Raw genomic sequence first — 72,089 nt, 5'->3', positions numbered from 1 at the left:
ATGGATGAAAAGGATGGTCGTAGTTGGAAGGTGAACGGCCATCGTTTGAAGCACTACCTTGGAGGAGCAATAAACAAGGATGAGAAGGAGGTCACTCCTCTCGAAATCCCACCTAAAGCCACCAATTAGTGTTTTGGGTGAAAACCCAAGTGTACGGTTTGTATCCTTTATATAAGAGTCTTCGTTTGAGTTTTTCTTGTGTTTTAACGCGTTTTTCTGTAGTTTTTCGGTTAGTGTTTTGTGTCGTTGAGAATTTTGCAGGTCTCATCATCGCTACGGAACGGAGAAAGCACGATAAAAGAGGTCCCAGGTAAGTGTTTTAAACACTTAGAAAAAATTTTGAGGTTTTTGGTTGGGTTGGGAAAGAGTTTGAAATTTTTCTAAGGCATGAACAAGGATTTTTCACGAAACATTCTGCCAAAAACAGACCCTCGCGCGACGCCTAGCTCCTTCGCGTCACGCGAGGGGTTAAGGGTTCAAAACAATTGTTTTCTTCACCGCCGCGTTACGCGAGGCCTGGGTGACCCCCTGTCGCATCACGCGACGCCCCCTGGCCCTTTTAAAATCAGTTTAAAGTTGAACCTGTTCGCTGAAACCCATCCTTTCCCCTTTCCAAACCCTAAAACGCGAATTTCACCATTTTCACCATATCTCACTCGTTTTTTCACCAAATCACTCCATTTTTCTTCCAAAATCACCACAATCACGTTCCCCACAATCTTAGCCATCTTTTTCACCCGATTTCTCACCCCATTTTCACGATTTTGGGCAAGTTCGTGTGCAAAAAGTTCAAGACCTCATTTTTCTTGTTCAATCCGATTCCAAGGTATGTTTCTTGTAATTTCTCACTAGTAGGTAGCTTTATTGCCTTGTTTTAGTGTCGGGTCAGTCTTGTCTTGGTGTTAGGGTTAGTGTCGGGTCTTAAAGTTAGAATTTTTGCTCCTCTTTGTCATGTTAGTGGTATGTAGGTGGTAAGGTTTGGATGTTACATACAAATCGGGTCTGCGGATGGTTCGGGTTGGTTTGTTTGGGGATATTTTGGCACTTATGCTTAATTGAGGACAATTAAAGTGCCGGGAGGAGATAGTGTACATTGAGTCGTAGTTCGTTCGAGTCGTGAGTCTAGAAGTGTTTTTAGGATAGTAGTTTGAGTCTAGTGTCGGGTTTACTTATATGCATGTACAAGTTCACAACTTTCTGCCCGTACTCAATCTCCATTCGGGTGGAAGGATGTGTAACTTACGCCTTTGTAATCGGTAACCCATTTTTTTCGAAATTAACCGCGAACGAAATGCTATACGGCTATTTCTTTATTGTTTTTCTTTTTCTTTAAAAAATTATAAAAACACAAAAAAAAATTAAAAAAATTAAAAAGACCAAAAATAGCTCGTGGTACTAATAATTTGCATTGTTTTCTTGTCAAATATGTCTTGTTTTGCAGATCATGTCAGGTGCAGGGTCCTCGTCCAACCCAAGGAAGAGAAGAATCAAGTATCGTGGGAACGATAGGAGAGTGTACGCCAAGATTGACAAGTTGAGTGATCATCCGATGTTAGACTTTGATGAAGATACTGAAGAAAGGGTTAAGATGAAAAAGTATGTGGTAACCCAAACTTTGGAACATCGGATCATAGATTGGGAATGGTTGGAGAGTATGGGGGCGAGTGAGCGGGTCAATGAGTTGCTAGGGCCACGGTTGCGGATGGCTATGGATGCGTGTGATACCACGCAATATACCGAGCTTACTATAGAGTTCCATTGTACCTTCCGTCACAAGGAGGGTGCATTTTCTGAAGCTAACGCGGTATCATTTTCGTTGGGGAGGAATTTGTACGAGATGACTATACCCCAATTTGGGGTGGCACTGGGTTTGTATTCGTCGGAAGAGGTAGCGACGGAAGAGTTCGTGAATGGGCTTCGGGGTGTGTTTAACTATAATAGGCCGAAGAGTTTGGGCCCGACAGAGTTGGGTGAATTTTGGGATTCGATCTCGACACAGTCGTTCTCGCACACGAACCCTATCTCATTGGTTCGTGACCCGATTTACAGGTATATTTTAAAGATGTTAGCGACGACTGTGGCGGCGAGAAAGTCGGGGGAAAACAAGGCAAATTGGCTAGATATTTTTGCCTTGATGTGTATGGTGGAGAAGCGGAACTGGAACTTGGCTAGCTTCTTCGCGTGGTCATTTAATAGGCCTCGTCGGGGAGGTAAAAGGGCTGCTTTGGATATGGGCCCTTACATCACTAGGTTGGCAAGGAACATTCGGGCCCTCACAAAGTACAAACTTACTGAGATGAATGTGGGTATGCCTACAGTTCGTTAGGGTGTTTTGGACCTTCAGTTGGCGGGTATTCTTACCCAATCTGATCCACCAGAGTGGAACCATGAGGTTGGAGCTCCCCCACAGCAACAGCCGGCACCTCGAGAGAGGCGTGCGGTCCCTCCATCACGGCCGGTTAGACCGCCGAGACCCAACCCGTTCACCCCCGAGGCGGCTTTTGACTACACACAGGAGAGGTTGGATCAGATGGACAGTAGGATGCGGATGGACCAGCAGTGGGTGATGCAGAGCCACCACAGGCAGGATGATATGCTCCGATATATGATGTCAGGTATGGCACTTAATGCACCGGTACCACAGCCTTTTGCCGGACTATTACCTCCACCAGTTTATGGAGGCGACCAGCAGGCCCCGTATGTGTATGGCCAGTACCCGGGGTATGACCAGTGGGGAGGTCAGAGTGGGTATGCCTACAGTGGTCAGTTCGGTTGGCAGCAGGCCGGCGGTTCAGGTACTCAGCAGATGGAGGAGGATTCTGGGGATGATGAGGAGTGATGGAGCAGATGGACTGAAGCTGCATATATCCTTTGATATCTTTATTTTTATTTATGCTGTTTTGGTAGATTCGATATGGTTGTACTAGCAGACATGTTTTTATTTTTTCGTTGAACTTGGGATGTTGGTACGTTGAACGTTTGTAGTAGTTGGTTTGGTATGTTATGTTGGTTTTAGGTTGATGATTTGGAGCCGCTTTCCGTTCGTGTGTGAGGGAGTTTGGTACTGTTTGCTGAGCACGTTCGGTATTGGAGGGCTATGTGGAAACGACTGGCACTTTGACAGTCTCACATACTGAGTTAAGTCGTTTTCCTTCTTTTTGTTGTTGTTGTATTTTTATTTCGTCGTCGAGTCTAGTTAGTTAGTTATTTAGTTTTATTTTTTTTAGGTAGTTGTTGAGTCGTATTTTCGTTCTTGCATTAGGGACAATGCAATCTCTAAGTGTGGGGATGGGATACATGTAAATATTGAGTCTTAATTATAAAAAAAAATACAAAAAAATTAAAAAATTGAAAATCCAAAAAAATTGAAAAAATAGAAAATGTCTTTCGAAATAAAAGAAGTTTGCAATTAATACGGAAAGTGATAGGAAAAACAAATTTTTGCTCGGGTTCAAATAATAATAATATGAGATTATAATAAACTGAGTTTGCGTCTAGTTTGGGATATGTGGATAGGCCCGGGTTTGGTTTTAAGTCCCTTTGAGTTAATATACCTTAATTGTCGGTCTGCTAGTGGGTTCTCGCCTAGGAAATATGGGAAACTAAAACCGGCAAAAATAGTATAAGGGGTGCCGTTATAAGCTAAGATAGTTAGAGTTTTTTGTCATATCTCGCTGAAAAAGAAAAAAAAATAGAATAAAAGTGAGCTAGAAACTAAATGAAAGTAGTGCATTCCTATGTAGTCTGGGCTGGGGATAGCGACTCTACAGCAGGATTACCGCTAGGGTGTGCGAAATCGACTTGCCGAATAAAAGTACCGAAACCTATGTAATCTGTGATTGGGGATAGTGACTCTACAGTCGGAATACCGCTGGGTTAGGGAAAGCATCGTCTAGTCTCACGAATGAATGAAAAAAAAAAGTTAAAAATGAAAAAAATGATGAAAAAAAATATAGATTTGATTTCAAACTCTCTTTATCTTGGTATAAAACGGTTAGGAATTGGTCAAATGATCGTTCTTTTAGCCCTATAAGCTTGAGTTGGGAGTAGGTGGACCGTAGATTCTAGCGTGAGACCCTAGGCAGACTGACCGCACTTAAACTAAATTTACATGATAAGGGATTAGGATTGAATTCAGGTTTAAAGGGATAAGTATATTCGCAATCGTGGCTAACGCAAATCTTGGTTTTAATTAATTATACCTATATTTTTTACCCGAGTAATTGTTTGTTTCTGATTCCGTTGCATAATTCTTTTTCGAGGACGAAAAAAGAGTAAGTGTGGGGATGTTTGATGTACTGAAAAGTACATATGTTTATAGTGTATATTTTGGTCAGTTTTCAGTCGTTTTGAGTCTGTTTTAGGTTAGAACTATGATACTGCTGACGTTAAGCTTTGATTTCAGGTCCCGTAGCTTAAAGTGTTGAAAAACGAGTAAAAACAAGCAGTTCGGAAGAGAAACGGGATTCGTACGCGTGTCGGAGAAGCTGGAAATCGGAAAAGAATAAAAAAAATCAAGAAATTGAATTTGAAGCCGTCGCGTGACGCCTAGCCACCCTCGCGCCACGCGAGGGTCCCTAATTGACCGATTTTGACTTCTGGGTTTAGGGTTTGACTTGATTTACCAAGAAACTGAACTGAAAACCCTAATTACGAATTTGTGTGACTTTGGAGCTTTCTTGGAGCATTCTTGGGAGACAATTGGAGATCCGAAGGCAAGGGAATGATTGGTACGAGTCGAGATTGAAGAATCGAAGAATCAATCGGGTTTTCTAATCCCTTGTTTTATCGATTACTTTTGTTGAACTTTGTTACAATGAATTCTTGTTTGAACAACTTTGATTTGTTTTCTTTATTTGACATGCTTGGCTAATTTCATAAACCACCTAGACTATGATGAATGGATTAGTATAAAGATTTTACCTTTTTCGTTATTTGCACGTTTGTTATGGGTGATTGTGTTTAGTAAGAGGTTTGATTTAATGATTTGATGTGTATGCGTGCTTTGATTTGGTTTATTATTGTTATCTGCTTCGTATGATTCTTAGTGACGGTCTATATCACAACATAGAGTCATATTAGAGTTTAGGGTTTCGGTGAGTGTCTATATCACGTTAGAAAACCTTCACTCTTTAGGGAGAATTGGCCAATAAACCCTAGAAGTAATTAATAATAATCTGCTAGGTCTTAGTGTTCTACTAGTCCTAATAACTGGGAAGTGAGGGGCTATTGGTAGGTCTTACCCGGCGAATTGCTTTAGATAGGCCTTGGGAAAGGTTATGTCTTGGTTTACCTGTCGGTTTTATTAGTCTATCAAGTCAAATCTATTACTTCAAACTACCCTAGATCTACAACTTGGGAAAGAATAGGTCAACATTAGGGTACTTACACAATAATTAGACAACCTGGGAAGGAATCTAATAACCGGTAAAATTAACAGCCTAGGTAGCTCCACAGGTTTCTCCTTGAGAAGGGTCGAGGGGCCTCGTTGGTTCTTAATAGGTTTAGTATTTTAAGATCCCGGTTCCATAACTCGTGCATTTAACTTAATTGGTAATCTCTTAAAAACAATCCAGGATTCTTGTCTAGGTGGTCGTGTTCTCATATAAGAAAAGTTCTTAGTCTTTATTCGTCTCTAGTCTAATTCTAGTTAATTTAGTAGTTTAAAATAGATTTCATTAGTTTTCAGTAACCCCCCCCCCCAAACAATTAAAACAAGTAGAGTCGTGTCTGTCAGCGTCTGTCAGAGTCTAGTTTGCGTGATACATAGAGTCTTGCGGTTCGATACTCGGACTTGCTTAGGTTATACTACATTGACCGGTACACTTGCCGGTTGTGTGGTTTAGGTCTAGAGAGTCTGTTTTGTAAATTTAAAGCTTTGTAGTGTCTAGCTTAGAGAGTCTAACTTAGTTAATTTTCATAGTCTGTTTAGCACACATCAAGGGTTCCATTTTGACACCGCTTCCACCTTCGACGGATCCACCAATATTCCCTCGGCACTTATGACGTGCCCCAAGAATTGCACCTCTCGTAACCAAAAGGCGCATTTTGAGTATTTAGCATATAATCTTTCCCGCCTTAATACCTCCAATACTTCTCGTAAATGGTTAGCGTGCTCCGCCTCGTTTCTTGAATAAACGAGGATGTCGTCTATAAAAACAATCACCGATTTATCGAGCATCGGCTTGCAAACCCGGTTCATGAGATCCATGAAAGCCGCGGGCGCATTCGTTAATCCGAAAGACATCACGAGAAATTCGAAATGTCCATATCGTGTTCGGAATGCCGTTTTTGGTACATCGCTATCCTTTACCCTTAATTGGTGGTAACCCGATCTCAAATCAATTTTTGAAAACCAGCTAGCGCCTTGTAATTGATCGAATAAGTCGTCGATTCTCGGGAGTGGGTATCGATTCTTTACCGTGAGTTTGTTTAACTCCCGGTAATCAATACACATCCGCATGCTCCTGTCCTTCTTCTTTACAAATAGCACCGGAGCTCCCCAAGGAGACACGCTAGGCCGGATGAATCCCTTTTCAAGTAACTCTTGTAACTGAGACATTAATTCTTGCAGTTCCGACGGTGCCAATCTATACGGTGCCTTAGCAACTGGTTTAGCAACTGGTTTAGCACCCGGAGTCAGTTCAATCCCGAACTCTATTTCGCGCTCTGGTGGCATTCCCGGAAGATCCTCGGGAAATACATCTTCAAATTCACGTACCACAGGTACGTCTTCAATCCTTGGCGTTTCCTTTTTGACGTCACGTACGTAAGTTAAATATGCCTTACACCCGTGTAGTATAAGCTTACGGGCTTCTACCATCGAGCATATCATGGGATTGCAAGCCTTCTCCCCATAGATGATGACACGCCTTCCGCTCGGAGACGTTAGGTGTATCTCCTTACGTAGGCATATCACCTCAGCACGGTAGCGGGATAGCCAATCCATTCCGACGACCACTTGAAATTCACCCATGGACATGGGTATTAAATCAATGGAGTATTCCTCGCCATCGATATTCAATTTGCATTCCCGACATACATCACAAACAATGAAACTTTTGTTATTACCTACTTCTACTTCCATTGGCATAGGTAATTTCGTTAATGTAAATAAGGGGTTTTGAATGAATCTATGTGAAACAAAAGACTTATTCGCACCCGTATCAAATAAAACACGTGCAAGGATCGAATTTACAGTAAATATACCTGTAACCACGTCGGGTTCCATTTTTGCTTCCGCAGCAGTGATCTGGAATGACCTTGCCTTAGCTTTTGGGGTTTCATCCCTAGAGTCGGCACTCTCTTTCTTTCCCTTCAATTCCGGACATTCTGACTTTTTATGACCCGGTTGGTAACATTTATAGCACACCGTTACTTTGTCTGGGCAATTTGCAACCCCATGTCCTATCTTACCACATGCAACGCAAGGTTTGTTTTTGAAGTAACATTCACCTTTATGAATGCGTCCACATGTTTTGCAACTCGGAGAACCTCCTTTTGCACTTCCTTTCTTTGAAGATTCAGCTACCTTTGGCTTCTTTGCGGGACTCGGGTTTTCATCCAAAGCCCTTCTCTCACCTCTTTCAACTTGCCTTTTTAGTTCAATCTCGCGTTCCCGCGCCGCATTGATTATATCGGTGAGATTTTCATAATGTGAGGGAGTCATAAATTCCCTATATTCAGCTCTAAGCATGGTGTGATAGTAATAGATTTTCTGTTCTTCAGTTTTGACCAAGTCATCACAAAACTTGAGCTTATCCATGAACATCCCCGTAATTTTATCAACGGTTTCACCCTTTTGCCTCAATTGCATGAATTCTTCCTTTATCTTGTTTATTACTGCCTTGGGGCTATGATGTTTGAGGAATGGTGTTTTGAGATCTTCCCAAGTCATTGCTCTTATTGCTTCGACACCCCTTTCCTTTCTGAGGTTGTCCCACCAATCCTTGGCTTGGCCTCTAAGTTGGCCAGTTCCATAAGCCACAAAATCACCTTCATCACAATGCGTTCGTTCGAAAACACCCTCGATATCGCTTATCCACCTTTGACAAGCAATTGGATCCACCTCTCCATTGAAAATCGGAGGTTTACACGCCATAAACTTGTTGTAAGAAGAACCTTTCTTTTCTTTAGCCTTGCCTCTATCAGTGGTAAGGTCTTCTCTTGATTCACCAATCTTTTCCTCCATAGTCGAAAGTAGGGTGTTTTGCATCCTCTCTATAAATCTTGGTAGACTAACTTCGATTGCCCTTCCAACTTCCTCGGCAATCTTCTCTTTCAACTCGTCGGTAGTGAGGGATAGGACATTGTCACTAGCACCTCCCGACATCTTCTTACTGAAATATTAAAATAATTCGATAAATAATCTTGTTTTATCACTCTCATGCCTTTATATGAGACTTCATATTCGTTATTCGGCCAAGTGTATAACTTTGCCTTACTCGTTTATACTAAGTGTACTTCCCGGGTTCGAGTATATTACTATACTCCTCCCATACACAATAAATCGTTACTCTTTTAATCTTTTTAAATTAAATTTTGCTTTAAATAAATTCTTACCAGATGTTGATCAAGCCTTGAACCGAACACAATTCTCCTTAACCTTAGCTCTGAATACCAACTTGTAACACTCTCATTTAAAACACACAATATTTTTGCCGAGATAGAGAAAGTTCATAATCATTTGAAAACAAACATTAATATTAATCCTAGTTTAGCACATAAGTGTTTAAAACCATCAAAACACTTAAAGGATACATAAGTATTCCTTCTATTACAAAATTATCACTAATGATCATCTAAAACAAAAATTTTCGGAACTACTTCTTGAATGTGTTCGGTTTATAAGCCTAGAGTTGATCGCCATCCGCTTGGTTGACTTACTTGAAAGCTGGATAATAACAAATAATAATGTTAGAATCCTTCAAATTTCACATAATTAAGAGTACGCTTAAAACAGATTCGAACTATAAAAATATACAAAGTTTAACAATTTTGGCTGGGCTCCACCGTAACTTACGGCGCTGGGCACCTGTGGTTCTGCCGTAAATCAGTACAGAATCACCGAAACAATTCACCTTCTACCGTAAGTTACGGTAGCTACCGTAACTTACGGTAGCTTCTGCATATTTTCCTGTTTTGCTGTTTTGACCCGTTTATTCCAATTTTCGCACTTTTAAGTCATCAAAGCGCAGTACGGGGCATTTCTTTGCAACAAGTATGACCCGTTCTGGATCTCTTGCTTCAACACCCACGCTCCCATTACCGGTTTGCGTGTTAATATTATTCTTCTCATTACCCGACCCTCGGGTTTATGGTCTACGGATATGGTACTCCCGTTTCCCGGTTTGTACCCACCATTGTTAACCCGTTTGGTTTGCCATTATGAAGTCTCTCATTTAAGCAACCAAACCATCACAACTCTATATTGTTCATAACTAGTAAACAATCAAAAAATGAAAACCAAATCATCAATTTTGTAGTAACGTTAACCACGTACCTCAAAGCTTTCCCTTTAAACGTGCGTCCACACCGGCTTGACTTCCCGACGCCTCGCTCGTTTTGCCTAAAACATACAAGCCAATTACCATTAGAACCATTCGGCTCATGACTAAAGCTTGTTACTTTACCAACACCACAATTTGTGTCGATCAATGTCTTTTAGGCATTTTATCGAGCATCTTATGTGCATGATTTCTCACAATTCACAATTAAGTTTAATATTTATCATTTAACCATGATAAACATTAATTTAGGCAATTTCACATAATTTTCACATCAATAAATTCTGAATCTATTTCATTGAACTTGAATTACACTAGGATAACGTCATAATCCTAGTTTCCCATACTATTCTACAAAATCCTCATATCACCTCTAATGGTGATTATGAACTTTACAAGAATTAGGCCAAATTTCCACAAGTAATCGACTAGGGTTCATCCCTATACACTATTTCAATCAAAACAACTATCATGCATGCTCATATTTGAATCTCATGAATTTATCTAAAATTTAAGGTAGAACCAAATCATGAAATTTTGCATACCTTACGATCCCTTAGTCAAGGTGATCACAAATCTATATTCAGATTTCAATTCAGACTTGATTCGAACCTTCAGTTGATGAATTTTGTGAATGTTAGGGTTTGAGGGGAAATCCCCTTGTTGCCTGCGTTCTGGTCGATCAAACACACAGTTAGGTGTGTGTTTGGTGTGTTATTTTACTAGTTAATTAAGTTGAGTTTCAAAATTGACAAGTTTGGTCCCTTAACTATACACCAACTATAAAAAGGGAAATTAAATCATACTTGTCATATTTTGTTAAGATATCAACTTACTAGATTATCTTTTCCTAGTCTTTTATCTTAACTTATTACTGATATTTAATTTAAAATATAACCTTAAAAATTTTGGGGTGTTACAAGTTTAAGTTGACGCGGCCCACGTAAGGTTATGCTTAACCTTTACGCGGCCCGCCTGAAACTCTAAATTCTTGATTTCTTGATTTCTCATGTACGTTAGGGTTTCAGGGGTTCGGGTTTCCACTTACGAAGTGTTTTAGGACATTTTTAGGTGAGTCATTACAAGCTGAAGGTCAGAACCGAAGATGTACAAAAGACTGCATTCAGAACTCGATATGGCCACTACGAGTTCTTGGGGATGCCTTTCGAGCTCACTAATGCACCTGCAACATTCATGGACCTCATGAATCGTGTTTGCAAGCCATATTTGGACAAGTTTTTCATTGTTTTTATTGATGACATTCTTATATATTCGAAGAATCGGGCTGATCATGAAAGACATCTCCGGTGCATCCTTAAACTTCTTCAGCAAGAGAAGCTCTATGCCAAGTTTTCAAAATGTGAGTTTTGGCTTCGTGAAGTCCAATTTCTTGGACATGTGGTAAGCGAGCGTGGTATCCAGGTGGATCCCGCTAAGGTTGAAGCGATTATGAACTGGCAAGCACCGAAAACACCTACAGAGATTCGCAGCTTTTTGGGTCTAGCAGGATCCTACAGGCGTTTCATTGAAAACTTTTCAAGGATTGCTGCACCCCTAACTTCATTGACTCGCAAGAATATAAAGTTCGATTGGGGTCCCAAACAAGAAGAATCTTTTGAGATTCTCAAGCAGAAACTAAGCAATGCTCCGGTGTTGACATTGCCAGAAGGGATTGAAGAGTTTGTTGTATACTGCGATGCATCGCACACCGGTATGAGTTGTGTGCTCATGCAGAGAGGCAAGGTCATTGCCTATGCCTCACGTCAATTAAAGGTGCACAAAAAGAACTACACCACCCTTGATTTGGAATTGGGTGCCGTTGTGTTTGCACTAAAGCTTTGGAGACATTATCTATATGGAACCAAGTGTGTGATTTATTCTGATCATAAAAGCCTTCAACACTTGTTCAATTAAAAAGATCTTAACATGAGGCAGCGTCGATGGATGGAGACATTAAATGATTATGATTGCGAAATTCGCTACCATCCAGGCAAAGCGAATGTTGTAGCTGACGCTCTAAGCAGGAAGGAAGGGGTTAAGCCTATTAGAATCAATGCCAAGAGCATCGAGCTAAAGAATAGCTTGAATGAAAGGTTATTAGCTGCTCAGAAGGAAGCTGTTTTGGAAACTAACCTTCCGAATGAAAAGTTAGGCGTCACTGCTGATCAATTATCATATGGCAAGGATGGGATTCTTAGATTAAATGGTCGAATCTGGGTCCCTATCCATGGGGGACTTAGAGACGTGATCCTTCAGGAAGCTCATAGTTCGAAATATTCAGTCCATCCTGGCAGTGATAAGATGTACCAGGATTTAAAGGCAAATTATTGGTGGATAGGTTTGAAGAAATCTATAACCACTTATGTGGCTAAATGTCTGACATGCGCACAGGTTAAAGCCGAACATCAGAAACCGTCAGGTTTGCTGCAACAGCATGAACTTCCCACTTGGAAATGGGAAATGGTAACTATGGATTTTATTACCAAGTTACCAAGGACGAAGCGTGGGAATGATACTATTTGGGTTATAGTCGACAGGTTGACCAAGTTAGCTCACTTCTTACCTATTAAAGAAACGCACAGCTCCGATAAGCTAGCTCAGTTGTACGTGGACGAGATAGTATCTCTCCACGGAGTGCCAGTGTCTATTATCTCTGATATGGAAACTAGATACACGTCTCACTTTTGGAAAAGCTTTCAGCAATCCTTAGGCACTCGTCTAAACTTCAGCACTGCTTATCATCCTCAGGTGGATGGCCAAAGGGAGCGTACGATTCAAACACTAGAGGATATGCTAAGGGCTTGTGTTATTGATTTAGGTAGAAGTTGGGATGACCATCCGTTGATTGAATTCTCATACAATAATAGCTATCATTCAAGTATCCAAGCCGCGCCTTTTGAGGCCTTGTACGGAAGAAAGTGTAGGACACCAGTTTGTTGGGCGGAAGTTGGAGATGTCCAACTGACAGGACCTGATATAGTCCTGGAGACGACGGACAAGATTGTGCAGATTCGTGATCGTCTGAAAGCTGCCAGGAATAGGCAGAAAAGCTACGCGGATAGAAGGCGTAAACCTCTCAAATTCGAGGTAGGTGATAAAGTGTTACTCAAGGTAGCACCCTAGAAAGGGGTGATGCGTTTTGGCAAAAGGGGTAAGCTAAGCCCAAGATACATAGGACCATTCGAGATCATCGAATGTGTCGGAACTGTAGCTTACAAACTAAATCTGCCAGAAGAGCTCGGTGGGATTCATAATATGTTCCACATCTGCAACCTAAAGAAATGTCTAGCCAATGAGTCGCTAGCAATGCCGCATAAGGACGTGCAGATAGATGAGAGTTTGAAGTTCGTTGAAAAACCTTTGTCGATCGGGGATCGACAGGTTAAGAAGCTTCGAAGGAAGCATGTGCCAATTGTGAAGGTAAAGTGGGATGCCCGTAGATGCCCAGAATACATGTGGGAGGTTGAATCCACAATGAAACAGAAGTACCCTCATTTATTTCAGTAAATCTCGAGGACGAGATTTCTTTTAAGGGGGTGAGGATGTAACACCTCGCAAAATCATGCCCAATATAATAAAGACACGTGTCATAAACCCGGATCATGTTAAAAGATAACTGGAGGGATTAAAAGTGTCAACATGTTAATTCTACCTCTAAGTGACCTTTTAACATTCCCAAAGCTTTGTAAAATATAAATACACTCTCATGAATATCTGATAAAGATTTCATAAGCATCCGGTTAAATTTTGTGATAAATAATTCAACTTTCTAGAAATAGAATCCCATGTGCAAATCCGACAATTCTTCATGCAATGGCCTTTTTCAAAGACTCCAAGACAATACTAATGCATGGAAACACTCCCAATATCATGTGCTGAAAGTGACTATAGATTCGAGTTTAGAAAGTTGCATGGTCAAATATAAAAGTTCCCCAAATTTTTGTCTCTGATGGAAGGCTTACGGACCGCAAAGCTTTCACCTTACGGTCCGTAAGATGGCTTAGCTGGGCGATACAATTTGAATTACAGATACGGACGGTAAGGGCTTAAGCTTACGGTCCGTAAGACCTATAACTGGGCAGTAAAATGGACAGCTGCAGGTTACAGCCATTCCACCGCCTTTGCAAGCTTGTTTTTCGATACCAGGGTCTGTGCAACTGGTTTTAAGAGCCTAGGGACACCTGGGAGCATCTGGTAACATCCTAAGGACACTTGCATTATTCCTAGACAATCCAAAACACTATATAAGGGCCTTGTTTTTGCTTCCTTTGAGCTCACACTTGAGCTTTCTCAACTTGCAAACTCTCTGAATCCTCCTGCTGATTAAGGAAGCTTTCCCAAGTTCAAAATTCGTGCTAAGGACTCTAGTAAGTGTTCTTAGCTTCCATAGTTAAAGTTTTATTAGCTTAATGACCGAAAGTCAAAGATATCGTAATTAAACTTTGACTTGGTGATTAATCACTAATGGTCCAGCCATTATTCGAATTAAAAGCGGCTATGTGTTGGTAATTATGTAGGTGTTAAACCCTTAAAAGGGCACCTCCTAATTATCACGTTATCTCAGTCTATTGTCGGGTCAAAGTTATGAATAAAAAGTCAAACGGGTCAGTTTTTACAAAATAATTTATAACTGATAATGCAGAAGTTATGGAACATGTTTTAACACTTAAATAACTTGGTAAATAATATAAGAACACGTTTAGGCATGTTCAACCTGACAATTCTGAGATTAGGCTCGGTTTGCAACCGAAAGTCGCAAAAGTAGACTTTTGCTTTGACTTTCAGTTCTGACCCGATTTAGCTTAGTTTAGTTATGCCTTAGGGTTCCTTTGGGACCACATTACATGTTACTATAACCCTCTGAGATTATACTATATGGTTACATAAAAATCTGATTCATAAGCATGTTTCCGTTAAATGCTTAAAATAGACCATTATGCCCTTTTATCATTAAAACGAGATTTTTGAAAATGTGAGAGGACAAAAACCTTTATTACTGATATTTAAGTATGTCCTAAAAATTTGACATCAGTTTGTGGTCTGAAATAAGAGTTATGCTCGATATCGTAAAACAAAAGCTTTTTATTGATTAAATGACATTTTTAACATAAATACTATTTAAACCCAATTTTTGGCACCAAACTTTCTACCCACTGTTATATTATAATATTTTGGGATTTTTAGAAATTTTTTTCAAATTTTATACTAACCATAACATAGAGTTATAGCATAAATTCGGTAATTGACGAAAAAGCCCTTTTTATAAATAAAATGAGTTTTACATATCATTTTGTTACCAAACCTTTTTCTACTAATATCATATGATAAATAAAATATTTTAAACACTTGAGACTGATCTAAATCCCAGATCTCCTTAAATAAACCAAATATCGTCAAATACCGACTTTTATGCAATTTAGGCGCATAAGTATGGTTTAAAACTATATTTAGCACCTATGACTTGTTATCTACTGATGTTATGAATAAATTTATATACTTTAACAGTAAATTTAAGTCTTGAACTCAGATTTCCAAATTTGACCCTTAAAGCATATGTGAAATGACCAAAATACCCCTACAGTGCATAGTTTGGCCATAAAAGATAAATTTCACATATGTAAGATATCTTACTGATATAACTTGCTAAAATAAATTTTTTTACTAATTGTTTTAGACCAGAACCTCAGATTGCTATTTAACCTCTTTTATAAACTTTAAAATGACCAAAATACCCCTACGGGGCTTAAATTGATTTTAAATTCGTTTTGGGCATAATGGAAGATATCCTACTGATATCATAACATATTTAAAGCTTAATAACTTATGGAACTTGTACATGACTCTTTTGGTTACCCATTATGCATATACGCGTTCGGTAAGGTTTATGTAACTAGTTTGCATGAATTAGCCGAAACGGGTCAAACCTTATCATTTTTACTTCAAAATCCAGAATATGTTTGGTTTACACATATTATACAAGTCTTCATACCTGTTGGGTCTAAATCACATTCTGATCCGGTTTTCGCTTAATCTTGCGTTTTGAACCGTAAACCTTTCTTTAAAACTAACCGCTCTAAGTTATAACTTAAATAAGACCCGTTAGGAATCTAACAGGTGATTAAAACCTTCGTTCCAGATTAGGAGCCCAGTAAAAGCTACTGTACTTGCTGAATTGACATACTTTTGAGAATAAAATTATATTTTAGCTCAGGTAAATACTTTTGACGTATTTTCCCTTATACGGGCTTGGGATTCGGTATTATAGTAATACCGCTTGGTCGGGTATGATATCATTTAATCGGAATGTGATTAATAAATTGCATAACCCGTTTTAATCTGTTTTGTTTGATGAATGCCTTTGGGGGGTTAATGACCATGTCCTGGATATCCTCGGCTCATTCATTAGAAATGGCCACGGCTTAAGCACGAGGTGTAGGCATACACCTGACAGTTGTGTATGAAAAAACGGTATCTCACTCTCTTGTGAGCCTATACTTGTGGCGTGTCTATTAATCTTGTCTCGACTCTTCTAACCGGGTCCTGAACGGACGACAAACATATAAATTTGTATAGAAGATTATTTTAATAAGTGTCCCAAGTTATAAAAGAATATTTGTACCTCGTGCATTCAAATCAATTTTCCTTAAATGTTTTCAAAAGAGTCAGTTAATTGTATTTACCAGTGTAAACTGACGTATTTTCCAAAAAGGTTAAGTGCGGTACTAAGCGTAATGGGCTGGAAACTCCGAGTATTAAATAAAGAGTCTTGCAAGCTTTTAATACTTTAAGTCTGTTGAACAATATTTCTTTATGTTTTAGATCCGCCTGTGGATCCACTTTACAACCGTTGTGTAATATTTTATTATACTTTCGATTCGGTTTGTATTATTATTACTTTAGACTTCCGCTGTGCATTAAACTGTGATTATTTGACTATGATGATATCAACTACGTCACGATACTCTCACCGGGCCAACCGGTAATACGTGGAAATATCAGGGTGTGACACAAATGTATTTACTTTCACATTCCTCAATCCTCCTTCTGATGATGCGCATACATGACAACTTTGTTTATGTTATCAAATCAAATGTATTTACTTTCACATTCCTCAATAATAACTTTCTACTTTAACTTTGTCTTGTCCTACAACTATTCACTTTTCTGTTACATGATTATGATTATGGATCGTGAATCATAGTACGCAAAAAACTAAATGCATTCGTTTTGATTATCTAACTCTCATCATGACTGTAACTTTTTACGATTTTAAAATCGTCTATCATGTATTGTCTCACGTAAATAAATAAGTTACAACCAGAGGCGGATGATAGAAGGGGCCGGGGGGAGACCCCCTGAACTTTTCGCTCAGTAGTATCTGGTATGTAGTTTTTGTATAGAATTTTTTAGGTATATACATTTTCGATCCCCCCGGTTTTATAATTTTTTTAGGTATATACGTTTTCGATCCCCTGGTCGGAAATCTCAAGCTTCGCCACTAGTTACAATTGAAGAAAACATGAGTAAAACAGACCACGGAAGAGGGCATGGAAAAATGTGGGCCAAACAACTTTGAAGGCAAGGCAATGTTCCAATGAACACCACAAAAATATAACAAGATGGCGAAAGGATCGCCTCCTCTTCACTACATGAGTTGTATCAAGTTTGGTCCCATGAAATATAAGTGTGAGTGGCACTATCCTTTTACATTTTCTATACACTTTTGTGTTGTCCACTGGTTTCTTACTAATTAGTTAAACTTATCAAACTAAACGAATCAAATAACATTTTAAATATCAAAAATCCACTGGTTTGTGAAAAAATCAGTCGGGAACCCCAAGTAAAACATAAGTCAGGGTCGAGTCAAGCTATTGACTCGGGAAGCAAGCCAAGCTTTTGAAACACTTGTTGTTTATTTTAATTTAAGCTATATTTATATTTTTAGTTCTCTTTTATTTATTTTTATTATCTTTAGTTTTTGTTTTATTTATTTTATTTCATTATGTTTTATTTGGTTTTTTACTTTCTTTTCTCTAATTTATTATTTTCAGTAATCGAGTTGATTGAAGGTTGACCTGTTTCGATTTTGGTCGAGTAAAAACTAGGTAAGTATTTTGTTGGATAGTGCGCCTCGCCGAAGAACAAATGTTGGGACCAGTCGTGAAGAAAACCGGAAAAAATGTGAATAACATTTTGTGCAGCATTTGTAATTCTATTTTGTCCAGTACTTGAAAAATTGTTTTTTATTTGTTGCACGGGTATTGCTTTATGTAGACCAAGTTTAAATAATAATAATAATAATAATAATAATAATAATAATAATAATAATAATAATAATAATAATAATAACAACAAGAAGAAGAAGAAGGGGTTTGTGTAGATGTTGTGTACAGGAAGTGTATTATTACCCAGGTATAGAAAAAATTGGTGAAGTGTTTGGAATTGAAAAACTGAAAACTTGTTTTGTGCAGCGTTGTGCTTAGAAGTTGTGTTTTGTGCAACACTGGTATTTTAACTAAGGTTTATATAACCAAAAAAGAAAAAGAACTTTTTAACCTAGTGAACTTTGTGAAACCGACTTGAAAGTTGTCCATATCCGCTCATTTTGTCCAATTTCAAGCAATTCAAGCTACGATCATTGACACCATATGAAGATACATCCTTGGTGAGTGTCAATTTCATGATTTTAATTAAATAAATACTCAAGTTCAATGCATATTTAGGTCGAAATCGACCTCTTTTGTTCGGTTCTTCTTTAATCGGTTGTACTTAACAAAATAAACACTCGAGTTCTGTCAATTCTATTTTCAATGCACCTTATAATCATGTTTTGATTGTTTATTTTGCTCAAACTTTTATGCTCTTCCATGCGGTTTGCAGTAACTTGAATCCTGTTTCTCATTTCCGTATAAGCAGCTTGAGTATGAAATCATGGTGGGAATTTGTTTATCTTTTCTGCAATGTTTCTCTAATTATTTTGTAGATGCATGATTTTGTGCCAATTGTAATTCTAATTGGTTCCGACTTTAAAAAACAAACAAACAAACAAACTTTGTTCTGACTTGGCAGTGTTCTCTCTAACTAATTTGTTTTCTGTTAACTTGTTTTTGTGATAATGGGGGCGAAATAATACTCGAAACCTGTTCGAATTAAGTTAAAGATGCAATTTTTAGTCTATATATTGGTTGTATCGAGTCAAGCTGCTGATCAATTTATATGCAAATTTTGGGTTATGTGATGATATTTTTATTGATTGCAACATTTTAACTTTGAATTGTTTTTGTTGCATCTCATTATTGTTGGGTTATTCGGTTTGTTTTACGGGTCACATGGGTCGGTACGTTATTGGGTCGTATGGGTCAAGTTCGGGTCAGCAGTAAACTGGGTCTAAAGGGGCTGAAGAAGCTGGTCAATGTTGACCGAGATTGCTGGAAACAAACTGTTGAAAAATATACATTGAAGATATGTACGTTGGTAATGTTTGATTTAGAAGAGTGGGAAGAAAGATTTGACCAATTCTTGTGGTGGTTCACGTTGGAAGATAGGGTCGTTAGTCGTTACCGGGTTTTTAGTAAATATTAGTATTTTATTATTCCCCACGTTGTTGTTTTGTAAAGGCTATTTAAAGCCATGTTTCTGTGAATATTGAGTAACCCTATTTTCTCATTTGAAAATCATCAACACAGTGAGTTACATTTCATACACATATATACGTGAGTGTATTGAGTGTAGGTGAGTGTATATTGTGTGCGACCTGAACCAACATTTGGTATCAGACCCTAGGGCTTGTACGGAGGAAGCCTCCGCCGCCGGCGGGTTTGCCGGGTCGGTGGAGGGCAGGCGTAAAAGAAGGGTTCGGGACTGTTATACAGCAGAAAACGGAGACCGGGAGGTGGTTCGTATCAGTCGTTGTCATGCGGAGAGTACCGGTTAGGATGACGGGGGTGACGGTTGAACACCGGTGTGTCTCGTAGCTGTTAGTCATGATTAAAGGCATTGAAAGGGCTGTTCGGTTGTTAGTTGCGGGTTTGCGCAGTTGGTATTCAACCGGTGATAACAGTAAACAGTGAGAACGGTTGCCTTGATCGGTTGTTCGTGATAAGAGGAGACCGGCGTAGTGCGTGAAAAGCGGGCAGAATGGATCCGTCAAAGCAGGTGTCTTTGGATTCGTCTCGTTTGGCAAGGTGAGAAAAAGGTAGAAGCGGGTGGCTTGTTTTCTTTGTCGGTGGAGAGTCTCTTGAACAAAGGCGGTCGTAAAAAGGAAGATATTGGAGAAGAACACGGTGGTGACATTATGGCGTTGGAGTTCAATCGGGTGGCTTTGGATGTGACTGGGGAGAGGTCGTTGATCAGTGATAAGTCGTGATGTTAGTGAACGGTTTCCAGCGTGATGCCATGTTACATGTTACGGGCGTGGTTGTTTTTTTTCTAGGTTGAACCGAGACATTGGACGTGATCGAGGTGAAGATCGGGCGTCCGTTAGATGTCATAGTGGTTCGAAACCAAGGAGATTCGGTGCTGCGTTGACGGGCGTGAACAAACCGAATAAGGGGGTGATTGTTGGGTTATTCGGTTTGTTTTACGGGTCACATGGGTCGGTACGTTATCGGGTCGTATGGGTCAAGTTTGGGTCAGCAGTAAACTGGGTCTAAAGGGGCTGAAGAAGCTGGTCAATGTTGACCGAGATTGCTGGAAACAAACTGTTGAAAAATATACGTTGAAGATATGTACGTTGGTAATGTTTGATTTAGAAGAGTGGGAAGAAAGATTTGACCAATTCTTGTGGTGGTTCACGTTGGAAGATAGGGTCGTTAGTCGTTACCAGGTTTTTAGTAAATATTAGTATTTTATTATTCCCCACGTTGTTGTTTTGTAAAGGCTATTTAAAGCCATGTTTCTGTGAATATTGAGTAACCCTATTTTCTCATTTGAAAATCATCAACACAGTGAGTTACATTTCATACACATATATACGTGAGTGTATTGAGTGTAGGTGAGTGTATATTGTGTGGGACCTGAACCAACAATTTTGTTTTATTATTTTTATTATTAGTATTATTGTTGTTTTATCATTTTGGTTCTTGGTTTAATTTGTGTGGATCCTTACTTCATAACTTGTTGAAATCATGTAGCAGTGCATGCTTAAGTGTAGAAATATATTGCAATTGTTAAGCATGGTTAAGAAACGTGCAACCCCAATTAGAACCCGTCAATATCATGCGTCTAATTGTTAAAATCTTAGATAAAGTTGTTTTATTTAATGCTTCCAAGCCGATCAGAATCACGTTTTGATGCTTAAAGGAATGTTGGTTTTGATTTTTAGTTATTTATTGACAGAATTTATATCTTGTTTCAATTCTCAAATCCACACATGTTTGCTTCATGTCGTAAATAGTTGGGGGCTTTTTTTTGCATTTTGGTGGTAATAGGCTCGTTAGGTAGAAATTTGGTTTCAAGGCATGTTCTTGCTGGATTATGCTCTTTCTTTTTCAATATCAACTCTTTCTTTTATTATTTTGGATGAAATTATATCGAGCATTATTTCAAAAAATGTTTCTACTTCATAATTGATGCAAGCGTTAGGTTTTTATGCAACAAGCCTAAGATGATTCGAATGGTACTCAATCTCCCTTCCACACGATTCATAGTAGGGTTTAGCATATAAAGCGCTTGCTAAATGTCATGGATTGTTTATGTTGTGAAGGTTATGGACGAACAGGAGGATCATCCATTCCTCACGTTTGAGGAGGACAGTCTCGTGATCGACTGTTTAGCAGTCACACACTATAAAGCGCTCGAGTTACCTGGTGTTGGTTTTGGGAAAATTTTTGGGAACTTGGTTGCTCGTTTTAAGGATTTTGTTCATGGGAGCTTTTCGTTCTCTCTTTCTCATACACCTTGGTGCTTTTGCATTGCATTTTTTTGTTGTACATTGAGGGCAATGTACGATTTAACTGTGGGGAGGGATACACTTTAAGCTTTGTTTTGTCCTGCAAGTCGTTTGCCCCCCCCCCCTGCAAAATCTCCCATCTAAATTTATGTGGCATTAAATTAATTATTTATGGCAACCGTTTATCATTTTCATTTTTTGATAAATAAAATAAAATGGCAACCATTAAAATAGAAATCCGGTTTGTGGCGTTAAATCAATCCGGTTTGGTCCATTTTCAGTTTTTTCATCAATATAAATAAAATAAAATAAAATAAAATGGCAACCATAAAAATAGAAATCCGGTTTGTGGCGTTAAATCAATCCGGTTTGGTCCATTTTCAGTTTTTTCATCAATTTAAAGGTTTGATTATATTTTCGGAAAGAATTTGATTAGAGATATTATCGAGTCAAATTCATTTTATGAGATAACCGTGAGTGTGGTTAGCTAAAATGATTAATTGCATGCTTAATCTTACACTTACACTCACTTCTTCCGTTATAGTGAGATTGTTTTTTAGCCTTTTATCTTTATTACACTTCTTGCTTATGTTTTTGTGGATTGAATGTATCAGATGTTTCATGCAATTTGTAAATTGTTTTAGGCATGCATTTGTAGATCATAAACTGAAATATTGTATAGAAATGATTGAGGCACTAGGGAACCCACTTTTATTAGCCTTTTCATTTATTTCCTCATAACATTATCCATTAGTTAGCCCATACGAGTCTTTTCTCGCGTTTTTCCATTTTCACCAAATTTGATAACCACTTAGAAATCCGGTTTGATTTGTGTTTAACTTTTGTTTACTTTCATAATTTCATTTCATGTTTAGGAGTTTTTAGCTATGTAAGTCGACATCCTTAGTTTCCTTCAAAACATATGCCACATTTAAGAAAAGATATTAAAAAAAAAAAAGAAAAGAAAAAAATTCAGCATTTATATTTGTTATATTTATCACAATTAAGGTGAAAGTGGGCCAAAGAAGAGGAATTTGTGTGCTAAAGAGGAGATTCCATATAGTAGCTCTTGGTGTATAAAACCATGTCGGTTTCATATAGTTTCTTTGTATTTTCCTGTATTTTTTGTTTTAGCATAGCTACTAGGTTTTTAGCTATTTAGCCACTTTCATATTTCTATATCTATATCCTTAGCCATAGCCCAACTACAACTCTTTCAATGCCCTCATGATTTATGCCATTGTTTTATGTTAGTGGTGGAGATTACTCATTTAACAAGCTTATGATATTGCATGATTGATTGTCTTGGCATTGAGTGCTCTATACATACATCATTTCATGTATGCTAAGGATTTTAGAGGCATATCATGCTCATTAGTTATTGCTACATATATTACTATGTGCCCATTTGGTGGTCTTCTGTTTGATTGTGTCTTCCTAGGAAATCATCTAAACCTTTGCATATGTATTTAGCTTGTGGTTTCGCTAATTGATCGTTGATGCCATCGAGAGTTTTGTTTCATTTTAGCTCGCTTGAGGGAAATCTATGAATGTTTGTATTGTTACATGAAGGAACGAAAAAAAATGAAAACAATAAACCACATAAGTTAATGATATATAAATCTTTAACAATGTATAAGCAGATTAGAATGATGGTTTAGAATTAGAATCTCCTCCTAGACATTGACGTAGAATGATTACCCTCGAACAAAGTCTCAATGAGTGCCTCAATGTCTTCGGGTTGATATTTTATGTACTTGTCTATGTTTTTCCCCGCCTCAAAGTGGTGTTTGTATCTCCCTACAAATGACCTGTACGCCGGAATCACCACAGCTGATATGGAGGCCCGAAGCTCCGACTGCAATTGCTCGTCACTCACCACCCATGGGCCCTGTGTCTTGTGTATCTCGTCAAACATGGCATTGAAATTCTTGAACCGCTCTTTCAACACCTTTTTATTTACTTTTCCATTCACCAGTATCCCTTCTTGTGTGATACATTGCAATAGTCGCGCCCATGTTTCTCTCTGGTAGCTCTTGTGGTAATGTCGAACCTCTGACGACCTCCGCCTGCACCAGTTGTCCCCCAACATCTTCTTTATCTCGCTTGATCCCTTTACCTTTTGCAATATGTACCTGCCGTTGTTCATTAGAAAAATGTCGCGTAATGAAGGGTCTTTGTACAAGGTTGATTTCACCGCAAGGTTCCCGTCCAAAAGGCTCATCACCGACGCTATTTGTGCCGCTAGCGGTGACTTCTCCATGTCCATGTCTTCTGGCGGTGACGACGAAGACGTAGGTAATTGGTTGAGCTTTGCGCTTTGCTGAAAGATTTGTTCCAATGTATCTACGTAGTCGCATGCGTATCTCAAGTAGTTTAACACATAGCGTGTGAGAGGGTGTACGGCACCTCCTGGTACTGGAGTTTTGGCCGCGTCATGTCGAATCGATTTCTCTAGATCACCGAACATGTTAACTACTCCTTCGGCGATACGTTCTATGACCGATGATATTTCTGAATTCAAGTCGTTGCATGATTCATGTTCCTCACCGTTGATTGCGTCTTTAAGCCCGTGAAGCACCTCATACATATCAAGGAATTTGAACAGCCTTTCCGCGGAAGGCTTCAGCATCGCAACTGTGGCCGCATAATCAAGTAGTGACGTGATTAGGCTACGAATCAGATTGACGAATAAACCTCTGAAAATTGAGGAGTCATCTGAGAAAACTAATTCACCCAATTTCCATTCTGCGGGAATTAGGAAATGTGAAAAATGTTTGATGATTCTGACCCACCGTGTGATGTCCGCTTCAAGCCACTCCCAGCTTAACTTCTGTACCTCCTCCGCATTTAGCTTTTCAAAATTGAGCCTTTTAAGTTGCTCATACAAAGCATTTCCCCTCGCGATGCTATAAGCATTTGAACACTCGTTTTTGTAGCCAGCGGACATCATCGTCTTCACAATTTTGTTCATTTTACTGATATCCTCCTCCGAGAAGCCCGGATAATCCTCCTCTTTGCTTGGTTCAGGTATGGGACAACGCTCCGATTTGAAGGAAAAATGCTTTGAAGAAATCACCTTCAGTTTGGGTTCCGGAGAAACATGTGAATCCACAAGAAGAGCACGAAGTTCCTCTTCCATGAACTTCATAATCTGACGCAGGAGCTTTCCGATTTTATCAAGTTGTGACATGTTGGAAAACTCTGCCAAGGCGGTTTTCAATTTACATAAACGGTGGACAGATTCGTATAGAAAGGTGTTGTCTTCGTCAACGGTTGATTTTCTGGTCTTGGACTTGATGATTGCGGAGAAGGTGTCTATAACATCAGGAAGTTCGGGTGGGGTGGTTTTGTCTTCAATGTTGGAAATTTGATGGGCGAAAGCGTCAAGATGGGCAAGGATCTGATTGTGATCAACATCATCGGGCAATGGTATAGAGTCATTGAGGTCGTCGCTAGATTCAGAATGAATAAGTGTATCCGGAAGGACACGGGACTTATGATGATGGGATTTGTGGGAAAATGATGATCGAGGACTTTCGAGGTTGGATCTCCAACGATGTCGTCCGATGAAACTACCTGATTTGCCACTGTGTTTCTCCATATTGTAGCGGAGGGAGGAAGGAAGGGTTGATTATGGTTGCTTCCGATTATGGACGGAAACATCTCCCATATCAATATCCTTCGCACCACCTTTTTCTTCTCCTCTCATTTAGCATGTTTCTTCTTATATACATTTGCCTATTTTTAGTATCATTCTTTTTTTCCTCATAATTCATACCATTTTTAGAAACATTGTAGCATTTAGCGGTGAATGTTTACACTTAATCAAGACAAACCTATTTATTTTGCATCCTAAGTACAGAAAACAAACAGGTTATTTCTTAGTTTGAATCTAAATGACAATCACATTATTGTAATTGAACAAGGGCATTGAAACATAGTTTAGTTTACTTAATTTGTTGGATTGTTTGGAATTAATACGTTAAAACTAATTTATCAATGTCATTAAAAATAAATAATATGTATTGCAACTCTAAAATGATATCATCATAAACAAGTTTACGTGTGTTTATTTCCATCGTCATAAGCACTTTTATGCGATTTTAGCATTGACATAATCCAACTATTTATGTGATTTTAATAAAATTTTAGCCACACTTAACTCAATAAAAATTTGACATCTGTTTCTATATATATTAATCAACTACTTATGTGATTCTAGGAACTTTTAACCCTTTAAGCGAATAACTTGACAAGACTTCAAAATTCAAAAAATATTGTGTGATTCTCACTTTTTTTTTTTTTTTTTTTTGTACTCACTTAAAGTTAACCACCAAACGCAATTCACATATGATAGATCAAACACGATTTTTGCTTTGTGCTTTTTATAGTACTTCAAGGGTAGTAATCCATTGTCATTAATATTAGACACTTTATGTATAGTGTGTGCATGAGCATTTTAGTCATTTGCATATGGTTTGCTAGATAGTTTGTTGAGGTTGTGTCTATGCCTTTAACCTTTTCAAATCTATATATTTTCTTTTTTTATCAGCCTCAGCTATATAGAGGGCTTGCATTGTACAGCCTCAGCTTAAATTACCTGGTTTGGGCACCTCTATGCAAAAGGAAAATGTAAAGATTGAATTATAAATTGAAGCATATAATTTTTACAGCAAGTCGACCGTAGAGGCCAAAATCGTCAATCGTTAAGTTATTGGTAGTTAACAGCCACATATTTTATGCTAATCGAAATGTGTCATTCGGTGGATTACATAGTGGTAGAGCTTGAACGGAAAATCAGTGGGGCTTACATAGTGAATTAGTGATTACCGTATCCCTTGTGGTGACGAAAACAACCGTTTTCATACACAAGGTGAGTCTGCTCATCTTTTCCTGAGTGGGAAAGCAAACCGGGTTCGCACGTGTCCACGTGACCATAGGTGAATCCTTGTCGGTAGTGGTAATGAGCTGGGTGATAGTCACTCGCGCCCAAGCCTGGTGCGAGATTTGAGACCATACTCCTTCAAGAATAGGGATAACAATAATCATACAAAACTAAAGGGTTTAACTAGATTTGATGGCATACTTTTAAAACTAAGGTATGTTAAAAGAATATAAACTACAAAAAGAATAGAGAAAAATGCAATTTGCGTACCTGTGGTATGTCCCAAACATCAACCTGAGCCCCCAAATTAAATTTTTGGTTTTTTGAGCCCCTGACCTTATGAATTCATAACACTTTGAGTCTCTGCCGTCAGTTTGACTGTTTGAGGCAGGGGTAAGACCGTCTTTTGACATATATTAATAACACTTTGCGTCCCTATGGTATGAGTGAAATATCAACTTGAGCCCCTAAATTCATTTTTTGTTTTTTGCTTAAGAAATCTAATAATTCAAATTAACTCTTTTATTTTTAAATAAATGCAATCTAATAATTAAATGTATACTATATATAACAAATTGTTAAAGCCTAAATTCTCTTTTATTTTTAAATAAATGCAATCTAATAAATGCAATATAATAATTAAATGTATACTATATATAACAAATTATTAAAGCCTAAACTGTATATTAAATGTAAACTTTTAATACATACAATACAGAGACAAAACGTCATACCAACTTCGTAGACTTGACGGAACTTACAGACTCGATAACAAAAGACCGTAACATACAATACAGAGACAAAACGTCAAAGATCCACAAGCAATTGTGGATCTTTACTGACGGGTGCACTTCGGAATGTAGCAGATATGAATGAATATAACCTCAGTGTAGGTAATTACATATCTGCCACTGGGGTTATATTCATTCATGTGAATGAATATAACCCAAGTGGTAGATATGTACTTAGCGAGCTCTGGAATTTCAAGGAAAATCGAAGAGCTACACTGGGATTATATTCATTCATATCAATCACTTCCTTATGTGCACCGCACCATCTTCTAGGAGGTTGTCAAGTGTTCTCGCCGTCGTAGTTGGTGTTTTGCGTATCTTTACATCCGCAGCCATTCTGTACAACAAAACACATTCAAATGAGGAACACATTCAATCCGAAACTGATTCGATCAGTTCTTAATATGAGGAACCCAAATCATCGAATCAAACCAAAAATCAATATGATGAACACACAAGAATCAAAACCAAAACACATTGAAAACCACTGATCCGATCAGTTCTTAATATGAGGAACCCAAATCATGGAATCAAACCAAAAATCAATATGAGGAACCCACAAGAATCAAAACCAAAACACATTGAAAACCTCTGTTTTGATACCCTAAACCCACAAGAATCAAAACCAAAACACATTCAAACCCACATTCAAAACCTCTGTTTTGATACCCTAAACCCACAAGAATCAAAACCAAAACACATTCAAACCCACATTCAAAACCTCTGTTTTGATACCCTAAACCCACAAGAATCAAAACCAAAACACATTCAAAACCTCTGTTTTGATGCATTTTGAACAATATACTCAGTTGATACATCAAACCCAAAATCAACCCTCTGTTTTTTCAAAATCAACCCAAAATCATCGAATGGAACCCAAAATCAAACCCAGAATCAACCCTCTGTTTTTTCACAATATAAACACATTCAAATCATCGAATCAAACCAAAAATCAATATGAGGATGAAGATGAACCTGATCTGTTCGATGATGAAGATGTTCCATGATGAAGATGTTCGATGAAGATGATGAAGATGATCTGTTGATCTGTTCGATGAAGATGATGATGATGATCTTGGGAGTTGGGAAAGATATTGGGAGTTGGGAGAGCTGTTGATGATGATAATGAAACTGGTTGTCTGCTATTAAGTGTAGATATTTAGGGTGGGGGGGTATTATGGATTTTTCACAACTGTCAAACGGTAAAACTGACGAAACACTGACGGCAGAGACTCATACTGTTATGAACTTATAAAGTCAGGGGCTCAAAAATTTAATTTAGGGGCTCAGGTTGATGTTTAGGACATACCACAGGGACGCAAATTGCATTTTTCTCAAAAGAATAAAAATAGTGTTTTGAAAATAGTGTTTTGTTCAAATTTGATAGAAAACTAATAGAATAACCGCAGATCTTTCTACTTTTCTCTTAATGTCTAACTTAATATTAATTACAATTTTACTCTATAATATATACTTACCTTATGCCAATGATCTATAGCTTACATGGTAAGAAGACTTGAGTTCTTCTTTAAAGATTCAACTTAAATTCTCATTTGGTGCAAAAAAAGAGTGAGGCATTGGTGGGCAGTGATAGGAGACCCAGAGAAACCTGAGTTCTATCCTTGAGCCAAATGAGTTTTACTAGTAATTTACCGTCGTGCCTACGGGCGGGTGGGTTATCAGGTTTTTCCCGGAATTAGTGGTGGACGACTTGAGTTACTCTCAGAATACTCCGTTTGTCCAGTGGGCATCTCGAGAGTGCTCAGGATTGATTTGTTAGTCATTCAAAAAAATAAAAAATATATATACTTACCTTATAATAGAACATTTTAAGGAAAAAGTGTCATACTAGGGGTATTTTAGACATTTATGACATAATTTTGTTGTTTAATGCAGTTTTGGTTTTATCTAATAAATTCACTATTACTCATGTAATTACTAATTCTTTTAAGTAATTTAGAACTTTACAAAAATCGAAATAACTGATAAACAAACGAAAAATGTGTATAATGTTGACTTCACTGCAAAGCGTGGGCTTCCCACTAATAATATATGTACACATTATTTATTTAATGAAATTTATAAATAACAACACTTTACTATAGTCAAAAGTCATTTAGAGGGGTGTGAGTCGTCCTAGTTTCCTCGGTTTTTCCCGAATGCTATATCAGCACCACATCATATTTTCTCTATTCTAACTATTTTACTCAGATTTACCCATTTTGCGGGGACTACCCCATTTTCCCAATTTTCATATTTTATATTTAATTTTTAATAAAATATAATTAGTATCTATAAAAACATATGTGTGTGTGACTATATTGTGTATACACATATATAGATAAGTATGTATATCTATGTGTTTGTTTGAGTTAGTGAGAATCAATGGCGATTTTTTTTCCGAGGTTTGAGGAACCGTGTTCACGTCTAGGGCTGGTTTTCGACACCCCTTTCCTGTAGTTGACTCCGTACTCCCTTATAGAAAGATTTAAGAAAAATAAAATTTTAGAATAATATTATTAAGGGTTTCGATGGCCGTGTGGTGGAATATATTGGTACACGACTAAAGTTGTCGATCCTGAGAATTTTCAGATCTTGCCAAGACATAATTTGGTTGGGCACATCCAAAATGGGCTTAAGAGTTGGAAAAAAGTTATAGACATGGTCTTGTTTTCTACTATATGGTGGATTTTGAAAGCTAGAAACGAGAAGGATTTCAATGACAGTTACATCCCTATTCGGATGTTAGTGGAAAACACTAAGGAAGCTTTGTTTTTCATGATTAAAAGTAGATGATGTAATTATCATGTTTTAAATTGGGAGAAGCAATGAGTTCATTATTTAGGATGGAATTGTTTACTTTGTTTTTGAGATTTCCAACTTCTATTATTCAAAAAGAGAAGTATAAAGTTGAGTCCATTTAGTTAGAATGAGTTGAGTATAAAAAGTGGAATTGTTTACCTAAAAGCAATAAATTATATTCCAACAACATCTAGTATGTGCGTGGTGAAATATAAAAAAGGAGTTAATGCGGAGTTTGATGTAATAAATGTACCAACATTTGTGTGAGCAACAGAACACCACACAACGTTTCATAATACGGCATCACTCATTTAATCACCTAGTAGAGGATGAGAATCGTTCCCCTCGCCCCTTCTTACGGGGTATAGCACAACTTGTTTCTCAAATCTAATTTATCCATTTATATATTTTGTTGAATCTGGATCATGTACATGACAAAAGTTTCATACGAAGTGTACGTGACATAGAGAGAAGGACAAGTGAGATTGCCTTGAGGGGTAATTTCGTCCTTTCTCATTTGAAACAGCTTCTCTCATTGATTTTCAAACGGCTATAACTTTTTTATACGTTAATATTTTTTTTTTAAATTACACTGTATTAACGTGCATTTCATTGTCTTTAATTCGAACAACCTATTGCTATAGTTTTCTTAAAAAAATTACAGGATTTTGAATACCTAGCAGATGACTATGTGATTTTGAATACTAATTACGTGATTACATATTCAACATAAATTATTACGTACGTGATTACATATTCAACATAAACCATTACGTGATTATACATTCAATATAAATAGGTTACGTGATTACTAATTCTATATGATTTGTTATAACTAATGTTATTACAATTATGCTTATTACGTGATTACACATTCAAATAATAAGAATTTGATTGTTTATGCTTTATTACGTGATTAAATTTCTAATATACGACATTATGTGGTTATTATAGGTTGATTTTTGACTATGTTTTGTGTATAATTTATCCTTAATACGTGATTAGACCTGAAAAATTAGGTATTGCATATGAAATATTATATAGTTACATTTTTTTTATGTAATTACGTAAACACTCAGTGTGATTTCACATCTTTCTATACTAATAATCAAAAATCCTTTTTGGACACGTGTCATTCTCTGGTAATTTCTCACCTTTATTTTTTATTTATCTCTTTTATTAAATAATAATAATAATAATAATAATAATAATAATAATAATAATAATAATAATAATAATAATAATAATAATAAACATCAATTTAACTAACTCTATTTATCTCTTTTGTTTTCATAATCTGAAATTGATTTCTTTTTTAACTCTAAAGTTTCAATATTTGGCAATTTAATTCTAAAGTTTCAATCTTTGGTATTTTAACCGCTTTGATTAATTTGATTTTTCACTTCTAATTTCAAAAGTTTTCATCTTTTGCAATTTAACCCCTTTAATTTTTTTTACTTTCAACCCAAAGATTTTCATCTTTTACAACTTAATCTCAACACTTTTTTTACTTTCAACTTTAGTCTCTTATATATTTTTTTCATCTTTCATAAATTCTCCTTTTAACGCGTCGTTCTAAATTTCCGGGTTAACACGCCGCAACGTGCGTGTGGGGTTCAACGTTTTTTTATCTATTTTTTTCCTTATTGACATGTCCGTCATTAAACAATTTATATAGGAGATAATATAGTCTTTTGAAATATTTATTAGATTTCAAAATTATTTATCTTAAAATTTACAAAAGAAGTACACTAAATATAATATAGGAGATAATATAGTCTTTTGAAAAATTTATTAGATTTCAAAATTATTTATTTTGAAATTAACAAAATACGTACACTAAATATAAATTAATATAATGTAAAGAGTTAAATGTCATTTTAGTCTCTGTGTTTTGTGTCATTTTGTCAGTTTAGTTCAAAAGTTTTATAATACACAGGGTTTAAAAAGATACAACAAGATATAACTTTTTATTAATTGGTATATAAGATTACATGTGCCCAACCCATACAATACACGAGGTTCTTGAAAATATGACTTTTTTCATTATTTAATATATAAAATTAAATTTACTCAACCCATACAATACACAAGGTTCTTAAAGTTATAACTTTTTTATTATTTAATATATAAAATTACATTTATTCAACCCATGTAATAAACGAGATTTTAAAGATATATTGGTTTATTATTTGGTACATAAAATTACATTTATTCAACCGGTATAATAAACGAGGTTTTTAAAGATCTATCTTTTTATTATTTGATATATAAAATTATATTTATATATTTATTCAACCCGTGTATTACACGGGGTTCTAACCTAATAAAATACTATAATAAAATCACGTAATCACAAAATGGGTATTCAAAATCACGTAATCATGTAATAATACATAGTCAACTATGCTACGTAATTACGTAATCACTTAGTGGGGTTTCACAAAAATACAATAATGAAATCACGTAATGGATATTCAAAATCACGTAGTCATGTGTTGGATATTCAAAATCACATAATCGCGTAAAGGTATTCAAATCCTGTAATATTTTTCAAGAAAACTATAGTAATAAGCTGCTCAAATTAAAGAAAGTAAAATGCTCGTTAATACGGTATAATTTTTTAAAAAAAGTTAACGTATGAAAAAGTTATAGTCGTTTGAAAATCAAGGGGAAGAGGAGTCAAAGTGAGAAAGGAACAAAGTACTCTTTCGCTATTTACTTTTTCAATTGTTTCAGTCTTATATTTACGAAGATGCCACCACCTAATTCTCAGTCATTGATCTTGTACAAGATTTCCTCTTTTGTTTTGTTTGCCACATATTAAGATTTTCTTTGCCACATATTAAGGTGTAAGTGTTGATTAACCACATGTTGCATCAAACATTTTTTTTAAAGAAAGCTTAGATCTTGCTAAGCTTGAAAACTTAACACTTTAAAACTTTATATTTATTTTTATAAAAATCCAATAGTTTTTATAAAGATAACTGTATTAAATAAATTATAAACAATACACACAACACAGAACGTAACAAATTTCAAATAAGTATATGCAACCACAAGTACAAAGTGGCAGGTATGTTTATTTCAAATATGTGACATCAAAGTTTATTTTTTATTTTTTAAAAAGTACTCGACGCTTTGTTTTTGGCCTCAAAACATTAAAAAATATGTAAATTGTATGCCCTCTTTAAAAAAAAAGAAAATACATTTTTTCTTCATATGTAACAAAATGTTTTCACGGTTTTCTTAAATTAACTGAGTTTTTTATTTATACTTCTCCTATATATGTATGTAAACATATATCTACGAGTTATTAAATACACAAAAACATGCAACATTGATATTGTATCATGTTCTCCTTTGAACTTTATCACTATATTGTGATGAACATGTTTCCCTTAAACCATTTTTGTAGTATATGTGTTTGTCTCTCGAGATTTGAGATACTACGATCGGCATGGTAATTGTATTGTCCAGGATAGTCTAAATAGTTTAAGATAATGTTGGTATCTTTATAGTGTTTTAATTGTATTGTCCAGGATACTCTAAATAGTTTAAGATAATGTTGGTATCTTTATAGTGTTTAATTTTTGCGTGTAATAGAACAACATAAAAGTAATACAATCTTTTGGTTTTGTCGCAAAACGAAGACGCTGAGATTGCATAAGATCGAGTGAGAGTATAGCACAAAGATAAGAAGAGTTTTGGCTTTAAACTCAAGTGGTATGTTTAACGTTGCAAGCCTAACACTTGACCAAATCTTCACGGTTGTTTTTTTCCGCAAAAAGTTACTACTTCATCATGATGAGGATGAAACACGTAACAATTTATCTTTTTTGTTTGATTGTATCTCCAATAAGAAGGAACAAAAAGAATTAGAGATAGATCATAGATGAGTGCAAGCCATGGGTGTTGTGAAATATAGTTACAAGGATACGCCGAGGAAGGAGACAACTGTCACGTGAACAAATACGCAACACAACAAGACGTAACTTCATTCACCCATGCTTTTTAGTAATAAACATACCATGCGTGTGACAAAAGATATAATTAATTTATATTCATCGTAACTTATTTTGTCACCATATTAGTTTACGCATATTTTTTTACTTTTAAGTTGAACACATTTAGCCAATGACTTTTTTTTTTCATTTGTTACTAAGTTATATATTTTCTTAAAGAGTAAATTACGTTTTTGGCCCCTGTGGTTATATCACTTTTACTATATTAGTCCAAAATAAGAATTTTTAACATATCTGCCCCCATGGTCTCTATAACTAACCATTTTGGCCCCTAAGTCTAATCATTTTGGCCCCCATGGTCTCTATAACTAACCATTTTGGCCCCCATGATATTTAGACTTAGGGGCCAAAATGGTTAGTTATAGAGACCATGGGGCAGATATGTTAAAAATTCTAATTTTGGGCTAATATAGTAAAAATGATATAACCATAGGGGCCAAAAACGTAATTTACTCTTAAACGTTTAAAATCTTATAGTTATAAAATTGAGCTGACTAGTTTAATATAAAAAGAAAATCACCAAACTTTTGGTGGGTTTGAAATTCATAAGAAGTTAATTTGTAGGTAAGAAAAGTAATAAAACATGGTATATCACTATGGCCTGGCCTGCGCATGTTATATAAGTATAATTAATTAAGAAAATTAGTTGGAATTTGAATTTGAGAAGAAAGAAAGAGCTAGAAATGAATAAATTTGTTAGTATGGAGACAAGGTTGTTGGAGGATGTCTAGTAAGTATTGCATTTTGGAAGGTAAGATGGAGACGCAAGTTAATAATTATAATTAATTAGTTAAGGTTGGGGGAGGTGGGAATGTTTACCCACTTATGTGGGGTTTCTGCCCGGAAGGTTTCAAGGTCGAATCTTGCGGGGGTCGAACTGTGGCACCGGTTCAAACTCGCAATAATATGTCAACCGTGGAATTCTTACTCATGACCTGGGTGATCAAAGGCCAAATACCTAACCGGGTGATCTAGCAGTAAAAAAAATTAATTAGCTAAGGTAAAAGCTGTTTAATGAAGCAGCAGCTAGTTGAGTGTCTTCTATCCCCCACAAGAATTTAATACATCATCATCTGCCACGTACGTACCTCAATCAATCTGCCCACATATATACATATAAATACATCCTACAATCGACTCCTCTTTAGCCTCCTTGACAACAATTACAGTAGAAGCTTAATTAGCTAGCTAGGCTCCACTATATATTATTTCTAATTCAATGGAACTTTTTGATGTTCACCACCCTCTGGTTTTTGTTTTTGGCCTTCTTGGTACGTAATTAATTCTTCACTTGGATCATCATTCACATATTAATTAATTGGTTAATTTCATGCAGGTAACATCATTTCCACCGGGGTCTACTTTGCTCCATTGTAAGTCTAGTTAATTAAAATTAATTAATTAATTAAACTGCATGCGCGCTGTGGTTATAACTAACTAACTAACTAACTAATATTAATTTGATCTGATCATCAGGCCAACATTTATTGAAATATGCAAGCGGAAATCAACAATGGGGTTCCAGTCACTGCCATATGTGGTGTCTCTCCTTAGCGCATTGCTGTGGTTGTTCTACGCCTTCATCAAAGGTGGTGACACCTTCCTTCTCATCTCCATCAACACCCTGGGTATCGTCATAGAGTCCCTTTACATCATCATCTTCCTTATGTACGCTACGCCTCATGCCAAGAAGCAGACAATTAAGGGTTTGAGTGGTGTAATGATGCTATGCCTCGTCGTTTCTCTTGGGACATTCTTCTCCTTACAAGGACCCACACGGGTACTGGTAGTCGGATGGATTTGCGTGGGTATATCCGTGTGTGTTTTTGCCGCTCCTCTTACTATTGTGGTGAGTGCACGTTAAATTCAAATATTAATTGAATTCATCGTATGTATTGGCGGATCCAGGGGTGTTTTGGGGGTTCCCGGGAACCCCCTTAGTTTGAAAAAAAATGAAAAAATAGTGGAAATTTTGTATGATTTAAAAAAAATAGCGAGAATTAGTGAAAATCTACCAAAAGGAACCTGGTCGGAAAAATTCCTGGATCCGCCATATATATATATCCTTTGGTTAGTTAACTAATTAATTTAAACGAACGTACAGTTTGAAGTTGTGAGAACAAAAAGTGTGGAGTTCATGCCATTGTCCTTATCGTTTTTCCTTACACTAAGCGCGACTGCATGGTTTGCTTACGGGATGGCTCTCAAAGATATATGTGTTACGGTAACTTTCTTAATTCTACCTATGAATTATTGTTATTAAGATAAAAGAATCTGATGGAGGGACATTAATTTGGTGGTAGGTGCCAAACATACTAGGATTCCTGTTGGGAATATTTCAAATGGGACTGTATGCATATTACAGAAACCCGGAGAAAAAGCAGGCCAACTGCAAGGAACATGTGATGATAAACATATCCAAATTATCACACACAGAAGTGCACCCTATGGACTCAGACCGGAGTAGCCAAGCTGCGGAAGATGTAACGAAAAGCACTGATGACGGAGTAGGAGTAGGAGGAGGAGGAGGAGATCAAACACATCGTTGCGATGTGGATTAAGAATTGTTTGTTAATTTGGTTGTTGATTTTGACATAACTTTAGAAGCCAGACACCTCTCTTTCCCTCTCAATAACAGAAATCCTCCCCAAAACTGCTTCCATCATATTTTTGTTTTCTTATTAATTAGTTGTAATACTTATAATAAGCTTCTAATTCTTTAATAATATTGATTTTATTTTCATCACCTTTACATTATTTTTACTGTTAGGTGTCCACTTGGAATCTGTTATGAGTTTGCTCAGCAACATGTGGATCGTTTCTAATAATAAATACTTAATTAAGTGGCGTAGGGTTTGTATAGAACTTGACAGTTAATACAATGATAATTTTAAGGTACAAAACGTACGAACTGAAGGTTTTACTAAAAAAACACGGTGACATTTTCATAATTATTAGTAATTATCAAAATTACTCTACAAATGATTATGTAGAGTAATTTTGATATTGTATGGTAATTTTTTAAAATGTTCTTGTAGAGTAATTTTGATCTTGTAGGGTAATTATCAAAACTACCCTACAAGTGTATCAAAATTACTATGCATCAAAATTACTCTACAAGTGAATTAAAATTACTCTGCAAGTTTATCAAACAACATGCAATTCAAAATTACTCTACAAATGATCATGTAGAGTAATTTTGATCTTTTAGAGTAATTTTGTAAAATGATTCTGTAGAGTAATTTTGATCTTGTAGAGTAATTTTATAAAATGTTTTTATAGAGTAATTTTGATCTTGTGGAGTAATTTTATGATTTTTTTTAACATTTAGTTTGGGTGGGGGAGGAGGGTGTTAGGTTTTTTTTTTTTTTTTTTTTTTTTTTTTTTTTTTGGGGGGGGGGGGGGGTTAGGTTTTTTTGGTGAGGTATAGTTTTTTGATCAAAATTACTCTACAAAAATATTTTATAAAATTACTTTAGAAGATCAAAATTACTCTACAAGAACATTTTAAAAAATTACTTTACAAGATCAAAATTACTCTACAGGATCATTTGTAAAGTAATTTTAATAATTACACTACGAGCAAATAATTATGAAAATGTCACCACGTTTTTTTGCCTTTTTCAGGCTATCCGTACGTTTAGTACGTTAAAGTTATTTGTACAGAAACTTTACTCTACAATCATAAACAGAGCATTGCATATATGAAAAACGAGTGTTTGATTTACAGAAGCTTACAATTATTTAGACTAACAAGTTTAACTAACTAACCAACTAACGGGATTAACCTATAATTAGCTTTCTAATTGCTGTCGGTCTAGAAGTGAACAAGATAATTTTGACCCAATAATCTCTCCCTTAAATTTAGATTGTTCCTAAATCCTTTACACCTAGTAGGTTTCTCATTTCTTCAAATTTCATCATAGTTATAGGTTTAGTTAAGATGTCTCCTTTTTTAAGTTTCCACTAACGTCCTCCATGTTGATTTTTCCTTCTTTAACACATTCACGTATCGAGTGTCATTGTGACATTGTGTTTGCTTCTTCCGTGAAAGACTAGATTCTTAATACATTCACATAGCAGATTTGTTGTCTACACGTAACGTAATATAACCTTGTCTTGTTCTAATGTGGTACAATCGGATTCACAATGAACAAGAATTAAGATTTGTGGAAAAAGAGTTAATTTTGAAGCAATTTTCTGGATACCTTCTCATTAATACGAACCGAACAAAAATACCAATTACAACCACTACTCACTACGCACATGGAGGAGATCACGGATCACCAGTGCCGTTCCTACGTTTTTGGAGGCCATAATCGAACTACGAAGTGGTGGCCCTTTTGCAAAATTATCATTTTCAACATATTTAGTAACAAAACCCTCCTCCTTTATTCGGGCTCAGGACCGGCAATTATAAACTAAAAAGTTTATAATTGGCTTAGTTAATTTTTTTTTTTTTTTTTTGATAAGTCAGGGTATGTAGTAATATTAAAAGTGAGAATGTGTGCGTGTGATAGCGTATAAAAATTTAGCACGTAAGCAATGGTAATTGCAAAATTTTAGGAGATTTATCGCTTCTTTCACCCTTCTGGATTTCTTTAATTCTTTCAAGATTGTGATTTCATGTTGTTCCGATTTCCACCCTTTGTCCTTAAAGGTTCGAGCGTTTCAATTATCGCTTAATGAACTTGATTTTCCGGTCTCTATTTTATCTTCATACTTTTGTCCTTCAAGATTTAAAATTGATTCGGGGTTTTGAAAAGAAATTATATAGCGATTCTTGCTTGTTGTAATCGGACATTCCTTTGTGGATCCGATTGGGTTTGATCTTCATGTGTTCTTGAAATTTCGAGAATAATAAACAAGGTATTCTATATACGAGAAAAGACTTATTCTAAATGCACCACCTCCCATACTAATTCTACCCCCCATTGTGTGAGAGAAAAACTATGGGCCCAACCATAAGTATGTGAGATGAGAAAGATACAACTAGTAGAGAACAGGGGCGGACCTAGAGGTTACCGGGGGGTAACCTCCGCTACGGCTTGGCTCGGAAAAATTTGACCTTTTTAGTGTAAATTTTGGAAAAATTTGATGTTTTTTCGATTTCGTTACGGCTTATTTATAAAACGTTACGGCTTGACGTGAATCCTAGATCCGCCACTAGTAGAGAATGGGGTGCATTTAGTAGCACTCTTTGAAATGGGTGAGTTTGATTTATAGAAGATTACAAGTATTTATACTAACAAATATAACTAACTAACTAACGTTGTTAACATATAACTACTTACTACCATAACCGATTTAACCACCAAACGTAGTTCACAGTCAGCTTCCTACTTTGTGGTTTATTTGGTTGTCGTCGATCAAGTAGTGAACAAGATAAATTTGACCCGATAGTTAATAATCATGTTTCGTTTGTCAATATGTTAAAAAAGTTAGAATGTGGTGACTATAGTAGATGTGGTGACAAAGGTAGAGGTGGTTATGAAAGGTATGGTGACGGGAGTTGAGATGGTGCTGGGATGTGAGGTGATAGAGATAAGTAAACAGAAGGGGATGGGAGGATCTGGAAGTAGGGATGAGCATGGTATCGGTACCGAATATACCTAGTACAGTTCGGTGCCGGTTCGGTATCGGTACGGTACAGGTACTTTAGTGTAAAAACCGGTAAATACCAGTATCGTACCGGACCGATACCGGAAATGTCAAAAGTCGGTACCGAAAATGTACCGGTGTCACACCCCGATTTCCACGTGTCTCACCGGTGGGCCCGGTGGGGGATTACCGTGACGTAGTTGGCAACAATATAGTCAAACCACACAATATATGAATGCACAGCGGAAGCATAAAGATAATTATATTTCAACCATTGTTTGTAATATCAAATGTATTACGAATAGTCGAAAAGTATCCACAGGGGATCAAATAAAATATAAGTATTGTTCAACAGACGTAGGCATCTTAAGCTTGCGAGACTCTTTATGATGCTAAGGAGAAATATCCAGCCAATTACGCATAGTACCTGCATTTAGTCTTTTTGGGAAAATACGTCAGTTTACACTGGTAAATACATTCAACCGACACTTTTGAAAAATGTTTATTAAAATTGATTTGAATGCACAAGGCACAAACTCTTTATAACTTGGGAGAATTATTTAAATTTATAATCTTGTTAAGGGATTACATGTTCCTTATGCGTTCAGTAGCCCGGATCTTGTCCGGGTTAAAGATCAATAGACACACCACATCAACTATTTATGCACTGACGAGTGTACGCCTACACTCCGCGCTTAGGTTGTCACACCCCTAATTTCCACGTGTCACCGGTGGGCCCGGTGGGGAGTATAGTGACGTAGTTGGCATCATCATAGACAAACAACACAATATAATAATGCACAGCGGAAGCAAAGATAGATTCATTTCAACTTTAATAAAATGTAATATTAAATATCACTGATAGTTGAAACGGATCCACAGGCGGATCAAAATAAAATAGGATATTGTTCAACAGTTTATTGTCATCCAAGTTTGCGAGACTTATTGTGGACGCTCTAGAAGACAGCCAGCCTATTTCGTGTAGTACCTGCACTTAACCTTTTGGGAAAATACGTCAGTTTACACTGGTAAATACAATTTAACTGACTCATTTTGAAAATGATTGAAAATTGATTTAAATGCACATGGCATAAAATATTTTTATAACTTGGGATAATTATACAATATAATCTTGTAAGGGATTTACATGTTACTCCGCGTTCAGTAGCCCGATCCGTAGACCGGGTTAAAGATTAATAGACACACCACAATATAGAGTTATACACTGACGGGTGTACGCCTACACCCCGTGCTCAGGTCGTGGCCATCTCGTAAGATGATGCCAAGGATATCCGGGACATGGTCATTAACCCCCCAAAGGCTTCAAGCAATAAAACACCTTCAAAACAGGGTCATCTCAATAAATTTAACCACTATTCGATTAAAGAATTCAATGCCGGACCAAGCGGTATATTATATACCGTACCCCAAGCTCGTATAGGGAAAATAAGTTAAAAGTATTTACCTTTGTAAGTATGAATCACAATTAGCAAGTGAAGGTAGCTTTTACTGGGCCTCCTATTCTGGAACAAAGGTTTATAACAACCTATTAGATTCCTAACGGGTCTTTATTTAAGCCTAAACCTAGACCGGTTAGTTTTAAGGACGAAACGGTTCAAGCGCACGATTAAGCGAAGACCGGATAGAATGTGATTTAGACCCGACAAGTTTGAATACTTGTATAATTTGGGTATGCTAAATACATTCTGGATTTTGAGACAAAAATGATAACGTTTGACCCGTTTCGGTCAATTTATGCAAACTAGTTACATAAACCGAACCGAACGCTAAAAGAGCGTTACGGGTAACCACAAGAGTCATATGCAAGTTCCCTGAGATAATATGCTTTAAATATGTTATAATATCAGTAAGATAACTTCTATTTTGCCTCATACGGATTTAAACTCAATTTACGCCTCATAAGGGCATTTTGGTCATTTAAAAGATTATAAAAGAGTTAAATTGGAAATCTGAGTTACATGTCTGATTTATACAGTAAATATACTTAATTTGACATATTATAACAGTAGGGTATGACCCATATACAAAACTTATCATTTAAAATCGAACTATACACCTTAGGGGTATTTCGGTAATTTCACAAAGGCTTAAACGGTCAAAACTGGAAACCTGAGTTCAAAAACTTATACTTACTGTTATTTTATAAAAATATGCTAAATACATCAGTAGGTATAACCCTTATACGCTTAACATGGTTATAGTACATACTAGGCGTTAAAAACGCTTAAAAAGGCGATTTAGAGACGTTTCCGGGTTTTCAAAAGAAAGCTGATATTTTTATATTTCCAGAATGCTCAAAATAATTTATTTAACAAATAAAATCAGTAGAAAAAGGTTTGGGGTCAAAAAGATTTATAAAACTCATTTTATGGCTTAAAAGGTCAAAACCGGTATTAACCGAATCGAACTTAGAGACCTATGATACGACCAGCCAAAAATTAAATAAAAATCTTCAAAAATCCTAAAATATTATATAACATCAGTTGGTAAAAAGTTTGGTATCAAAAAGTGGGCTTAAATAGGTTATACGCTAATTACGCCGTTTATTTAACATAAAGCTTTAGATTTACGATATCGGGCATAACTCTAAATCTGGACTTCCAACTGATATCAAATTTTCGGTGCAAGTTTATAAATCAGTAATAAAGGCTTCTACTCTTTCACTTTTCCAAAAATAACGTTTTATAGCAAAAAGGGCAAAATAGTCATATTTAAGCATAATCGGTAACATGCATATGAATCGGACAAGAGTTGAACCAAGTCTTAAAATCTCAGAGAGTTGCACATAGTTAAAAATGGTCCAAAATAAGCTCTAAGGCAGATCTCAAACATGCATGCACGGATCCGAATCGAGAGTCAAAGAAAAAGTCATTTTATAAGACTTTAGGTTCCAATCCGGGATTATACTAAAAATTGTCGAGTTGATCATGATAAAACATATTCTTACATTCATTATAAAGTTATTTTGATGATCAAACTGATTGCATGTAATCTACATTACCATTTATGATAAATTTTGCATAAACGCATTCTTTTGACTTTTTAAGAACAACTTTGACTCGACAATAATCATGCTTAGAATGGGAATCAGAAAATACCCTTTTGAGGGTTTGTTTCCCACATAAATACCAACTTGTAGGTACTTTCAATTTGAGAAATGACTGAGCCATTTTCGTTTAATCAGAAAGTCAAACTAAAGTTACGACGGATTGACTTTCGCCTAATAATCTAAGCTAGAACGAATTAGAGAAGATTATGAATGCTTACAAGAGTCCTAATGAAGCTTAGAGATCACTATGAAGCAGCCTTGTCGTCCAGAAAGCTCCAGAATAGCTCTTGTGAATTCTTGAAAGTTGTAAGTGTTCTTGGTTACTACTCAAGACCCCAATTGTGATGATTTTGATCTGATTTTATGGTGTTTCAGATGTTGTGAGAAGGCCACAGGTGTCCCATATTGCATGTAAGATGATTGGAGGGTTTGGGAGGTGGAGAAAGCTGTAACCAACTCACAAAACGGACCCAAATAGTTGCTGTTCGCGAAATCTGATGCTGGGCGTGGGTCGCGGCCCGCGTACAGGTGCCCAGGCGGGCCGCCTGGGGTCTGCAGCTTCACAAAAATTGTTTAAACTTTGCAGTTTGGTCCCTGCTCTTTGGTTACGAGGTTTTGGCCCTTTATCTTGACCCTTAGACCCTCAAATCTGATTTTTAAGGACCTTGGGACATTTACCAACATGGTAAAGTCCTCGGTTAACTTTGCGCTCACCCGAAAAGTCATGAAATTCGACGTTGACGCTTTTAACCCCTCAAGTACGGTTTTGGCCATAACTTTCTCATACGATAACGAAACTTCATGAAATTTTTACCACATATTCTAGTGAGTATATTTTATCATTACAAAGCTTCGGGGCTGCCAAAAGATCACTCAGAGGTATAAATTCAACATGTTGACACTTTTAGTCCCTGTAGTTTGTAATTCCTCACTTTCGTGCATTTTCCGCTTCGTATGATCCATGATCTATCCGTTTAGGGTTATAAACACCATATAGGTTATTTTAGAGTCTATTTATCCAATGTTGACACTTCGAACCCTTATATTCCATAGTTTCACTTTTTGACAACTTTAGTCCCTCTAAGGTATATTTTCACATATCCAAAGTCTATGACACGTGTCAATGCATTATTGGACGTAATTTTTCGAGGTGTTACATCCTCACCCCCCTTAAAAGAAATCTCGACCTCGAGATTTACTGAAACAAATGAGGGTATTTTTCTTTCATCGTGGATTCTACTTCCCATGTGTATTCGGGACCTCTACGGGCATCCCACTTGACCTTAACAATAGGTATGTATTTTCTTCGGAGCTTCTTAACCTGTCGATCCTCAATTGACAATGGTTTTTCCACAAACTTCAAGCTTTCATCAATGTGTATATCTGTATGCAGTATGACCAGTGATCCGTCTGCGAAACACTTCTTCAGATTACAGATGTGGAACACATTATGTATGCTACTAAGCTCTTCAGGTAGGTTTAGCTTATAGGCAACTGATCCGACGCGTTCGATAACCTCAAAAGGTCCTATTTATCTCGGGCTCAGTTTACCTTTCTTACCAAATCGCATCACTCCTTTCCAGGGTGATACCTTAAGCAATACTTTCTCACCTACTTCGAAGTGAAAAGGCTTACGCTTTGGATCCGCATAACTTTTCTGCCTATCCCTGGCAGCTTTCAAACAATCGCGAATTTGGACAATCTTGTCCGTCGTCTCAAAAATAATCTCTGGTCCTGTCAGTTGGACATCTCCAACTTCCGCCCAACAAATAGGCGATCTACACTTTCTACCATATAAGGCCTCAAAAGGCGCAGCTTTTATGCTGGAGTGGTAGCTATTGTTGTAAGAGAATTCAATTAGTGGTAGGTTCTTATCCCAACTACCACCCAAATCGATCGCACATGCACGAAGCATGTCTTCCAAAGTTTGAATAGTACGCTCACTCTGACCATCGGTCTGAGGATGATAAGCCGTACTAAAATTCAAACGAGTGCCCAAAGATTGTTGGAAACTCTTCCAAAAATGTGACGTATATCTAGTATCTCTATCAGAGATAATAGACACAGGTATACCATGCAGCGCTACAATCTTATCAACATACAATTGAGCTAACATGTCAGAGCTGTAAGTTTCCTTAATGGGAAGAAAATGTGCTGACTTGGTTAGCCTATCTACTATAACCCATATAGTATCGTTTCCCTTCCTTGTCTTGGGTAATTTGGTGATAAAATCCATTGTCACCATTTCCCATTTCCACGTGGGAATTTCAGGTTGTTGAAGCAAACCTGACGGCTTTTGGTGCTCTGCTTTGACTTGCGCACAAGTCAAACATTTAGCTACATGCTCAGCTACAGACTTCTTCAAACCAATCCACCAATAGTTTGCCTTTAGATCCTGGTACATCTTATCAGCTCCAGGATGAACGGAATATTTGGAGCTGTGGGCTTCCTGGAGGATAACATCCCGAAGTCCTCCATAAACTGGAACCCATATTCGCCCATTCAGTCTTAGCATTCCATCCTTGTCATAGGATAACTGTTCCTCAGTTACTCCTAGCTTTTCTTCAGGATAGTTAGCTTCCAACACAGCTTCCTTCTGTGCAGCTAACACCCTTTCGTTCAAATAATTCCTTATTTCTATGCGCTTGGCATTGATCCTTATCGGCTTCACTCTTTCTTTTCTGCTTAAGGCGTCAGCAACTACATTTGCCTTGCCTGGATGGTATCTTATCTCACAGTCGTAATCATTTAAAGTTTCCATCCATCGTCTTTGTCGCATGTTCAAGTCCTTCTGATTGAACAAATGTTGAAGGCTCTTGTGATCCGAATAGATTACACACTTGGTTCCATACAAATAGTGTCTCCAAAGTTTCAATGCAAATACGACGGCACCCAGTTCCAAGTCGTGGGTGGTGTAGTTCTTCTCGTGCACCTTTAGCTGTCGTGAAGCGTAGGCAATGACCTTGCCTCTCTGCATGAGTACACAGCCCATACCAGTGTGTGACGCATCGCAATACACCACAAATTCTTCTATTCCATCAGGCAATGTTAACACTGGAGCATTGCTCAACTTCTTCTTCAGAATGTCGAAGGATTCTTGCTGCTTAGGGCCCCAATCAAACTTAATCTTCTTACGAGTCAACGAAGCTAGAGGCGCAGCAATCCTTGAAAAATTCTCGATGAATCGCCTATAGTATCCTGCTAATCCTAGGAAACTGCGAATCTCGGTAGGCGTCTTTGGCTCCTGCCAATTCATAACTGCTTCTACCTTAGCGGGATCTACTTGGATACCACGCTCACTTACCACATGTCCAAGGAACTGGACTTCTCGAAGCCAAAATTCGCACTTTGAAAATTTGGCATAGAGTTTCTCATGATGTAGAAGTTTGAGAATACAACGAAGGTGTTTCTCATGGTCAGCTTGGCTCTTTGAGTAGATAAGGATGTCGTCAATAAAGACGATGACGAATTTATCCAGATAAGGCTTGCAGACGCGATTCATGAGATCCATGAATGTGGCTGGTGCGTTAGTGAGCCCAAAAGGCATCACTAGGAACTCATAATGTCCATAACGAGTCCTAAACGCTGTTTTGTGCACATCTTCATCCTTGACCTTCAACTGGTGATAGCCTGACCTTAAGTCGATCTTCGAAAAGTAGCTTGCTCCTTGCAACTGATCGAACAGATCGTCGATCCTGGGCAACGGATATCTATTCTTGATAGTGACTTTGTTAAGCTCACGGTAATCGATGCACAGACGCATCGATCCACCCTTCTTCTTGACAAACAAAATCGGCGCTCCCCAAGGAGACAAGCTAGGTCTAATAAAACCTTTAGCTAACAGATCATCCAACTGCGTCCTTAACTCCTTCATCTCCGTTGGTGCCAACCTATATGGTGCTCTTGCTACTGGCGCCGCACCCGGAATGATGTCAATTCGAAATTCCACTTGCCTATCTGGTGGTAAACCAGGTAGTTCTTCAGGGAATACTTCAGGGTATTCTGAGATGACAGGGATATCTTCAATCCTTGGCTTTGGCTCATCAATAGTAACTTGTGCCATATAAATGACACAACCCTTTTGCAGACATCTGGATGCTTTGAGCATGGACACTTGCTCAGGCAATCCATGCTGGGTATCTCCTTGGATAGTGAGTGACTCACCAGACGGAGTTTTAACCACTACTTGCTTTCTGTTGCACACAATCTGGGCTTGGTTACGCGATAACCAATCCATACCTATCACTATATCAAATCCGGCTAGCTTAAAGGGAAGCAAGGATAATGGGAAAGAATGATTCCTAATGGATATAACACATCCATCTAAAACAGTTGAGGCGGTTTCTATGGTTCCATCAGCTAATTCCACCTCATACTTCACACTTAAGGCCTTTACAGGCAATTTTAATAATTCACAGAACTTATTATCTACAAAAGACTTATCTGCTCCAGAGTCAAACAATACTCTAGCAAAAACATCATTTACAAGAAAAGTACCTGTAATAACGTTGTCATCTTGAACTGCTTCCTTAGCGTCCATCTTGAAGACTCTTGCGTTGGTCTTCTTTCCATCATCGGCTTTCTTAGCGTTCTTTGGGCAGTTAGTCTTAATGTGCCCTTTCTCGTTGCAACCGTAACATGTTGCATCCTTCAGACCTTTACACTTCAAAGTCGTATGATCCGTAGATTTGTAGATTCCACAGGATTTCATGTGGGACTGCGATTTCGACTCTAAGCGACACTTCCCAAAATGGTTTTTCTTACAGGTCTTGCATTTGGGCTTATCCCCTGATGGTTGCCAATCTCTCTTAAATCCCGACCCTTTCCTGTGGTCGTTATTCCCCCGGTGTCTCTTCTCCGATCTCTGTGAGGTATCGTCCTCACGTTTCCTCTTGTTCTCCTCCGAGTTCTTAAGGGCTCTCAACCTGACTACGTCCTGGGTGAGAGAGAGAGATAGATCAGCTACTGATCTGAACGTTGTAGGCCTTGATGCCTTAACGCTTGCCTTAATCTCAGGCGCCAAACCCCCAATAAAACGGGCAATCCTTCTCGGCTCTGGGGTTACCAAGTATGGCACTAATCGAGATAGAGTATTGAAAGTGGTGAGGTATGCCTGGCAGTCTAGATTCTTCATCACCAAGGATACGAAGTCTGACTCGATCCTTTCCACTTCATGCTGTGGGCAAAAGTTTTCTTTAATAAGGGCTACGAACTGATCCCATGACATACTGTAAAGTGTGGCCTTTCCGGCAGCTTGTAAGAGAGATTTCCACCACGCCAGTGCGTCCCCTTTGAATGATTGGGATACGTACTTCACTACATCCCGATCAGCACACCCGCTGATATCTACAACTGTATCAATTTCGTCTAACCAGGTCATGCAGTCAACCGCTCCCTTCTCCCCAGTAAAGTCTCTGGGTTTACATGAGACGAAGTATTTATACGTGCAGGACTTACTATGCGATTCATGTTTCTGCTTGATCTCCTTTTTCGGGATACTGCTGTGGTTAGAGGAGTGATTATCCTCATCATTCTTCTTTAGCTCGTCTTTCTTAGATGCATCCTTCTTAGAGAGTGGTTTGGTATGAGCCTCAGAATGGTCCTTGGTCTTGGAATGTGGCGCTGACCGGGCCCTACTTCGGGTCCTACTTGGTTCACTATATTGCCTTTCAATGGCTTTGGCAACAGCATTTTCTACTAATGCTTGTAGCTCCGCACCAGTTATATGTATTCTAGTGTTATCTGGTCCTTCCTCGGAGTGACTGTTTACTTGTTCAGACTTAGCCATGTGGTTTTAGGTGCTACATAAAAGTAAGGACAAGGTCTATTTAGAAACCTAACAGTATTATCGTTCTTGACGATTTATTAACCATGGTAATAAGAGCCATATTAGTTAATTTAATTAATTTCATTCAGGACTTTTTATTAGCAACTTTACCCTAAAATGAAATATATATATTGGCACAATAGGCCTAGTCACTTGGACAATTTCTAAATTTTGAATTCAGATTTTTATAGGATTAGGATTGTATAATTAAAACAAATAAATCCTTTGCTTGGCAGGGAGTTTGTAAACCACGGCTGCCCCTTTTTGTTTTATATGATATTAGTCATAACCCGTAGGCATCAAATCACAATCAAATATATATAGAATATAATTTTTTTTGGATAATTTATTAAAGGGAAATTGGCCTGTAATAATCCCACCTAGCCCTTATTGGCCATTAATAATCCCACCTCAGAATATTCCCCCCACCAGTCCCACCTTTCACCTATTTTTCCTACAATGGTCCCCAGTTAAAAAAAACTTAACGGAGTCAAGCTTTTTTCCAAATTACAAACAGATTTTTTAGGGCTTTTGTACATAACGATGATACGAGTCCATCGATGTAAAACTTACTTCGAAATGATGCTCCAAGTGACTTGATTTTGGTTAATTGGAAATTTAAACACCCGAATTCAATCGTCATTTTCATCGTTTGGAGCATCGTTTCAAGGCAAGTTTTACATCAATGGACTCGTATTGTCATTCTAATTAAAAGCCCTAAAAATCAGTTTGTAATTTGGAAAAAAACTTAACTCCGTTAAGTTTTTTTAACGGGGGACCATTGTAGGAAAAATAAGTGAAAGGTGGGACTGGTGGGGGGAATATTCTGAGGTGGGATTATTAATGGCCAATAAGGTCTAGGTGGGATTATTACAGGCCAATTCCCCTTTATTAAAAGGGTGACATATGTGATTTTGCGGATCACACTAGCCAAGAATGCTAACATGTTTACAGATGTTAACAGAGATTGAATCTTTTTAACAGGTTCTACCATATTGGCCAGGTCTTTAATATGACATTCAAGCTAGGTTTTACCCTTTTTAAGATTCTTATTATTAAAATGGTAAATTAAAATAATAATTGCTATTTTCCATTTATTCGTATATTATATTTATGCATATAATTTAAAAATGAAAAACTTAAATTAACCATTTCAAATAGAATTAACTAACAAAAGTTTGCCCTAAACGGGACTTTTACTCAAATAACATACCCACGCATGGGCTAAACTAACAATCAAACCCACGCAGGGGTCAAACAGAAACAACATACCCACGCAGGGGTAGAACAGAAAGGAAAAACATACCCACGCAGGGGCAGAGTACAGAAATAAATGTCCTCGCAGGGACATGATTAAATAACTAGCAAACAAAGGATTTAGTAGTCCTTCTTGCTCTTTCCCTTGATCAAATCCACCATCTTCTTAAACATTCCACGATTATGCCGACGCTCTTCCCGCAACTCATGCCGCATCTCGCGTCGCACATCATTTATCCCTTGAAGGATTTCTTGAACTTGTGGTGGCGACATCATCGGTGCCGACGGTGGTATCTGATATTGCGGTGGTTGAGGAGGCTGCGGCTGCTGATATCCATAGGATAGGTATCCATAGGTCGACTGTCCCGTAGTCCAGGGACCTCCAAAAGTACCCTCCGGATTGAGAGAGTTGTAGTTCGCGGCTACCCAGTAGGGATCCTCTGTATAGTTATAACCTGGGGGAAAAGTCGGCTCGAAGGGGTTATATGCGGCCGCGCTAGTATAAGCGGGGATTGGGTTCCCAAAATCCTGTGGTGGTGGTGGCGCGATTGGCGCAGATGTTACTTCTGAGACGGGATGTGAAGATTCTCCCATCTCTGGCTCCTCATGGAGTGGCGAGTATCGGCTGCTACCTGAATGTGGAGGGGTGCCGATGCGTATTCCCCCTCGTGTGGACATACGAGCGTTCCTTCCTCTTCGCCTCGGAGGCGGAGGAGGCAAAACTGGAGGTGGTGGCGGCAGCGGAGTGACCACGTCGCGCCAGAAACCCTCAGAAGGATTCTGCTGCTGCTGAGGCTGCTGCTGGGAGTGCAATGGAGAGCTGTGATGCGACTGGTGTAAGGGGGAGTTGTGGTAACTAGGGGTAAATACCCAGTCATGCTGCTTGAATCTCTCCTCATAACTGTCGGGACCATGGTAAGGTGATCCCACAAACGGTGACCCATCTGAAATCTCGATGGGGTGGTTCGGTGTTCCGGACGGTGGCATGGAAGGATCGGTATCCTCATCGATATCCATCTCGTTGCCACCCGGAAAGTGGTCTTCCGGTCCAAGTGGGTTATGACCCACTGGTTCTCCCAAGTAATCATCAGGGTTGAACAGGCCCTGAAAGACAGGTGCTGGGTAATCAAAAGGTGATTGGTGGTTTTGGAGAGGTATGTAGGATTGATGGGAGTTGTGGGGCTCATTTTCTGAATGAGGCCCAAAAGAGTGTGGGACAGAAGGTGAGGTACTCAGTGAGTGCCTTGCGGGTTCAGCGAAAGATCTCCAAAGGTTTCGGGCATCCGCGTTAAGGGATCCTGAAGGGGTTCGCCTATGCGAAGGGCCGGCTTCATGATCGTGTGAGGTTGCGAATGCTCCTTGTCCCCTTCCTCTTCCTCTTACACGTGGCGGCATCTTGAACCTGTCAAAAATCAAACAAGTGGCACAACAAAATATATATAAGACAAAGTTAGAAAAATAAAGGAAATTTGAACATTTCCTAAGTTCTTTGTCTAGACTCGAAAATCGAGGAATGTGCAATTGTGTAACTGAGATTAAACACAGAAGGCTAGTGTTTAATTCACTCAGAGTTGGCTCTGATACCAACCTGGCACACCCCTAATTTCCACGTGTCACCAGTGGGCCCGGTGGGGAGTATAGTGACGTAGTTGGCATCATCATAGACAAACAACACAATATAATAATGCACAGCGGAAGCAAAGATAGATTCATTTCAACTTTAATAAAATGTAATATTAAATATCACTGATAGTTGAAACGGATCCACAGGCGGATCAAAATAAAATAGGATATTGTTCAACAGTTTATTGTCATCCAAGTTTGCGAGACTTATTGTGGACGCTCTAGAAGACAGCCAGCCTATTTCGTGTAGTACCTGCACTTAACCTTTTGGGAAAATACGTCAGTTTACACTGGTAAATACAATTTAACTGACTCATTTTGAAAATGATTGAAAATTGATTTAAATGCACATGGCATAAAATATTTTTATAACTTGGGATAATTATACAATATAATCTTGTAAGGGATTTACATGTTACTCCGCGTTCAGTAGCCCGATCCGTAGACCGGGTTAAAGATTAATAGACATACCACAATATAGAGTTATACACTGACGGGTGTACGCCTACACCCCATGCTCAGGTCGTGGCCATCTCGTAAGATGATGCCAAGGATATCCGGGACATGGTCATTAACCCCCCAAAGGCTTCAAGCAATAAAACACCTTCAAAACAGGGTCATCTCAATAAATTTAACCACTATTCGATTAAAGAATTCAATGCCGGACCAAGCGGTATATTATATACCGTACCCCAAGCCCGTATAGGGAAAATAAGTTAAAAGTATTTACCTTTGTAAGTATGAATCACAATTAGCAAGTGAAGGTAGCTTTTACTGGGCCTCCTATTCTGGAACAAAGGTTTATAACAACCTATTAGATTCCTAACGGGTCTTTATTTAAGCCTAAGCCTAGACCGGTTAGTTTTAAGGACGAAACGGTTCAAGCGCACGATTAAGCGAAGACCGGATAGAATTTGATTTAGACCCGACAAGTTTGAATACTTGTATAATTTGGGTATGCTAAATACATTCTGGATTTTGAGACAAAAATGATAACGTTTGACCCGTTTCGGTCAATTTATGCAAACTAGTTACATAAACCGAACCGAACGCTAAAAGAGCGTTACGGGTAACCACAAGAGTCATATGCAAGTTCCCTGAGATAATATGCTTTAAATATGTTATAATATCAGTAAGATAACTTCTATTTTGCCTCATACGGATTTAAACTCAATTTACGCCTCATAAGGGCATTTTGGTCATTTAAAAGATTATAAAAGAGTTAAATTGGAAATTTGAGTTACAGGTCTGATTTATACAGTAAATATACTTAATTTGACATATTATAACAGTAGGGTATGACCCATATACAAAACTTATCATTTAAAATCGAACTATACACCTTAGGGGTATTTCGGTAATTTCACAAAGGCTTAAACGGTCAAAACTGGAAACCTGAGTTCAAAAACTTATACTTACTGTTATTTTATAAAAATATGGTAAATACATCAGTAGGTATAACCCTTATACGCTTAACATGGTTATAGTACATACTAGGCGTTAAAAACGCTTAAAAAGGCGATTTAGAGCCGTTTCCGGGTTTTCAAAAGAAAGCTGATATTTTTATATTTCCAGAATGCTCAAAATAATTTATTTAACAAATAAAATCAGTAGAAAAAGGTTTGGGGTCAAAAAGATTTATAAAACTCATTTTATGGCTTAAAAGGTCAAAACCGGTATTAACCGAATCGAACTTAGAGACCTATGATACGACCAGCCAAAAATTAAATAAAAATCTTCAAAAATCCTAAAATATTATATAACATCAGTTGGTAAAAAGTTTGGTATCAAAAAGTGGGCTTAAATAGGTTATACGCTAATTACGCCGTTTATTTAACATAAAGCTTTAGATTTACGATATCGGGCATAACTCTAAATCTGGACTTCCAACTGATATCAAATTTTCGGTGCAAGTTTATAAATCAGTAATAAAGGCTTCTACTCTTTCACTTTTCCAAAAATCACGTTTTATAGCAAAAAGGGCAAAATAGTCATATTTAAGCATAATCGGTAACATGCATATGAATCGGACAAGAGTTGAACCAAGTCTTAAAATCTCAGAGAGTTGCACATAGTTAAAAATGGTCCAAAATAAGCTCTAAGGCAGATCTCAAACATGCATGCATGGATCCGAATCGAGAGTCAAAGAAAAAGTCATTTTATAAGACTTTCGGTTCCAATCCGGGATTATACTAAAAATTGTCGAGTTGATCATGATAAAACATATTCTTACATTCATTATAAAGTTATTTTGATGATCAAACTGATTGCATGTAATCTACATTACCATTTATGATAAATTTTGCATAAACGCATTCTGTTGACTTTTTAAGAACAACTTTGACTCGACAATAATCATGCTTAGAATGGGAATCAGAAAATACCCTTTTGAGGGTTTGTTTCCCACATAAATACCAACTTGTAGGTACTTTCAATTTGAGAAATGACTGAGCCATTTTCGTTTAATCAGAAAGTCAAACTAAAGTTACGACGGATTGACTTTCGGCTAATAATCTAAGCTAGAACGAATTAGAGAAGATTATGAATGCTTACAAGAGTCCTAATGAAGCTTAGAGATCACTATGAAGCAGCCTTGTCGTCCAGAATGCTCCAGAATAGCTCTTGTGAATTCTTGAAAGTTGTAAGTGTTCTTGGTTACTACTCAAGACCCCAATTGTGATGATTTTGATCTGATTTTATGGTGTTTCAGATGTTGTGAGAAGGCCACAGGTGTCCCATATTGCATGTAAGATGATTGGAGGGTTTGGGAGGTGGAGAAAGCTGTAACCAACTCACAAAACGGACCCAAATAGTTGCTGTTCGCGAAATCTGATGCTGGGCGTGGGTCGCGGCCCGCGTACAGGTGCCCAGGCGGGCCGCCTGGGGTCTGCAGCTTCACAAAAAATGTTTAAACTTTGCAGTTTGGTCCCTGCTCTTTGGTTACGAGGTTTTGGCCCTTTATCTTGACCCTTAGACCCTCAAATCTGATTTTTAAGGACCTTGGGACATTTACCAACATGGTAAAGTCCTCGGTTAACTTTGCGCTCACCCGAAAAGTCATGAAATTCGACGTTGACGATTTTAACCCCTCAAGTACGGTTTTGGCCATAACTTTCTCATACGATAACGAAACTTCATGAAATTTTTACCACATATTCTAGTGAGTATATTTTATCATTACAAAGCTTCGGGGCTGCCAAAAGATCACTCAGAGGTATAAATTCAACATGTTGACACTTTTAGTCCCTGTAGTTTGTAATTCCTCACTTTCGTGCATTTTCCGCTTCGTATGATCCATGATCTATCCGTTTAGGGTTATAAACACCATATAGGGTTATTTTAGAGTCTATTTATCCAATGTTGACACTTCGGACCCTTATATTCCATAGTTTCACTTTTTGACAACTTTAGTCCCTCTAAGGTATATTTTCACATATCCAAAGTCTATGACACGTGTCAATGCATATCTAATTCATACTTTAACGGGTCAGAACTGAAGTCAAAGCAAAAGTCAAATTTTTGCGACTTTCGGCTCCGAACCGGGTCAAAACAGTAAATGATCGGATCAAACAAGCTTAGACTAGTTAATATACTTATTATCATGTTTTTGAGTGTTTAAACAGGTTACACACCATCTACATTACTGGTTATGCATGAAATCGCAAAATAGCATTTCTGTTGACTTTTTCTAAGCACGTTTGACTCGACATTCGGAGTAGTTAAAGTGGGAATCAGAGGGTGCCCTTTTAGGGGTTTAAAGCCCACATGATTACCAACATATAACTACCTTTGATTCGACAAATCATTGGACCATTTGTGATTTATCGTAAAGTCAATCGTTAATTACGACGGATTGACTTTTAAGCTAAACTATGCAAAAACTAAGCCATAAAAGGGTTGGCATACTTACAGAAGCTGGGTGCACGACTAGGGATGTTAGGAGAATGCTTGAGAGCTCCAGAGATGAACTAGAAGGCAGGTTTGAGGTGGTTTCACATTAGTGCAATGCCTTGCCTTTTATAGTGAATTATGGTGCACAAGATCATTACAACTCACTCTAGGATTGCTCATGGATGATTAGCAGGTGTCCCTGGGTGCTAGGGGACATGTAGAGGGCGCCCATGCTTCAATTAATGCATCAATGATCGTTTACAAGCTCAAACATTGAATCTGTCCAAACTTTCTGCATCTGGGACCTTCACGCGGCCCGCTTTAGGATTCAAGCAACTCAGACGCGGGCCGCCTGAATCCATAAGTCAGTAAACGAATCTTCAACTGGCGCGCGGCCCGCATTAGCTCACCCGTTTCCTTAACGCGGCCCGCCTGAGGGTTGATTTCCAAGATTTCCAAATCTTTTGTAATCATTAACCTGACCTTTCGGTTTCGAAGGGATAACTTTGCGATTTGGCCCTCGATTATTTACAATTAAGGGCCTCGTGACTTTTACCCGCATTGTTAAGTCCCCGGTTAGTTTAATTACTATCCGAAAAGCCTTAACTTTTATTGTTGACGCTTTTAACCCCTCGCATACGAATTTGATCATAACTTTCTCGTTTTAAAACGGAACTTCGCGGAATTTATATCGTGTATTCTAGTGAGCGTATTTTACTGTTACAAAGCCTCGGGTTCGTCAAAGGGTCACTCAGAGGTATAAATTAAACATGTTGACACAATTAACCCCTGTAGCTTGTAATCTCTCACTTTCTCCCGCGTTTCGCTCCGTACGATCCATGATTTATTCGTTTGAAGGTACGAGCATCATCTAGGGCTACTATACAGTATATTTACCCCTCGTTGACATTTTTAACCCTCGAATTTACATACTTTCAAGGTTTGTCAACTTTAGTCCTTTATTTAGTATTTCATACCACGTGTAAACTCATGACACGTGTCAACACATTATTGGACACAAAACTTTCGGGGTGTTACATCCTCACCCCCTTAAAATAAATCTCGACCCGAGATTTACTGAAACAAATAAGGGTATTTTTCTTTCATCGTGGATTCAACCTCCCACGTAAATTCGGGACCTCTACGGGCATCCCATTTGACCTTAACAATAGGTACATGCTTCCTTCGAAGCTTCTTTACCTGTCGATCTTCAATCGACAAAGGTTTTTCCACAAATTTTAAGCTCTCATCTATATGCACATCTCTATGTGGTATCACCAGTGATTCATCAGCGAAGCACTTCTTCAGATTGCAGATGTGGGACACATTGTGAATTCCATTGAGCTCCTCTGGTAAGTTTAACTTGTAGGCAACTGACCCGACACATTCGATAACCTCGAAAGGTCCTATGTATCTTGGGCTTAGTTTGCCTTTCTTACCGAAACGCATCACCCCTTTCCAGGGTGATACCTTAAGCAACACTTTTTCACCTACTTCGAAGTGAAAATCTTTACGCTTTGGATCTGCGTAACTTTTCTGCCTATCTCGGGCAGCTTTGAGACGGTCTCGAATCTGGACAATCTTGTCCGTCGTCTCGAAGACTATCTCTGGTCCTGATAATTGGACATCTCCAACTTCCGCCCAACAAACAGGCGATCTACACTTTCTACCGTATAATGCCTCGAAGGGCGCAGCCTTAATGCTGGTATGGTAGCTATTGTTGTAGGAGAATTCGATTAATGGTAGGTTCTTATCCCAACTACTACCCAAATCGATCGCACATGCACGTCGCATGTCTTCCAACGTCTGAATAGTACGCTCACTCTGACCGTATGTCTGAGGATGGTAAGCCGTACTAAAATTCAAACGTGTGCCCAAAGATTGCTGGAAACTTTTCCAGAAATGCGACGTGTATCTAGTATCTCTGTCAGAGATAATAGACACAGGTATGCCATGCAAGGCTACAATCTTATCAACGTATAACTGGGCTAACATGTCAGAGCTATAGGTCTCCTTGATGGGTAAGAAATGTGCTGACTTAGTCAGTCTATCAACTATAACCCATATTGTATCATTTCCTTTCCTCGTCTTGGGTAACTTGGTAATAAAATCCATAGTTACACATTCCCACTTCCATTCTAGAAGTTCAGGCTATTGTAGCAAGCCTGACGGCTTTTGATGCTCAGCTTTGACTTGCGCACAAGTCAAGCATTTGGCTACATAAGCGGCTACAGACTTTTTCAAGCCTATCCACCAATAATTTGCCTTTAGATCCTGATACATCTTATCAGCTCCAGGGTGAACAGAATATTTGGAACTATTCGTGGAGGATAACATCTCGTAGTCCTCCGTAAATTGGAACCCATATTCGTCCATTTAATCGTAAAATTCCGTCCTTGCTAAGAGTTAACTGCTCCTCAGTTACTCCTAGCTTTTCTTTAGGATAGTTAGCTTCCAACACAGCTTCTCTCTGTGCAGCTAACAACCTTTCAATCAAATTATTCTTCACTTCAATGCTCTTGGCATTGATTCGGATGGGTTTCACCCTTTCCTTTCGACTTAAGGCATCAGCGACTACATTCGCCTCGCCGGGATGATATCTGATTTCACAATCATAATCATTTAAAGTCTCCATCCAACGGCGCTGCCTCATGTTTAATTCCTTCTGATTAAACAGATGTTGAAGGCTCTTGTGATCCGAATAGATCACAAACTTGATACCATACAGATAATGCCTCCACAGTTTTAGTGCGAACACAACGGCACCCAACTCCAAGTCATGGGTGGTGTAATTCTTCTCATGCACCTTTAACTGTCTTGATGCATAGGCAATAACCTTGCCTTTCTGCATAAGCACACACCCCATGCCAGTGTGTGATGCGTCGCAGTAAACTACGAACTCTTTGGTACCTTCAGGCAATGTTAGTACAGGAGCGTTGCTCAACTTTTGCCTCAGAATATCAAAGGACTCTTGCTGCTTAGGGCCCCAAACGAACTTTACTTTCTTCTTGGTCAGGGAAGTTAAGGGCGTAGCAATCCTTGAAAAATTTTCAATGAAACGCCTGTAATATCCTGCTAACCCCAGGAAACTACGATTCTCTGTAGGCGTCTTTGGCTCTTGCCAATTCATGACAGCTTCTACTTTAGCGGGATCCACTTGGATACCACGCTCGCTGACAACATGTCCAAGGAATTGGACTTCTCGAAGCCAGAATTCGCACTTAGAGAATTTGGCATAGAGTTTCTCATGATGCAGGAGTTTGAGAATACAACGAAGGTGTTTCTCATGGTCAGCTTGGTTCTTAGAGTAGATAAGAATGTCGTCGATGAAAACGATGACGAATTTGTCTAAGTACGGCTTGCAAACGCGATTCATGAGATCCATGAACGCAGCCGGTGCATTAGTGAGCCCAAAAGTCATCACTAGGAACTCATAGTGACCATAACGAGTCTTAAATGCGGTTTTATGTACGTCTTCATCTCTGACTTTTAGTTGATGGTAGCCTGACCTCAAGTCAATTTTTGAGAAATAACTTGCCCCTTGTAACTGATCGAACAAATCGTCGATCCTCGGCAAAGGATATCTATTCTTTATCGTGACCTTATTAAGCTCGCGATAATCGATGCACAGACGCATCGATCCGTCCTTCTTCTTGACAAACAGGACAGGTGCTCCCCCAGGGAGACGAACTAGGTTTGATGAAACCTTTAGCTAGCAGTTCATCCAGTTGTGTCCTTAACTCCTTCATCTCGGTTGGTGCTAACATGTAAGGTGCTCTAGTAACAGGTGCTGCTCCAGGGATGATATCAATTCTGAATTCCACATGCCTATCTGGTGGCAAACCAGGTAGATCTTCCGGGAAAACTTTTGGATATTCCAAAATGACGGGAATGTCTTCTATCTTTGGTTTTGGCTCATCAAAAATCACCTGTGCCATGTAGATGACACAACCCTTCTTTAGACATTTTGAAGCCTTGAGCATAGTCACTTGCTCAGGCAATCCATACTGGGTATCTCCCCGAATGGTAAGCGAGTCACCAGACGGAGTCTTTATCACCACTTGCTTTCTGTTGCAAACGATTTGGGCCTGGTTGTGAGATAACCAGTCCATACCCAATACTATGTCAAAACCGGCCAATTTAAAGGGAAGTAGAGATAGAGGAAAAAAGTGGTTCTTAATGGATATCACACATCCATCTAACACAGTGGAGACGGTTTCTATGGTGCCATCTGCTAGTTCTACCTCATAATTCACATTTAAGGTTTTGACAGGCATATTCAGCAATTTGCAAAATTTATGATCTACGAAAGACTTATCAGCGCCTGAATCAAAAAGTACTCTTGCAAAGACATCATTTACAAGGAATGTACCTGTGATCACGTTATCGTCTAGCACTACTTCTTTCGCATCTATCCTGAAGACTCTTGCGTTGGTCTTCTTGGCCTCTTCAGGCTTCTTGGCGTTTTTAGGGCAGTTGGTTCTAATGTGCCCCTTCTCATTACAACTGTAGCAAGTTGCATCCTTTATCTTTTTGCAATCCAAGGTCTTGTGGTCCTTGGACTTGCATATCCCGCAAGCGAATGACTTCGACTGAGTCTGCGAGTTCGATTCGAGTCTACATTTTCCAAAGTGATGTCTCTTGCAATTCTTGCACTTGGGCTTCTCACCAGATTGTTGCCCATCCTTCCTTGACTCGGACCCTCTCTTGTTGTCACCGTTTCCACGGTGCTTCTTGCTCGACCTACGTGAATTATCATCTTCACACTTTCTCTTCTCAGCCTCTTTGTTCCTCAGCGATCTTTGTCTGACCGCATCCAGAGTGAGGGACAAAGATATGTCAGCAACAGATCTAAAGGTCGCTGGCCGAGAGGCCTTTACGCTTGCCTTTATCTCGGGGGCTAAACCACCGATAAAACGAGCTATTCTCTTTGGTTCCGGGGTTACCAGATACGGAACCAACCGGAATATCATGTTGAAGCTCGTGAGGTAAGCTTGACAGTCAAGGTTCGTCATAACCAACGATAGGAAGTCGGACTCGATCTTTTCAACCTCATGTTGAGGGCAGTAATTTTCCTTGATGAGAGAAATGAATTCCTCCCATGTCATGCTGTACAAAACAGCCTTCCCCGAGGCCTGAACCAGAGATCTCCACCAAGCCAGGGCCTCGCCCTTGAAGGATTGTGAAACAAACTTCACCACATCTTTCTCTGCACAACCACTGATGTCCACCACGGTGTCCATCTCGTCTAACCAAGTCATGCAATCTACTGCGCCCTTCTCCCCAGTGAAATCTGGGGGTTTGCATGATACGAAATACTTGTAGGTGCAACCCCTGGCGCGAGATGCATCAGTAAACACTTTTTCTGGACGGACACTGTTCTCATTGGATGAGTGTTTATCATCGTCCTTTTTAGGCTTAGACGGTGGTTTGCTGTGAGATTTTGAGTGGGTTTTTGGCTTTGAGTGTGGTTTAGATATAGTTCTGCTCCGGGATTCAGTGTACTCTTCGTATTGTCGATCCAAGGCTGCCTTAACAGCACCGTCGACAAGAGCTTTTAATTCAGCGCCCGTCAAATGAACCTAGGCGTTATCGTATTCATCTTCTTTCGAATGACTATTCTCCTCATTTGGATCAGCCATTGTAACTTGAATCTGCTACAGAAGATAACGAAAAAGTTTTATTTAGGAGTTTATTATGGAATTGTCTTTTATGGCAATTCATTAATCATTGTAAACAGAGACCATATCCGGTTAATTTGTTACTCACTTTTATTTAGGATTTGAACATAACTTATCCTAATTACAAACAATATTGTTAGTGGCATAAAAGCCTAGTCACGAGGACGTTTTTATAATATTAGCCGGGATTACAGAGAATCAAGGCATGAAGGTTTGAACCGTAGTCCTTTTACCTTTTCCGATAGGGAGTCATAGACTACAACTGCCTTTTGTCTTATATGACAATAAGTATGGCCCGTAGGCGCTACATCACTAATGGATGTTTAATAAGTTTGGCCCGTAGGCACTACATCACTAATGGATGTTTAATAAGTTTGGCCCGTAGGCACTACATCACTAATGGATGTTTAATAAGTTTGGCCCATAGGCACTACATCGCTAATGGATGTTTAATAAATGATCATCTTCATTGATGATTTAACCCATGATTTATAAATCATTAATTTGGGCTTTGAAATCCTTAAAAGGATTCTTATATAAGAATGACGCGTGCGATTTTAACGAATCACATCTGCCAAGAACGTTAACATGTTTACAGAGGTTAACATAAAATCTGAATCTTTTAATCAGGTCTTACCATCTTGGTCGGGTCTTATAATGACACCTGGCTAGGTTTCACTCTTAAGATTCTTTATTTAGGCAGATTAATTTAAAAAGGAATGATTTTTGATTTATTTCATACATAATAACAAAAATGAAATTTTAACATAACATTCCATTAGTTATAATAACGATTACACACCGCCCTAAACGGGACTTTTAAATAAATAAATACCTACGCAGAGGCTTACAGAAAAGAAGTCCACGCAGAGACCAAATACAAGATAGATGTCCGCGCAGGGACTAAAAGATAAGTCCACGTAGGGACTAAAATACGATAAATGTCCACGCAGGGACTTGATTGCAATATAATAATACATAAAGAGACTAATGATCTCGTTTCTTCTTTCCTTTAAGTAGTTTGCTAGGCCCTTGAGGAATCCACGATTACTCTTACGTTCTTGTTCGAAGTCTCGTTCCACACGGTTTAGACGGTGGAGGATTTCTTCTTGCTCCGGTGGAGAAAAACGTGGCTGCTGCGACGGTTGCTGAACCAGAGGTCTAGGAGGTATTGGATACCCATGAGCTGAGTAATCTGGTCTCCAAGAGGTTCCATGGAGAGCATTGTAATTATCCGCTACCACGTATGGATCGGCATCATAGTTATAGTTGTAGTGCGTGTGAGTCGGCTGCTCAAACGGATTGTACGCGGTGGAACCGCCGTACGCTGGTATAGGGTTATCATAGCCGAAAGGTGGCGGAGGTGGTGCAACTGGTGCAGAATTCACCTCTGCAGGGTGACCAGAAGGTTCCCCTAATTGTGGTTCTTCAGGCACTGACGGAAAGTGACTCGCACTCGAGTGGCGAGGGGTGCTAAAATGGAATTCCCCTCCTCGGGTAGACATCCGCGCGCCTGATCTTCTACGCCTTGGCGGATCTGGAATTACTGGTTGAGCTGGTGGCGGTGGCGGTGGCGTAACTGCCACGAACCGCGAATCCTCAGAAGGATCCTGTTGCTGTTGTTGGTCATGAGGCGAGAAATGATGAGATTGTGTGAAGTACCAATTACATTGGTCAAACCTCGCCTGATAACTATCGGGACCTTGATAGGGTGTTCCATGAAAGGATGACCCATCAGAGATCTCGATTGGATGATTGGGAGTACCCCTTGCAGGCTCGACGGGATCTGTATCTTCATCCATATCTACCGCATTATCTTCGAAGGTCCGGCCTCGTGATCATTGTGAGTGATCGGCCCTTTGCCTCTTCCTCCTCTCCCTCTTCTAATCGCTGGTGGCATATTTCCTGCTTTCAAAACTTTAAATCACAATAAACAATAAAAAGACAAACTGGAATAACAATTCGAATTTGTCCTATGTTCTTGTCTAGACTCAAGTATGTGCAATTGTGTCATTGAGATTAAACACATAAGGATAGTGTTTAATTCACTCAATGTTGGCTCTGATACCAACCTGTCACACCCCGATTTCCACGTATCTCACCGGTGGGCCCGGTGGGGGATTACCGTGATGTAGTTGGCAACAATATAGTCAAACCACACAATATATGAATGCACAGCGGAAGCATAAAGATAATTATATTTCAACATTGTTTGTAATATCAAATGTATTACGAATAGTCGAAAAGTATCCACAGGGGATCAGATAAAATATAAGTATTGTTCAACAGACGTAGGCATCTTAAGCTTGCGAGACTCTTTATGATGCTAAGGAGAAATATCCAGCCAATTACGCATAGTACCTGCATTTAGTCTTTTTGGGAAAATACGTCAGTTTACACTGGTAAATACATTCAACCGACACTTTTGAAAAATGTTTATTAAAATTGATTTGAATGCACAAGGCACAAACTCTTTATAACTTGGGAGAATTATTTAAATTTATAATCTTGTTAACGGATTACATGTTCCTTATGCGTTCAGTAGCCCGGATCTTGTCCGGGTTAAAGATCAATAGACAAACCACATCAACTATTTATGCACTGAAGAGTGTACGCCTACACTCCGCGCTTAGGTCGTGGCCATTTCGTAAAATGATGCCAGGGATATTCGGGACATGGTCATTAACCCCCCAAAGGCTTTTAAGTAAAAGACTGTTTAAACGAGCTGATCAAATTTATTCAATTACCCACTCTACGGTGGAGAATTTGATGCCCGATCAAGCGGTATGCTATATACCGTAACCCAAGCCCGTATAACGGAAAATAAGTTAAAAGTATTTACCTTTGCAAGTATAAATCCTTAATCGAATAAATTGCAAATAGCTTTTACTGGTCTCCTATTCTGGAACGAAGGTTTAAAATAACCTATTAGAATCCTAACGGGTCTTTAATTTAGCCGTAGCTTAGACCGGTCAGTTTCAAGGATAATTACGGTTTAATCGCGTGAAAGGCGAAAACCGGGAATGGAATGTGATTTGGACCCAACAAGTTTGAAGACTTGTTTTATATGGGTATAATAACCACACTCTGGATTTTGGGGTCAAAACAATATGGTTTGACCCGTTTCGGCTAGTTTATGTAAACTAGCTACATAAGCCGAACCGTGCGCGCAAAAGGCGCAACGGGTAACCGTAAGAGTCCTACACTGGTTTCCTAAGTCAATATGCTTTAAAGAGGTTGTGGTATCAGTAGGATACCTTGCATAATGCCCGTAACGAGTTTAAATCCATTTTATGCCCCGTAGGGGTATTTCGGTCTTTTTAAAGATTATAAAAGAGGTTTCTGAGTTCTACAGGAAATCTGAGTTTCCCGAACAGTTTATAAAGTCCAAAATACTTTATTTATTATTTAAAGTCAATAGCAACTGGAATCGGGTCAAAAGACCTTGTAGAACTCAAGTTATGGCCGAAAAGAGTATATTCGGTATTTACCGAACCGTTGCCATAACCGCAGGTTATGAGCAGGTTAAAAATAATTAAAAATCTTTAAAAATCCCAAAATATTATTTTACATCAGTGTGTAAAAGGTTTGGTGTCGAAATCTGGGTTTAGATAGGCGTTATGCTAATTGCGCTATTTAATTACTAAAGTTTCCGTAATTTGCGCTATTTAGCATAACTCCTATTCTGGACCTCGGATTGACGTGAAATCTTAGGGACATGCGTAGAAATCAGTAACCAAGGTTATGGTCCTTTCACATGTCCGAAATTCTCGTTTTAAATTAAAAAGGGCGTTACGGTCAACTTTTAAGCATTTAACGGAAATGTGTAAAAGACTCGGACAAACAACGAACCAGTCACAGAGGGTTATACCATCATGTAACCTGGTCCTAAGAGAGTCCTAAGGCATATCTAATTCATACTTTAACGGGTCAGAACTGAAGTCAAAGCAAAAGTCAAAGTTTTGCGACTTTCGGCTCCGAACCGGGTCAAAACAGTAAATGGTCGGATCAAACAAGCTTAGACTTGTTAATATACTTATTATCATGTTTTATGAGTGTTTAAACAGGTTACACACCATCTACATTACTGGTTATGCATGAAATCGCAAAATAGCATTTCTGTTGACTTTTTCTAAGCACGTTTGACTCGACATTCGGACTAGTTAGAGTGGGAATTAGAGGGTGCCCTTTTAGGGGTTTAAAGCCCACATGATTACCAACATATAACTACCTTTGATTCGACAAACCACTGGACCATTTGTGATTTATCGTAAAGTCAATCGTTAATTACGACGGATTGACTTTTAAGCTAAACTATGCAAAAACTAAGCCATAAAAGGGTTGGCATACTTATAGAAGTTAGGTGCACGACTAGGGATGTTAGGAGAATGCTTGAGAGCTCCAGAGATGAACTAGAAGGCAGGTTTGAGGTGTGTTTCACATTGGTGCAATGCCTTGCCTTTTATAGTGAATTATGGTGCACAAGATCATTACAACTCACTCTAGGATTGCTCATGGATAATTAGCAGGTGTCCCTGGGTGCTAGGGGACATGTAGAGGGCGCCCATGCTTCAATTAATGCATCAATGATCGTTTACAAGCTCAAACATTGAATCTGTCCAAACTTTCTGCATCTGGGACCTTCACGCGGCCCGCTTTAGGATTCAAGCAACTCAGACGCGGGCCGCCTGAATCCATAAGTCAGTAAACGAATCTTCAACTGGCGCGCAGCCCGCATTAGCTCACCCGTTTCCTTAACGCGGCCCGCCTGAGGGTTGATTTCCAAGATTTCCAAATCTTTTGTAATCATTAACCTGACCTTTCGGTTTCGAAGGGGTAACTTTGCGATTTGGCCCTCGATTATTTACAATTAAGGGCCTCGTGACTTTTACCCGCATTGTTAAGTCCCCGGTTAGTTTAATTACTATCCGAAAAGCCTTAACTTTTATTGTTGACGCTTTTAACCCCTCGCATACGAATTTGATCATAACTTTCTCGTTTTAAAACGGAACTTCGCGGAATTTATATCGTATATTCTAGTGAGCGTATTTTACTGTTACAAAGCCTCGGATTCGTCAAAGGGTTACTCAGAGGTATCAATTAACCCCTGTAGCTTGTAATCTCTCACTTTCTCCCGCGTTTCGCTTCGTACGATCCATGATTTATTCGTTTGAAGGTACGAGCATCATCTAGGGCTACTATACAGTATATTTACCCCTCGTTGACATTTTTAACCCTCGAATTTACATACTTTCAAGGTTTGTCAACTTTAGTCCTTTATTTAGTATTTCATACCACGTGTAAACTCATGACACGTGTCAACACATCATTGGACACAAAAATTTCGAGGTGTTACAACCGGTTCGGTAAATTAGGTACCGGTACCGGTTCAGTACCGGTACCCGGTACCATTTGCTCATCCCTATCTGGAAATTCAGATGAGGAGATGGGAAGAACCTTTTGAAGATTCACAGACGAGTGTCACACAGCTTTCCTCAATTCTCCAATTTTCTACAAAACAAATTTATTTTGATTTAAATTAAACTTTAAAACATTAGTATATTAAAAAATTAATATATATATATATACACACACATTATAAATGTGTACATTATAAATGTGTGTGTATTGTTGGTGTATTTGTGTGTATATATATGTAGTATGTCTGTATAATTTTTGGCCCGATGAAAGGTAAGAAGTCACTGGTATTCGGTGAGACTTTTTTTTCTGCATTCGGGGGGTGGTTTGCGCGGACAGGGCCGGGTCTCACCAAGCCCTCCCTGGCTCCCACTCCGACCCCATATATCGTGCAAGGGTGCCCCTGGACTGGGTCTTGTGGCTTAGGTCCTTTGGGTTCGTAACTAGATGAGTGAGAAATACCAATTATTTTGGCTCAACTTCCTAAGAGCATTCACAATCCTTCCATGATATTACGTGAGAGAGGTTTTTATATTATAAAAAAACAACTTTGTAAGTTGAGAAGAGAGAAAATGTTACTGATAATTTGTTAAGAGTTAGAAGGAGATGGGCTACTCAATCATCGAATGTGACCGACCACAAAGGAAGAAAATCAATCAAGCCGACCTTTAAGTTGTGTTTGATCTCCTCTTTTCCCATAAGAAATATACATACAATATTACTGCAGAAAAATTGGTTTGGACTTTGTCAACAACCCAACCCACCCTTTGAATCATCATCTGAACAATGTATGTAAAACAAACATCTACTACCCACTCTGTCTTCTTTTTTCAACCCACATTTTTGCTTCTGCAACAGCCCTTTCTCTCTCAAGCATCTTTACAGTTTCTTTGGGAGAATCCGATCCTTCCAAATCCCATCTGCTGCAACCCCCTTCATCGTTTTTTGAAGACCTTGCGGTTTTAGGTCTCTCTTTGCTGCTGCTGCTGATGATGTTATGAGCTGGAGCTGTGGTCGGATCGTACCCCTGGTTTGCAAGATAAGATAGCGCAGTTACCACGTCCGCAATCAAAGGCCGCGCTGCAGCCTGTTCTTGAATACACATGGATGCCACTGCTAGCGCCTGGTACAGCCCCCGCATTGGGTACCGACCTTCTAACCGTGGGTCCACCAACGATGTGAATTTCCTTCTGTCGTTGAACAAAGGTCGTGCCTGCAATCGCATAATTCATTATTCTGTTCAATACTCATGCCTCAAAACATACATAAATAGTTAATTTAATTTAATTTAATTTAATTTAATTTAATTACCCATGTCACCAGGTTCTGCTGTCCATGTGGTTGAGTGCTATCTATGGCTTTTCTACCGGTAATAAGCTCTAAAAAGACGACACCAAAGCTGTACACATCGGATTTGACCGTTAACTGACCAGTCATGGCATACTCAGGAGCACAGTAACCGTATGTACCCATCACCCGTGTGGAAACATGAGACTTGTCTCCAGTAGGGCCCAGTTTCGCGAGCCCGAAGTCGGACAGCTTTGGTTGAAATCCCTCATCCAGCAAAATGTTTGATGATTTGAAGTCCCTATAAATAACTGGTGGGTTAGCTTTATCATGAAGAAACTCCAACCCCTTGGCTGCACCAGCCGCTATCTTCATTCTTGTGTTCCAATCTAATGGTTCTCTGTCAGGCGGAACATCTACAAACAATGTATAAGTGTGTTAATTGGTTCATAATTGAACCGGGAAAAACCATAAAATTGTTTTATATATGGTTTTTAAGTGTTGACGACAAAAAGACCGAAGAATAATGTTACCATGAAGGTGATCTTCCAAGGAACCCAAGGCCATAAACTCATAGACAAGAAGTCGTTGGTCACCGTCAGCGCAGTAGCCAATCAAATTGACCAAGTTTGGATGATGTAAAAGGCTGAGCATAAGAACTTCAACAAGAAACTCACGGTTACCTTGGAGTCCATTTCTATCCAGCTGTTTAACAGCTACAACCTATACGTGCATACATACATATCAAAATTTTACTACACTTTTTTAAAATTTAAATCAATCATCCCCAAAGGATAAACGGAGGGAGTTTACTTGACCACTACTCTGAAGACGTCCTCTATATACACAACCAAAACCACCCTCCCCTAAGAAGCAATCAGGCCGAAAATTATTGGTGGCGGCTGCAAGCTCGCGGAATGTGAAGGTTTGTGCGGCGATTTGAGCATCCGGCGGCCCTGATGACTCCCTCCTTAGGCTAGCAGCATTATTAACATTGTTTCTAGTTTTCATCCTATCAACCCCTGCCACCAGATCATCAATCAAGTGCTTATGAATTATTACATCTATATATATATATATATATATATATATATATATATATATATATATATAAAACAAACAAACAAATCAATGAATTGAATTATAAGAAAGAAAGAAAGTTCATGGATGGATGGGTGAATCTCAGATTCAAAATTCAGATAATAAAAAAAGGGAAATTGTATAAAGATAGCAGATCAGATCAGATCAAGTGAAGTGAAAAGGGAAGTAGAATTACCGGAAGATAATCTGGAAATATTGGAAGGGGCGGATGGGTGGACTTCATGGCCGACTTTTTGGTGATTGAAGTTGTTGTTGTCCTCTTGACTGGATTCAAAGCAAGGAAAACAACCCATTACTGTAATCTAGATGAAACCGTTAAGTTGGATATGGATAAATGATGCCGACGATGAAGAAGGTAAGGTGGGGACAAACAGATAAAAGATCTGTTTTGAAAGAACGAAAGAAAGAAAGCGTGTGGGTGTTACAAACAAAGCCGGCTGGCTTTCTCAGTCTTCCTCCTGTCCTTTTTTCTTTTATTTTTATTTAACAAAGCTTAAATAGTAAATACTATCTTATTTATTCTAGATTACCCTACATCCAACTTCTTTTTATCCCCAAATCAATTGGGATTGGGTTCTCTTAGTTTGGGATGTGTGGAAAAAAATAAGTTAAAGTTGAGAATGTTGTTGTATAAATCAAAAGTTAGGAGTGTTATCAGCCAGATGATAAAAGTTATATTTATTTAAATCTAATATCCTAAAATCAAAATATGTTTAAGGTTCTACTTCACATTTACTTTTTTTTTAATATTATAAACTGATTTCGTTTACCATTTTTGTTATTCTAATAATATAGTACATTGCATTATCAATTTCAAATATATCATCGTGACGTGTCTATAACCTTCTACGTTTCGATTAAGGTTTCGTTCAAATTCGAAAGAATTAATTATAATTGATTTTTTTGTTCGTTGCCGTGACCGATACCGTTCAAACAACTTCGGTAGTAATACCAATATTCGTTTTATGGTTTCCGATGTAAATTTTGTTGAAAACGAAGTTTTATTCACAATAGAGCATTTTTTTATATCATAAGCTACAACGAGTGTCAGCACTGTACCGGTGCCATGACGAACCAAACTGATATCATCCCAAGAATGTCGGTACCATGTCGATTTTGACTGAACATTAGTAGCCGCATTGGTAGTATCGAAACCGTTACTCATATTCGATGTTATGGTTTCCGGTCGATGTAAAACACATGTCGGTATCCTTTCGAGCATGTATTGACTTTATTTTTTAGGTCTTATCTTTCGATTGTTATATCGAATACCAGTATCATACCAATACGGTAATGAACATAATAAATGCCAACCGGATACCTATCGCAATAGTTATCAATTAATTATTGTTGCAGTCACGATCTAAAATTTCTCTAGTTAATAAGTTTTTAGATATGTTATCGTTTATTAATCAAAAAGATAAGAAGTTTGGGGCTTTGCTTTTGTAATATAAATGCAACTACAAACCAATGTTTTAAAAACTGGTAAATACCGACCGGTTATACTGGTATTATCGTTTTTAGATGTAAATCCGGTACGAAATACCCCGGTAAATAAGTGAAACGGCATAAGGTTTGTACCAGCGGTAAAATCCGGTATACCGGTTTGAAACGTAATACCGGTACCGGCCCAGGGTTATTTTAGTTTGGGTTGTTACTTATTTTTATTAAATATTTTACTTATCTTACGTAATTTTTATATATTATGATTATTCGTAACTAAAAGTTATTATTTAATATTGTATGAAACGAAAATAGTTATCCTCTAGTTGATGAGGATGGCGATAATAGTGAATTTCATCTTTTATGTGATCATGAACTTTATGTATTCAACACTCAAATAGCTTAAACATATCATACACTTTCATTTAAAAGAGCTTGTTGGAAAATTGAATGATTTTCGATTGTCTTTTGGATAATTTTTTATTATGGATTTACTTTATCATCTTTTAGTATGTAATCATGCATTTTTGGATTAACTTTTGAGTTGATGTTGTAATTTATGAAATTATAGAGTTATGTAGTTAACCCGGTTGAACCGCTCGGTATAACCTGGTTTAACCGGTTGAACCATTTTTAGCCTAATCTGGTTTGATTTAAAAACCGGTTTTTAAAACATTGCTACAAACTCGTCCCATACAAGTCTCTTATCTCTTTACCATAATCATAGAGTTGGGGTCTGTTTGGTATGACGTAATGGAATAGACGGGTGAATGGAATGTACGAGGTAATGGAATGGACGATGTAATGGAATGGATCATTACCATTCCATGCCTTGTTTGGTTACCATGTGAGAATGAAATAAATCATTACTTTGTGTTGTTTGGTAGGAAAGAATAGACGAAGGAATAAAATCGGTGATGAGTGGCGGTAGTCGGTGGTGGTGGGTTGTGATAGGTGGCAATGATAGCGATGGTCGGACGTGGTGGCAGTGGGTGGTGGCGGGGGGCAGAGGTAGGTGGTGGCGACGACAATGGTGGTGGGTGACGGGGACGGTGGTGGGTGACGGGGACGGCGACGGTGGTGGTCGGTGGTGGAGGTGGGGGCGGCTGACGGCGAAGGCAGGGTGGGTGGCAGTTGTGGCGCGGTGGTGTCGGGGGTGGTGGGTGGTGGCGAGTGATGGCAGGGGCGGAGGTGTGGATGGTGGGTGACGGTTGGTAGCAGCGGAGGTGGGTGATGACTGGGGTGGAGGTGGGTGGTGGCGGGAGACAACTGGGGTGGAGGTGGGTGGTGGTGGTGGTGGTGGCGGCGGAAGTGGGTGACGGCGGCGACGGTAGTCACGGCGGCAGCTATGACAGTAGTGGTGTCGGCCGTGAGTGAGTTATTAAAACCAATAATAATAATAATAATAATAATAATAATAATAATAATAATAATAATAATAATAATAATAATAATAATAATAATAATAATAATAATAATAATAATAATAATAATAATACTATATATTTCCATTCCTTGGAGGAATGAAAAAAAAAACACCACCTTACCAAGGAATGAAAATTATTAAATTTGGAAGGTTTACATTCCTTGTGGAATGCTCCATTCCATTACCACTTGACAACCAAACATGTTTCTTTTCATTCCAATAGAATGGATCATTCCATTCCGCCTTCTATTCCTTCATACCAAACGCTACCTTGTAGATTTGACAAACCAAGGAATTCGGGAGATGCTTTCTATAATCGAGTTGAATATATGGGGCCCAAGTCAGTAACGGTGAGGGATCCACCCCCATTGGCCCAAGCCCACAAAATTACACAAGAGTCAAGATGCGAGGCCCAATACACACCTTACAAAACAATGAGGTTGAAGTCCAACCGATGAACACATGAATTATAATTACAGAAACATTCTATGTTGGGAGTGCCAATGGATGTTACTTGTTGTTAATTGCACTAGAATCATAATACAAAAATAAATTCTACTAT

General features: G+C 38.3%; 3 protein-coding genes across 3 annotated transcripts; 1 reads left to right on the top strand and 2 right to left on the bottom strand.

Annotated features, from left to right (window-relative positions):
• Positions 1–23,057: 23,057 nt before the first annotated feature.
• On the bottom strand, positions 23,058–25,000 carry LOC110923590 (exocyst complex component EXO70B1). Its single transcript, XM_022167661.2, has one exon. It carries the CDS (start codon positions 24,998–25,000, stop codon positions 23,060–23,062), a length of 1,941 nt encoding a protein of 646 aa, XP_022023353.1. The 3' UTR covers positions 23,058–23,059.
• A 10,045-nt stretch (positions 25,001–35,045) lies between these two features.
• Positions 35,046–36,650, top strand: LOC110922396 (bidirectional sugar transporter N3). Its single transcript, XM_022166705.2, has 5 exons — positions 35,046–35,173; positions 35,239–35,275; positions 35,379–35,751; positions 36,007–36,126; positions 36,206–36,650. The coding sequence occupies exons 1-5, from the start codon at positions 35,122–35,124 to the stop codon at positions 36,461–36,463; spliced, it is 840 nt and encodes a 279-aa protein (XP_022022397.1). The 5' UTR covers positions 35,046–35,121; the 3' UTR covers positions 36,464–36,650.
• Positions 36,651–66,918: 30,268 nt separating this feature from the next.
• On the bottom strand, positions 66,919–69,118 carry LOC110926506 (serine/threonine-protein kinase PBS1). Its single transcript, XM_022170277.2, has 5 exons — positions 68,834–69,118; positions 68,371–68,579; positions 68,091–68,280; positions 67,582–67,973; positions 66,919–67,483 (listed from the first exon to the last, which is right to left on the bottom strand). The coding sequence occupies exons 1-5, from the start codon at positions 68,949–68,951 to the stop codon at positions 67,079–67,081; spliced, it is 1,314 nt and encodes a 437-aa protein (XP_022025969.1). The 5' UTR covers positions 68,952–69,118; the 3' UTR covers positions 66,919–67,078.
• Between the last annotated feature and the right edge of the window lie 2,971 nt (positions 69,119–72,089).

Source organism: Helianthus annuus, chromosome 17 (genome assembly GCF_002127325.2).
Source record: "Helianthus annuus cultivar XRQ/B chromosome 17, HanXRQr2.0-SUNRISE, whole genome shotgun sequence".
Lineage (NCBI taxonomy): Eukaryota > Viridiplantae > Streptophyta > Magnoliopsida > Asterales > Asteraceae > Helianthus > Helianthus annuus.
This window is presented reverse-complemented; position numbering and strand designations above follow the sequence as displayed.

Excerpts from the sequence above, each read along its gene's own strand:
- LOC110923590 (XM_022167661.2), bottom strand. The coding sequence starts at position 25,000 with ATGGAGAAACACAGTGGCAAATCAGGTAGTTTCATCGGACGACATCGT.
- LOC110926506 (XM_022170277.2), bottom strand. The coding sequence starts at position 68,951 with ATGGGTTGTTTTCCTTGCTTTGAATCCAGTCAAGAGGACAACAACAAC. Across the intron at positions 68,281-68,370 it reads GTCTTCAGAGTAGTGGTCAA|GTTGTAGCTGTTAAACAGCT; the intron begins GTAAACTCCCTC and ends ATGCACGTATAG. Across the intron at positions 67,484-67,581 it reads AGCAGAACCTGGTGACATGG|GCACGACCTTTGTTCAACGA; the intron begins GTAATTAAATTA and ends ATGCGATTGCAG.
- LOC110922396 (XM_022166705.2), top strand. The coding sequence starts at position 35,122 with ATGGAACTTTTTGATGTTCACCACCCTCTGGTTTTTGTTTTTGGCCTT. Across the intron at positions 35,276-35,378 it reads GGGGTCTACTTTGCTCCATT|GCCAACATTTATTGAAATAT; the intron begins GTAAGTCTAGTT and ends TCTGATCATCAG. Across the intron at positions 35,752-36,006 it reads CCGCTCCTCTTACTATTGTG|TTTGAAGTTGTGAGAACAAA; the intron begins GTGAGTGCACGT and ends ACGAACGTACAG.